General features: G+C 30.0%; 5 protein-coding genes and 1 long non-coding RNA gene across 8 annotated transcripts; 2 read left to right on the top strand and 4 right to left on the bottom strand.

Moving 5' to 3' along the window:
* Positions 1 to 4,711: 4,711 nt before the first annotated feature.
* LOC114166435 (phospholipase D alpha 4-like) lies at positions 4,712 to 7,889 on the top strand. Of its 2 annotated transcripts, none has more exons than XM_028051170.1 (4): positions 4,712 to 4,872; positions 5,030 to 5,596; positions 5,849 to 7,034; positions 7,313 to 7,889. In XM_028051170.1, the coding sequence occupies exons 1-4, from the start codon at positions 4,762 to 4,764 to the stop codon at positions 7,747 to 7,749; spliced, it is 2,301 nt and encodes a 766-aa protein (XP_027906971.1). In that variant the 5' UTR covers positions 4,712 to 4,761; the 3' UTR covers positions 7,750 to 7,889. The 2 variants fall into 2 exon arrangements, with proteins under 2 accessions (XP_027906971.1, XP_027906970.1); XM_028051169.1 differs by having other exon boundaries at positions 5,012 to 5,596.
* Positions 7,890 to 16,831: 8,942 nt separating this feature from the next.
* Positions 16,832 to 20,051, top strand: LOC114165859 (calcineurin B-like protein 10). 2 transcript variants are annotated; one of them, XR_003599809.1, is made up of 9 exons: positions 16,832 to 17,054; positions 17,142 to 17,319; positions 17,410 to 17,492; positions 17,604 to 17,663; positions 18,566 to 18,674; positions 18,775 to 18,849; positions 19,109 to 19,189; positions 19,275 to 19,387; positions 19,708 to 20,051. XR_003599809.1 is itself a non-coding variant. In XM_028050473.1 (9 exons), exons 1-9 carry the CDS (start codon positions 17,025 to 17,027, stop codon positions 19,775 to 19,777), a joined length of 777 nt encoding a protein of 258 aa, XP_027906274.1. In that variant the 5' UTR covers positions 16,833 to 17,024; the 3' UTR covers positions 19,778 to 20,051. The 2 variants fall into 2 exon arrangements, 1 of the variants encoding a protein (XP_027906274.1); XM_028050473.1 differs by having other exon boundaries at positions 16,833 to 17,054; positions 18,775 to 18,827.
* Positions 20,052 to 21,521: 1,470 nt separating this feature from the next.
* Positions 21,522 to 23,370, bottom strand: LOC114166089. The gene is made up of 3 exons (XR_003599849.1): positions 23,120 to 23,370; positions 22,942 to 23,004; positions 21,522 to 21,749 (listed from the first exon to the last, which is right to left on the bottom strand). It is a non-coding gene; the product is annotated as an uncharacterized LOC114166089 (long non-coding RNA).
* Positions 23,371 to 24,635: 1,265 nt separating this feature from the next.
* Positions 24,636 to 29,209, bottom strand: LOC114166334 (3-epi-6-deoxocathasterone 23-monooxygenase CYP90D1). The gene is made up of 8 exons (XM_028051047.1): positions 28,822 to 29,209; positions 28,298 to 28,622; positions 27,644 to 27,793; positions 27,297 to 27,542; positions 26,876 to 26,965; positions 26,609 to 26,794; positions 26,413 to 26,534; positions 24,636 to 25,088 (listed from the first exon to the last, which is right to left on the bottom strand). Exons 1-8 carry the CDS (start codon positions 29,022 to 29,024, stop codon positions 24,998 to 25,000), a joined length of 1,413 nt encoding a protein of 470 aa, XP_027906848.1. The 5' UTR covers positions 29,025 to 29,209; the 3' UTR covers positions 24,636 to 24,997.
* Positions 29,210 to 31,030: 1,821 nt separating this feature from the next.
* LOC114165862 lies at positions 31,031 to 33,632 on the bottom strand. Its single transcript, XM_028050475.1, has 3 exons — positions 33,482 to 33,632; positions 33,206 to 33,385; positions 31,031 to 31,621 (listed from the first exon to the last, which is right to left on the bottom strand). Exons 1-3 carry the CDS (start codon positions 33,528 to 33,530, stop codon positions 31,317 to 31,319), a joined length of 534 nt encoding a protein of 177 aa, XP_027906276.1. The 5' UTR covers positions 33,531 to 33,632; the 3' UTR covers positions 31,031 to 31,316.
* A 1,169-nt stretch (positions 33,633 to 34,801) lies between these two features.
* Positions 34,802 to 42,271, bottom strand: LOC114167267 (DEAD-box ATP-dependent RNA helicase 20). Its single transcript, XM_028052302.1, has 10 exons — positions 42,088 to 42,271; positions 39,834 to 40,105; positions 39,230 to 39,409; positions 38,953 to 39,114; positions 38,068 to 38,222; positions 36,827 to 36,919; positions 36,562 to 36,647; positions 36,253 to 36,479; positions 35,610 to 35,843; positions 34,802 to 35,069 (listed from the first exon to the last, which is right to left on the bottom strand). The coding sequence occupies exons 1-10, from the start codon at positions 42,141 to 42,143 to the stop codon at positions 35,011 to 35,013; spliced, it is 1,524 nt and encodes a 507-aa protein (XP_027908103.1). The 5' UTR covers positions 42,144 to 42,271; the 3' UTR covers positions 34,802 to 35,010.
* Positions 42,272 to 56,129: the final 13,858 nt, after the last annotated feature.

Here is a 56,129-nt window from a genome sequence, read left to right as displayed (position 1 = left end):
TTGCATAACCATATTATATTTCATACTATTTGAACTCTGCACATTGATCCTGGTTTGTTCACTTGTGACAGATTTGATCAACTTGTATTATGCAGGTAATCACTCTGGAATTTTCTTTGCTACATCTCTATGTTCATCCCGAAATTGGTTAATATGTAGCACTTGGGAATTAAGGGTTCAGATTATCCACTCTTGGTATTTATAAGTGGGAAGAAAGGTTTTGCTACCCCTCCATGTGGATTAGAAGCAACAACTGATTCTCTCATTGGTTCATATGCCAAGGCTCAAAGTCATCTATGGTAAGTCCCACACCACACCCATATAATGTCCTATACTTGGTAAGTCATTTTTATTTCTTCCATCACTATGATCTTCAGCAATGGAATGAGAAAAGAGATTAATGAAGCATTGTAAAAGTTACTTTCAATGTTGCCTTAATTACACCAAAGATCCCTGCATCTGTTTTTCTAGTTCAATATAGTTGTAGTAGTTTAGTAGTTTAGGGATTTAAGTAGCATAAGCTTTGTCATGCATTAACTATGCTTTCATGATCTTATTATTAAGTACCAAATGTTTGTCTGAACATCATCTACATATATTCTGCCATATGAAGCATTGATATATCCAAAATCTGAACAGATATCCAAACTCATGTTCTCAAACGAGACTTTCTCTTTATTTCTTGTAGAACTTCTGTATTTCTGTACTACACCAAGTAGCTAGAGTATCATATTTGAATGAGATTACACAGATGGTTAGTTGGATGAAACCTATATATAATTTTAATTTTGAAAATAAAACAAGTAGTATTTTGAAGTGTTTATGTTAAGCTTGAATCAAAGACATCTAACTTCAATTGCTGTTGTAATAATTTTTAACTGCTGAAGAAAGATTGAGATAATTTTTCCAATACTTTGTTATGTCTCCTTCATTCTTCTCTTCTCTTATGATTCAAGTCAATTGAGGGAGAGATTATTAATGTGGAGGAAACTCACATGTTTCTACACTCAACCTCATACTTGATGTGTTTCTTTTTCCTTATATTTTGTTAATTTTCTTGTTTTGACTCAATTTGAAATTCATACTTATGCTTGGATTTCTTACCATAATAAACCTAATTTACAAGAAAAGAAGAAAGAACTTGAATAAAGCCTCAAAAGAGTATCCGTTATCTCTAATTCGTTTTCAATGTGAAGGAACAAACATAAGGTTAAAACACATGTGTTATCTGTGGTGCATGACTTGTAATTAGCTTTTCCTAACACCAATCAGTTACAAGATCATGAAAACTCTATGGTGAGACAAATTACTTCTAAAGGCAACAGCTAAATAAAGGAAAAATACTTTTAGGCATTTTCCCAAATAGGTGATGGACATTTTGAGACTTGAAGTTAAAAATATTCTAAAAAAAAAAAACTAATTTGAATCCTCCTTTAAATCGGAAACAACAACCAGATACTCTGGAAAATTTTCCACAGAACATGATCGGATATAAAAAAAATGGTGTCTCAATATTGAAATTCAAACCACATAAAACCAACTCCAAAATCTGAAGAATAAAATCTGAGACATTTTAGAAAGTGCAAAACCAATGTTAAAAAGATTTTGAAGGGAATTACAAAACAGTAGACAAAAGCATAAAAGCATAAGAGGAAGGTTAGGATCCTGTTCTTCGTTTATTATAACTGGTTGAAGATAATTTCAGTTTTATTTATATTTTTATTTACAGCAGTACTATAAAAGAATTTTTCTGATCTTTAATAAAAAATATCTTAAATATAGTTTTTTAAGTGGTTATTATAAGATTATCCGTGTAACTTTTTTCATAATCCGTGTATCTAATATTTACTCATTTTTATTTGTATATTGCGATAAATATAGCTCATAAATTTTAGTAAAACATTATTTATTGTTCACTCTTAAATCTTTGGTACCCGCTTTTAAAGTTAATAATTTGTTAATGCAAAGAACCTAATTGAGACATCTTTTCAAAAGTTGGGATTCAATTGACACATTTATAAAAATGGATACCAAACTGGCAGAAAGTGGATACGATCTGACTAATTAAACCTAAATCTATAATATTCAAAAACAAGTTTCCACCTACAATAAAATTCACTAAGAACATCATATATTACATTATCATATTTCCCAATATCACACATAGGACATAACAAATGCAAATTAAATTTTAATCAATGATAATATTTGAGAAACAATATAGTAATGATGGGTGCAGGAAGCAAAAGCGTGACATCTTTAGCCAGCAATAGAGATGGGAGATTTTTTTTACTCCACCCCATAATTTCTAGCTGCACCCTCATACTTTTAAAATGACAATTTTAACATTCATGAAAATGATTTTCGAATTACCTGATCGGGAAATCCTTTATAATTTTTAGAACATGATTTCTAGAATATAATTTTTAGAAAATGGTTTCTATAATAAATTTTCTGCAACGTATTAAATCTATTTATAAACAAGTTTTTAGCAAAAATAATTTTCAGAATATAAATATTATTTTTAGAAACGATTTTTTTAGAACAAGCTTTCTAGAACACAATCTAGAACATATTTAATGTGTTCTAGAACAAGAATTTTTATTTTTCAAAATGAAATTTTCTCTCCTTCCTCAACGGGGAAGAATAAAGGTGGTGCAATGTGAAAATATTATAGTCTTTTTCTTTTAAGGAGTGGAATTAGTAATACTGGATATGTAGGAAGAAAAAATGAAGATTGAAACCTTGGAAAAATGGGCCCAAGTTAATAATAATAAAATTGGGTCGGGTTAAACATTGCAATAGCTAATATATATTATAAGATTTATTATTTCAAGATAAATAGATTTTCAATTTCTTGAAAAATATCAATAAATAATCAAATATCATTTTTCTGTACACGATAAAAAAAATAAAAATAATGATATATTTTTGTTGTATCATGGTTCATTTAATAGAATCATTTCTAAGCGAAATCAATTTTTTTTCAAAAAAATCGCTATTGTAATTAAGATGATAAATAATTCGATGTAATTAAAATATGGAAAAATGTATACACAATTATCAAAATTTGAGTTTTGGCAGCTAGTATGTTTTTTCTCTGCCATTTTACATTTAAGAACCGATTCAATAACTAATTTTAAATTCAATTAGCCTTTTGGTCCTTAACTTTTAATGAATTTTGGAACTAGTCCATATTGAAACTTTGGACTGATTTAGTCTTTTATCTCTCGAAATATGTGGATCTAGTCATTTTAATAAAATTTTATTAAATTTATTTAACATTTCAAGCGCGTTTCATAAAAAACTCAAATACAATCCTGAGATGTGAAACATCAAGTAAACTTAACAAAATTTGATAAAAAGACTAAATCTACGTATTTTGAAGGATAAATGACTAAATTGGTCCAAAATTTCGAAATTGACTAATTTCAAAATTCTCTAAGAGTTAATGACTAAAAACATATGAAAATATATTTTTTTTCAATTCCTGCATTAAAAAGATAATTTTTATTCTTATCATAGTCTAGGGACCCGTGCCTAACAGAAATTGAAAAGCAAACTTAATAAATACCGATCAAAATAAAACATTTTAAACCAAAAAGTTACTAAACTATAATTTATCAAACACTTAAGTTCTAATTGAATGAATCCAACTTTTGAGCTTGGTTTCTAAGTTCTGATTAGTTTTTTCCATTTTTAAGTATCTTATGCGTTAGGTAATGCTAAACAGACCCATGTTATGTTTCCTTCTAACAACCCACAGACAATACGTAATACTCATGCAACTCAATTTCTTTGGTCTGTTATAGATATGACATAACGAAAAACTTCATTTTTTTCTTCCAAGTTCCTTGCACTCTACAATCATTCTGTTAACAAAGTGTCAGTTCCACAAGGCCCTTCACCAACTTATCCATTTCTTGTGTAAATGTTTATTTAAATTTGCATAATTATGCTATGAAGCCTTGATACAAACACAGACACAGACATGGAGATACGACTATATTAAAAAACATAGACACGAGACACGGCATGTATATACATATTATTTTCAAACTTTCAAGTAACACATTGTCAACTAATATAGAAATTAATCTAATTTATTTATTTAATATAAAAAAAAAAGTGAAAAATAGTGATCATATAATATTTTTTCCTTATTTTTTAATCATAATAGAAACTTCTATGATAAATTTACAAGTTTATGGATTTTTTAGAAAATCATTGAATTTGTGATTATTAATATTGTGGTTGAATCATGTCAAAATCATGTTAAAAACAAAAAAAAATGTCTTTCAAATTGGACACTTGACTGATACGTATCGGACATGGGACACGCCCAGTGTGTCCGGGCTTCATAGTAATTATGCAGTAATTATCCTCTTTAAAGAGTTACATTATTGTTGATTGATCACTGTATGATGTTGTCAATGTACTAAGAACAGTGGATAACTGTATTTTGTTTTGTACTTAACTACTTTCTGATTACGGTAAATTGAGATTTGGCTTCAAGAAACTTAGCTTCAAGCTAAAACTTGTGATGGCAAATACTTGAAGCTTGGATTGTGTCTGCATAAATGCAAAGTTACCGAAGTTTTCCAACTTTCAATTACATTCCAAGGTTCCCTTTGCTTCTTCATCTGCACTATAAGCTCAGCCACCTATAAAAGTGTAACATAACAATTAGTCATTGAAAATTGGCATGAAATCCATCATATGTTAAACCAAACTGCATAGTTCTCTGTCTCTCACCTTCTTATGAATATTTTAAGTATTACAACTGTGGAGGAAACTCCTAAGCTCCTCCATGGAACAATTGAAGCTACCATCTTCAATGCCTCACCTTACTCACCTTTATTTCCCTTCAATGTAAGTTCCACTAACACATGCTTTTACACATATGTTATAAGTGTTCAGTGTTGTGAATACAGGAACTACACTGAAAATTCTGCATTGTTCTTATAAATCATGGCGTGTTTTGATTTTGTTAGTTTTTTTCTGTTTTCAGAGTTTTTCTTGTTTTCAGTGTTTATGTACAAATGGAAAGCCTGCTTATGTGACTATAAAGATAGACAACCAGAAGTTTGCAAAAACCAGTGAAGAAAGCAACCGTGTGTGGAACCAAACCTTTCAGATTCAGTGTGCTCATCCAGCTGATTCATGCATCACCATTACACTGAAAACATCACATTCTTCCATACTGGGGAAGTTCCATATTCAGGCTCAGCAGCTGCTGAAGAAAGGAGGTTTGATCAATGGATTGTTCCCTCTCCTCATGGATAATGGAAAACCAAACCCAAAACTGAAATTGAAGTTTATGCTGTGGTTCAAACCAGCAAATTTGGAACCAAGTTGGGCAAAGATGTTGAGCAATGACTGGGAATTTCAAGGGCTGAAGGAGGCTAGTTTCCCACTAAGGTCAAATTGTCAGGTTAAACTTTATCATGATGCTCACCATTCTTCATCTTTTCAACCTCCCTTTGATCTGTGTGGAGCTCCAAAGAAGCTATGGGAGGATGTCTATAAAGCCATTGAGGGTGCAAAGTATTTAGTTTATATTGCAGGCTGGTCCTTCAATCCCATGACGGTTCTGGTAAGAAATTGTGCAGAATTTTCACATGACTTTTTATACTTATATGAGAAGTTGGTCAAGTTTCTAAGGATAAAACTTATCCAACAGTGATGTAAGTTCAAATTTCACTGTTGATGTAAAAATTTGTTAGTGTTTTTATAGGAACTCCTTGAGCCACAAAATTTGAACATGACATCATGTAAATGAGAGGATACACTCACCTTTCACATTGATATACATTTTTGTTTTAGAAGCTAATATGTTCTTTGGCAGGTTAGAGATCCTCACACAGAAATCCCACATGCAAGAGGAATTAAGTTAGGTGACCTATTAAAGAAGAAGGCAGAGGAAGGAGTGGCTGTGAGGGTTATGCTTTGGGATGATGAAACATCTTTACCATTTGTGAAGAACAAAGGTGAATTGAACAACCAAGATGAGGAAGCTTTTGCATTTTTCAACCACACAAAAGTGATATGCAGAAAGTGTTCCAGATTGCACCATATGTTCCCAACACTCTTTGCTCACCATCAGAAGACTATAACAGTGGACACAAAAGCACCAAAATCTGTTGATGACAGAGAGCTTATGAGCTTTGTGGGTGGGTTGGATTTGTGTGATGGAAGATATGACACAGAGCAGCATTCATTGTTTCAAACACTCATCAGGGAATCTCATTGCTATGATTTCTACCAAACAAGCATAGCAGAAGCTAGCCTCAACAAAGGAGGGCCAAGGGCACCTTGGCATGATGCTCATGCTTGTGTTATTGGTGAGGCTGCTTGGGATGTGTTAACCAATTTTGAGCAAAGATGGACAAAGCAGTGTGATCCTTCTTTTCTGATCCCTTCTAGCACTTTGGCAAATCTTATGCCAAAGACAAGCTCAAGCACTCATAGGGAGAGGAATTGGAAAGTTCAAATATACAGGTCAATTGATCATATCTCAGTTGGTGAGTTATCTACTGTAGAGAGGAGCATCCATGAAGCTTATGTTGAAGCAATTAGGCGTGCTGAGAGATTTATATACATTGAGAGCCAATATTTCATTGGAGGATGCCATTGGTGGAAGAAAGATAGGCACTGTGGTTGTACTAATCTGATTCCCATTGAAATTGCACTGAAGGTGGTGAGTAAGATTAAGGCAAAGGAGAGATTTTCTGTGTACATAGTCATACCAATGTGGCCAGAAGGAGAACCTGAAAGTGAACCTGTTCAAGATATACTGCATTGGACTAGAGAAACAATGGCAATGATGTATAGATTGATTGGAGAAGCAATACAAGAAAGTGAGGAACCAGCACACCCTAGAGACTACTTGAATTTCTTCTGTCTTGCAAACAGGGAACAGAAGGGACCAGGAGAGTATCTTCCACTAGATTCACCCCAACCTGAAACTCAATACTGGAATGCTCAAAAGAATAGGAGATTCATGGTTTATGTTCACTCCAAGTTCATGATAGGTAATATAGTACTAATCTTCAACTATAATTTTCTGTCATATTTTGCTCTTCTCTTGATTATCATCACAAAGGGTCTTACTCTTACATATTTTATCAGAGTAATCTCACTATGACAATCCACATGATCAAAATTTGCATTAAAGATCAACATAAGTTAACTGAAAAGAAACTTTAGTATTTTTGATTAGGAAAAGCATCTAAGTAATTGAAGTGTTTGTTGAAATGTGGTGAAGTGAAAGTTTTTACTAACATTGTTTCACTGCATGTGGTGGCATCAGTGGACGACATATACATACTGATAGGATCAGCTAACATAAACCAAAGATCCATGGATGGGAAAAGGGACACTGAGATTGCAATGGGATGCTACCAGTTTCAAGATGAAGATGATGATCACCAAATGAACATTGATGAAGTTCAAGCATATAGATTGTCTCTATGGTATGAGCACACAGTGAGTGTTGATGAATTGTTCTTGGAGCCAGAAAGATTGGAATGTGTGGAGAGAATGAGATCAATAGGAGATGAAATGTGGGAAATCTACAGCAGTGAAGAAATAAGGGACATGGAAGGTGTGCACCTTGTGAGTTACCCTGTGAGAGTAACACCAGAAGGGTATGTGAAAGACCTCATTGATGGAGTTCATTTTCCTGATACAAATTCTCTGGTGAAAGGGAAAAGGTCTAAAATATTGCCTCCTATCTTCACCATTTAGGTGTAAGGTTGAGTTATGAGAATACAAATGAACTAGTGTTCTAATAAATGCGAAGGAAAAAAAAACATAGATGTCTTAATTTTTTGTTTAATTTAGTACACAAATTACTTTAATGACTTAAAAAGAAATATACATGTCTCTTATTTACTTGCTTCAGAATTTAAAAGATGTTCATGTTCGGCAGATATGCATCTTTAGATATTTAAAATAAGAAAATGTCAGTTCGTCAACTTTAATAACCAAAAAATTATTAATCACTATAATGGTCGATTTAGATAGCAATTCATAAAATAAGAAATTATTGATTATTAAAATAATCATTATTATCAATAAAAAATTATAATTAGTTGTTAAATTTGTCACTAATTAAGTAGAAATTAATGTAGAAACCAAATGTTGTTTTGGTAGTAAAAATCTTGGTAACTAATGTTTAGCGACGAATTATCTTTAGTAGTTAAAATCTTAATAAATAAATTTTAAAAACTAATTTATAGATCAATTATAATTTTTTTATTCATAATAATGACTATTTTAGTAACTAATAATTTTTTATTTTGTAAATTAATATCTAGACCGGTCATTATAGTGATAACAATTTTTAATCACTAAAATTAATCATTAATGAGATATTTCCTTATATAATGATAGAGTTATCCTATTTTAATTTTGTCTAATTTATATAAAAAAATGTTTTTCTATAAATATCTACGAAAAGTTATTTGAATATTTCTCTGATATATTATTCTGTTGTTGATTTGATTTATTTGAAGTCAAATATATCAGAGAAATTTCACCAAACATGAAATTATTTATTGTTTTTACTTAATTTATTTTTTCTTTTTAATGTTTTAATTTCAAGTTGGAATCTGGAGTTTGATTCTTGGCGACGATTAGGGCAAAGGGAAATATACTAGAAGACTAATGAGTAAATCATATTCATGGAGTAAAAAAAAAGGTTTTTGAATGTCCACCATTATGCGTGAATTTCTAGTTAAGAAAAGATGATAGTGGAAAAATATAAAAAATAAGAGAAAATAATAAATAGAATTAGGTGAGAAAGAAAAATAAACAACGCAAAAAGTTTATATATATATATATATATATATATATATATATATATATATTTATTTATTTATTTATAATTACTTAACATCGTCTTTATTTTATTTATATTGGTCCTCTCTTTAGATTATTTTTTAATAATCAGAAAAGTCTTGTTAAATATGTTTTCCTTTTTTTTACTTGAATAAATTTTGCTACCTTAAATGTTTTGGGGTGATCTTTATTTTCAAATTAGTCTTTCTATACATTTTTATTGGTTTTAAATTAATATAATTTTTAAATTTTATTCAAAAATAAAATAATTAATAATAAAAATAAGGTTAAATTATACTTTTGGTTGTTATTTTGGAAAACTAATAATCTTTTTTTTATCTCAATTTGGTTCTTATTTTGGAAAATTTGAATGTGATGTAATCAAGTCTTTTTTGTTAGTGCTGTAGTAACGTGTTAAATGGGTTGTCCCGTGTAAATTTTTGGATTTTTTAAATTTTTTGAATTTTTATTTATTTTGAAAAAAAAAATTACAAATTTATCATGTGTCGTGTCAAGCTGACATCGTGTCACGTGGCAATGACAATGCCACATGTCACTATTATGTCAGGTGTCATTTTTTCATTCTCGATTTGATTTTTAAATTTTTTGAATTTTTATTTATTTTTTAAAAAAAATTTAAAAATATTACAAATTTATCACGTGTCGTGTCAAGCTGACATCGTGTCACGTGACAATGACAATGCCACATGTCACTATTATGTCAGGTGTCATTTTTTCATTCTCGATTTGGTCCCTGTATTTTAATTTTTGTCTCAATATAGTCCTAATTTTTATAAAAATTGTACAATTTCGTCCCCCTCCAAATTGAAACAAAAATTAACTTTTATATAAATGCTATACAAATATTTTTATTAAATTTGATTTTTTATTCAAATTTATATTTTTATTATATATTTTCAACAAAAATAAATTTATTTAAATTTGTTTCACATTTAATTTTACTTAAAATTGTTTTCAAATTCTAAATTATTTGTTTTTATTGTTACATAAACTAGTTAATTTTTTTTTTAAATTTATATAATTTTTATTTTTACACCAACTAAAATATTTGTATAGAAATTATTCAATTTTACACATTTTAAAAATATGCAATTATTTAAAATATAAATTCAAATAAAAAACAATCTTAAACTATGATGTAATAAAATATCAATATAATTTATGACTTTTTTTTGTTATTAGCATTATTTTCTATTAACAACTTTAAAATAATTTTAAATAAAGTTTAATGTAAAATATATATTAAAATAAACTTAATCTTGTTAAAAATATTTACTTGAAATATCAATTTTGATAGAAATATTTGTGCACATTTATATAGAAATTAAATTTGGTTTCAATTTAGAGAGTGACAAAATTGCACAATTTTTACAAAAATTGGGACTAAGTTGAGACAAAAATTAAAATACAGGGATCAAATTGAGTTTAGGAAAATGACACCTGGCATAATAGTGACACGTATCACTACCACGTGTCATGATGTCAGCTTGACACGTGTCAAATTTTTTTATTTAAAAAGAATCAAAAATAATAAAAAAATCAAAAAAATTAAGAACTGACATGTGATATCCTATTTAAAGTCGCTACTACACCACTAACGGAAAGAACTTAATTGCATCAAATTTCCCAAAATAGGAATCAAATTGAGATAAAAATAAATTGAGGGACCAAATGGATATTTTGCTACAAAAATGGAAACCAAATGTATAATTTAACCTAAAATTAATAAAAGTAATTATCAATGATTGTTATACAATTATATGTATTGTATGTATTAAATTCAAAATATATTGTATAAGAAATAATTCTTTAAAAAAAATGATAAACTAAGCATATCATCATTTGTAAAGAAATTGAAGTTCATCATTTGTAGACATTTACTAATGCAAAAAGGAGATTTAAATCAGTTATGGAGTGTGTATTAAATTGATTCTAGAATCAATCTAATATGAGACGATATAATATGTCTTTCACATATTAGATCGGTTATTCCAATCCATCTAATACCTAAATATTAGATCAATTTTTGATACCTGGTCTTATATTCTTTACAACATAGTATATTAGATTCATTGTGACACCAACCAATCTAATACGTTAAGTTATTTAAAAAAAACAATCAATATTATATCGATTTTGGCTATAACTGATATAATACAACACATATTAGATCGGTTGGTTAAGAGCATAATCGATATAATATTAGTTGTTTTTCTTTTGAAGTGCATTTTGTAGTTGCAACTAACCCAAACTTGTTGCATTCAAAACCAAACAGTATAGTTCCAACCCATTTATATAGTACAAAATTGAACAACAATTCAAATTCAATAATGAATTTGACCAAAATATTTCCTAGGCATAAAGACAACTAATGCAACAAAGTAAAAGATGTACATATGAACTAATTTTTATACGATAAGAAATACTTGACTCATTCAGTTCTTACTTCATCAATCTTCTCAGATCTCAATGATTTAACATCGTCAAAATTCATAGTTCAGAACAATGAATGTGTATTATTAGTTAAGTATTTTATAATATGTTTCAAAGAATTTTTTTTTTGATTTTTTATCTCATCCCAAGAATCTTCTATTTAAAATATCCACCATTTTTGCTTATTTTTAATATTTATTTATTTTATTTTGTACTTTAATTTATAAAATTATCTTTTGTCGCATTTAAATATGAAAATGTTAGATATAGATTCAACAATAAATAAATAAATATATATATATATATATATATATATATAATTGTAATGACAAAGTTAAATTTTCTAAAGTTAGAACATTAAACATTTCTTCGTTACCAAGACTAAAATTATGAATTGGAGTGAAGCAAAAAAAAAACATATAAGCTTGTTTTTTAGGTTAAACTACTTCCTTGTTCACGTTTTTTATAGATTACACATGTTTTTAATTGCAGAATAAAAACAACCGCATTCAGTGACAAAACTCTCTTTTTAAATATTCAATATTCCATTATATTTTTAGTTGAAAAGTAAATATAGAGAACGTGGAAAATGTGAAGCCAAAATGGACATTAATTTTAATATTTATGATAGAAAACAAAAAGGACAACTCTTGATAACTTTAATTCTCAAGTTGTTTGGATTATTTGTTTGTCGTTGATTCTCAATAGATATTCTTTTCTAAGTTTTGAAAGTTAAGCCATTTTTTTAGTGAATTCAGTTAGTGAATTTTAGCAACTGCATCGTGCTATACAAGTTAATAACAAAAACTCTATAAAATTTATATATTAAGTTTTAATTAGTGGGATGATACCACCTTTGTTCATATCTGTCAGTTTGGTACCCATTTTTAAAAAGATGTGGATCGAATCCCAACTTTTGAAGAAGTGTCTCAATTATATTTCTTTTAAACAACAATTATTAACGTCGTTAACTTTATTCATGATTTTTACCACTAAATTTTAATATAACTATCAATACTTAATTTTGTAAGTTATTTTAAATATCAATATCATTAACTACGTTAATAATTTTGTTTTGAAAAGAACCTTATTGAAGTATCTTTTCAAAAATTGATACTCAATTGACATCCTTTCAAAAACAGATACCAAACTGATATATCCGAACGAAACCACGTACCAAATAAATAATCCATATATTAATATCGAAATAATCTTCAACGCATACGTATTAGCGTCAACTTTATTCTTTAACCTTAATGACTACATAATCTCACAAAACCTCAAAACGTAGCATAATTATTGCACTTTTTTATAATTAAATCATATTTTTTTTATTCTTTGAGATACCAAAGTAAATGGTCATATATATTCCTGAAAAATTTTACTACCCTTACTTTTATTATTATTATTGTAAATTTTATTGTGTGTTTGCCACGTTCAAAGACGAGTTTGATTTGTTTATTTTAAAAAAAATATTAATTTACCAAAAACTTCTTTAAAATTAGAAAAACCAGACAAGCCAATAATTTTCTAAAGTCAGTGAAACTAAACAGTGAATAAGTTTAATTCAAAAAAAAAAAAAATTATAATCTTGTATTGGCTAATATTTATCTAGATATACTAAATTATATTTGAGTGAAAAGCTATAGTATTAGCAAAGATGCTTACGCAATTAAACTAATATCTAAACAAGCATTTTTGTTTAATTAAATTACAATTATGGACATCAAAATATTGGAATAGTTATTTTCATATCTAATATGTTTAACTAATTAATCATTCACTTACAACGTGAATCTATATTTTACATTATCAATTTGTTCGAATTAATTTTTAAGATTGCAAACATATTTTATAAATAAACAAATACAGAGATTTCCAACAAAATTTAAATATCATTTTAAATTATCAAATGAACTTAAAATAAATTAAATTGAAAGCAATGTGAAATAAAATGAAGTTCAAACAAATTATCTCTCATATTAACAATCATCATATTTTAAGAATATTTTCTTATGAAATTTCTCTAATCACATCATTAAGTATATGAAGACTTTATCTTTACACAATGTCAATTATTTCTTGTTTGAATGGCCCGTATAAAGACAATATGCTAACACATCAAATATAATATCAACATACATGTCTATATCAATATATAAAAAACATTTCTCTCTTTTGTGTCCACCTTTCAAAATTCTAATTTTACTCTTTAAAATATAATTATTTATTAAATTTTTGAAAATTGACCGTTATTTTTACAAGTTTTTTATAAAATCGTCTATCTCGATTTTTTCTTTTTTTCCTATTTATCAACTGTTATTCTCTCATCTTTTATGATATATTTCATTTTATTTTTTATAAATTTAATTTAATTTTATATATTAACTTAATCACATTACAATATCATCACCTACTAATATAATATCATATATATGTAAAAAATGCGTACACAGGCACGAAACGATAGCACCTGTGTTTACGCTAGTTTGAAATAAATTTTTTGACACCATACATCTTTTTGTAGTAGAGTCTTTATTAAGAGCGTGTTAAACCTTTGCATTTTTTAAAATAATTTTTCCTTCAATTTACATGTTATTATATAAAAAAATTATAAAAAATTGATAAAATATGATTAATTATCTGACATCTTCTATAATGTTGTTAGTTTATCAAATTTATTGGTAAAAGATATTTTGAAAAGAAAAAAAAAATCTTAGTCGTTAGGAACCGAAAATGATTTTTCAAATTTAATAGAATAAACCACTTTGAAAAAAAAAATAGAGACCACAACCAAATTTACTTCAATTTAAAACGAGAAATATCAATTATTTTTAAAAAACATTTTCAGCTTTCACTATTTGTTTTGGAGCGTGAAGCCAAAGTTGAAACAGACTAAGATAGCATTAACGTCAAGGATTCTAATTAATTAATTAATTAGTTAGGAGATTAATTAATTGGTCCTCCACCACCAATAATTGACCTTTAAATAAATTATAAGACTCTTATTTGACATCTACATCAACCAAGTCTTCTAATTTTAGAAAAAAAAGCATTGCCCTACTACTGATTGCTACTTTATAATATTAATGAATTGTAAATTCTTTTAATGTATATTATTATAGATCATAAAGTAAGGATATGATATAAAAAAACAAGTTAATTAAATTTGAAGGCTATGATAAATAAGGAACTTATTATAAAATTTATTGTTAATAAGATGATATGGTAATTTAATTTTTATGTTACATCAAATTAGCAATTATATTATTTAGTTAACAAAAAATTTAATACTAAGTGCTCAATTATTATTTTTTATTTTAAATACTCAATAAACTAACAAATCTAATAGAAAAAACAGTTTTAAAGTTTACCGACAATTTAAAACTTAATTAAACTTAAAAAGAGTTTTAAATAATAATTTTTATAAAATTTGAAATATATAAATATAGTAGTTACGGAGTAATTAATTGGCCAAATTAAGCCAATAACACGAATATTGAGAATGCCATTTATTTAATATTAGTAATTAGTAATATGATATTCAACATTACTTAACGAAAAAACATTAGAAACCTGTAGAGAAAAGATAAATATTTTACTAAAACTCATTCATAATTATTTATCACAGCTAACAATTTAATTACATTAAATGAATTAAAGTGTAATGTAAATTGATTTCCTCAGAATATATATATATATATATATATATATATATATATATATATTAATACAAAATTTTCTAAAGTGTAAAAAAAGTAATTCTTGTATGATTTTTAAAATAATTGTTGCATACTAATAATAATTAGAATGAGTCATAGTTTCGACACGTATATTATCTATTTTTAGAAAAATATTTTAAACGTAAAATAGAAAAGGGTATGTATCTCACCAAAAATACCAAGAACATCTTAGATTTTAATATACAGTATTAATTATTTAAAAATAATAATTAAATGTTTGTTTAATCTTTAAATTTTCACACAAAATTTAAATTTATTGTTGTTCAAAACTTTAATATAATTTGTGTCATACTTGAAAAATAATACATATATTCGTCTTAGTCTAATTATATTAAAAAAATTATACGTCAATATTTATTAAAATTAGTGTTTAAATTACTTATTTTTACATTATTTATTTTTACATTATTCGGTTTAAATAAACATAATTTAACATGTAAAAAATTGAAAAAATTACTTCTATTTTATGATGCACCGATATTTCAACCTAGGTCACGTATTTGTGTACGACACATATCCGTGTACAACACGTATCGTGTCCAATACTTTAGGATACTTTATCGATACTTATCAAAGAAGTATATAATTTATAAAGTTGTAGTACACTACAAAAAATCTTTGAATAATGACTAATTTTAGTAACAAAAAGTAATCAGTCATTATACAGTAACCAAATTGACAACTAAAATAGTTTCAAAAAATTATAATTGGTCTCTAAATTGATAATTAAAATAGTTTCAATTATGAATTAGTTTCTAAATTGGTCACTAACATTAGATATCGGGTTTTGGCTATTAAAATAATTAGGCTCTGATAAGAAAATTTAGATTCACACAATAACAATTATATAATTATTATATTTTTTAAAGAATTATTGTATATTTTTTAATATTCATATATAACGTATCATATTATTTTGGAAATGAACGTATAAACGTATCAAATACGTGTTGTATCCGATACACGTATCATATATGTGCATCATAGCTTCTATTTATTTTTAAATTTTAAAATTAAATATATAAAAATTTAAAACAAAAACAAATTTTAATTTCTACTTTAAATTTATAAAAAATATATATTTAAAATTTAAAATATTATATATATATTTTAAAAATTTCAATATTTTTATTTAAATAAGGGTTAAATATGTTTTATGTCCCTCAAGTTTCAGTGAAATTTGGAATTAGTCTATTTTTGAAACTTAACAATTTAGTCATTCTTCCTCCAAAATGTGTGAATTTAGTCCTTTGAAATAAAATTTGTTAAGTTTATCTGATGTTTCAAGCGTATTTCATGATAGTATTTAAATTGTTTATACCATTTGACACATCTTCGTTTCAATGTTAATTCAAATATTATCATAAAATGCGTTTAAAATGTCAAATAAACTTAACAAAAATTGTTAAAAAAAACTAAATCCACATATTTTTAAAGATAAAAGATTAAATTAATATAAAATCTCAAGTGACTAATTCCAAAATTTACTTAAATTAAAAAAAAACATATTTAACCGTAAATAAGAAAAGTAAGAAACATAAACGTACAACAAAATTGGAACTATTATTGAATAGACAACTATTTGTACCAAACATGATGATGACTAGGCCAACCCCACATCCCATCAAGAAGTGCTTAATCCACGTGGATAAAACCTAGTCGCCAAGTTAATTAATAATTAATAACTAATAAATAGTGAAATATCCTTCTTATTCTTATTTTATTAACATTCATTCTCAGCCTCAAGTTGTGGTCAAATCCCCTTTGACCAACCTTTGTTAGTTGTCTTAATTTTACATTGACATTTTATGATAACTAGTCTTAACATTTTCATGTGCTATTTATTATCCATATAAAAATAGTAGTAATAATAAATAAACATTTTTAATATATAAATAAATATTTTGAAGGGATAAATACTGTGATAATTCATAGATATTCAAATTCTGTTTCTGATTCTGCGAAAAAGTTTTGGAAGATGAAATGGATTATCAACAGACCGGTGTATCGCTGGTAACACTTTTTTCTTGAACTAGGGATTTCGATTTGTGTTTCGTAATTGCGTAAACGAATTATGAGTTTGCCATTGATTTGTGTCAGAGATCGAGCTTGACGTTTGGAGAGACGCTGTGTGCGGTGTTCATTCCGCTCATAGGACTTGTTGAAGCTTTGGTTTTCAGCTTAACCGGTTGCTTCGATTTCCATTCTCCGGCGAAGAAGAAGAAACCCTCTTCTACTACCTTCGATGACATTCTTGCCCTCGCCAAGGATTCTCAGTGTTTGTTTTTTTGTTAATTTAATTTTCAGCTGTTTTTGTTTATTTTTGCTGAGGAAATGTAGTTTAAAGTTCCTGATTTGTGTGTGGCAGTTACTGTTAATGAAATTGAGGCTTTGCACGAGTTGTTCAAGAAGTTGAGTAGCTCAATCATTGACGATGGCCTCATCCACAAGGTAGCTGGCTAGATTGGGATTTGGGGATCAATGTCTCCTTGATCCTAAGTTTGTACATTTTTGTTTATCCTAATTTTAACTCTTGTTTGTTTGTTTGTTTGTTGTGTGAAGGAAGAACTCACATTGGCACTGTTTAAGACCACTACTGGGGAGAATCTTTTCCTTGACAGGGTATAAGCATTTTCGCAACTGTTTTTTTTTTTTTTTTTTTTCTGATTTCTTGATTTGTTTCATGACCCAGTGTGGACTAATTGGTTTGGAGGTGAGGAACCAATGGATTTTGATGGAAGGGAGGCTGATCTAATTTTTGTCAAAATTCAACTTCGATTTGCAAAGAAAACATTTTCAGGAGACCAAACTAGTTCATGCCCTTTCTTCGCTCCAATTTGTTTCACTAAGATTCTCGATGTAGCTTTTTTAGTAAAAATATCGGCGAGTACAATGCTGCTGCCTCAACGCAAATTTCTGCTGAAAAATAAATTACAATATCCAGAGCTCCATATATCACTCTTTATTTTTCCTGAGTCTCCTTCACAATCCTCTGTGGAACATTGTCGACGGTTTTAGACCCAAAGATACTTTTTTCTAGTCTATTATGTTATGTGATGCGTGATCAACAAACTATAATGTGTTTTTGTATCATTCCTTTTCTAGTCTCTTGCTGGCAAGACGAGTCCTTTCATCCTTTTGTAAATGATTGTGAACTCTGACTAAAGTCTGAAATTGCTATGATAAATTGATATTATTTTCTAGATTTTCTTGTCATTCGGTTAAAACTCTATGAAAGATCAAAGATGTATGTGTGTATGATAGAGATATTGGAAGGTGTATCGTACGGATTGACAACCATATATGTGGTGTTTAAATATCTAAATTTACATTGTTGACTCTCTATGATTTACCCTATAGTGTATGGTGATGATGTTTTATGCACATTCTCCCCATTTCCCTAAAAAAAATGTCATGGTTGCATGCATATGTACTTGTTTTGCTGAATGGTCTGTTGTTTGCTGCTGTTTGTCTTTTTTGAATTGTGTATTTGAGTTCATTCTAATGATTACAAAATTCTCTAGGTGTTTGATGTTTTCGATGAAAAAAGAAATGGTGTTATAGAATTTGAGGAGTTTGTGCATGCTCTCAATATCTTTCATCCTTGTACTCCTCTGGAAAAGAAAATTGACTGTAAGTCTTCAGCAGGAGTTTTGCATTTGTGTTTCTACATCCTCTATTTTATTGCTGTAATATTGATAAAAATTAACTTTTTTTATTGGTTTGCTTGTAGTTTCTTTTAGAATGTATGACTTGAGACAGACCGGATATATTGAGCGAGAAGAAGTGAGTATCTTGGCATGTCCAGGTTATCACTATGTTATTGGCTTTAATATATTTTTGTTATCATAGCACCGGAATTCCCTTGGTGCAATATTAATTTTATTTGACAAGTTCAACAAAGAAAAGGGTGGTGATGATTCAAGTCTATGGCATTCTAACGTCTACTAATTAATATATAAAACTCAAAATAACCATCACGATGTCTACTATTTTCTATAATTCTTTCCCCGTATTGATCTGAGTTTACAGTTGGAACTGTTTTGTTAACCTGCGACTCTTTCCAGGTTAGGCAAATGGTTGTTGCCATTTTGTCAGAATGTGGCATTGATCTGGATGATGAAACCCTTGAAACCATTATTAATAAGGTAATTGTTTGCAGGAAAGTATTTTTCCCTATGTTATTTTTAATTTCGATCTTTTATGTGGCTTTTTCTTTTAAAAAAATGCCAGACATTTCAAGACGCCGATGCTGATAAAGATGATAAAATAAGCAAAGAAGAATGGAAGGCATTTGTCACTCGAAACCCAACACTCTTGAAGCACATGACTCTTCCTCATCTGGCGTAATTAATTTCCTTAATTTATCTCTTTCGCTAGTATCTTTTACCACTATTCATCATTCCTTGTGTAGGTTCTTCTTAAAAGCAGGAAATAAAGTGAAAATAAGTTGGGACATTTGTAATTGATAAAAACATATAAATTGAAAATGAAAACAAAAACAACCAAGTGCAGCGGAGAATTTTGAGGAATCAATGTTTTATAATGTCAATGTTTAACCCATACATTTATTTCAGATTAATAGAAAAATATATTTTGAGGAGGTTTTCATTGCATTGGATGAGACTGAGTTCATTTATTTTATTGTTGTTTGTTCACTTGCCAGGGACATCAGCACACTGTTTACCAGTTTCATTTTCAACACCGGAGTTGATGATTCTCACTGGCAACCATAAACAGTGAGGAGTGGAAGCTTGTTTTGTGGCACCATGTTGCTGTTCTGAGAAGTAGATTCCAGTCTCTCAATATGCTGTTGAAGGAGAGAATAGTGGAAGAGGATGAACACAAAAGAGGGTTGAAAATCTGATACATGATTGCTTCTTGTACACCTCATTTTTGAGCTGTGTACAAAATTTATTTGTACGGGAAAATATGTGAAGAAATGTATTTTATTTATTGAAATTTGAGCTAAGCTTGGTTTTAATCTTCCATATATTTTTTTTAAACTCATTTTGGATTCTAAAATGTGAGAAAGGAAGTTTACTCAAGTTTTCTGTGTAGGGATTAAATAAAATTATTTTAGTCTTTTAAATTTAGTATTTAGGAATTTAAATTGTAGTTTTTTAAAATTTTTGAAAAATTAAAATGATTTTATAAAAACATAATTGAATTTATTAACAATATAGTGCCTTTATGATAAAGTTTTAGTTCACTAAAAAATTTCAATTGGAATTAGGTTGGATTGAAAATCTAAACTTGACCTCTTTCTGTTACCTGTTAGGAGACTCATTTATTCCATTATTTATTTTTATAATGGGATGGTTTCACAACTCTTTAGTAATTATTTTTATATTTTTTGAAAATCCAAATTATTAATTGTTTTAAAATTTCTTTTATGTTGAGATTTGTGCTTTCTTTCCTAAAGTATCAACTTAATAATTTTATTTTATCTTAACTTATTTACATTTTAAACATCATTGTTTTTATTCTCCGAGATATGAAGGTGATTAATCTGTAACCCAAGACACTGCCGAAAAAGATAACAGATTAAAAAATGTTTTCAAATTTACTTATCTCATGAATTCTACATTACTTATACATTTATTTATTTAAATTAATTTATATCTTTCCTATAATAATTTAAACACACGCACACTAAATGCTTTGTGGTCATTACATATACTTCATGAGCTATACTCATAGAGATGAATGTATATATTAGAAAACTAACTTTTGCTTTTCATTATATGGAAATTATAATAAGCTTTTCACACATTAGTTTAAAAAAAACGGCTAAATACTTAAATTTCTTTTTCATTTTTTCAAGATACATTATTCTTCAAAAGTTTGGAAGAAGCAACAATCGACTAGATTTTTTAGTTTTTAGTCTTATATTTATATTTGGAATCATTAAAACGTGTGCCAGTATGATCTTTTGCCTTTTCTTTTCTTTTCCGATGAGATGTTTAAAAAAAATTCATTTTTTTTTCTAATTTTAATATAAAGCATTTAGATTTTACTTCTGCAAAGTCTCAAATCACCTTAGAGTACAACTTTATCTCTTGTATTTGTTAAATCCATTATTTGGAATTCCAAATTAAAATAACACATAAAATAAATATGTTTAGGTGAGAGTGTTTCAAAAGCTGCAGTGCAACATGTGTTAATGTAAAAAAAGAAAAATGTCTCCATGCACTTGATTGAATAGTTACACTCTTTAACTTTTAATGCTGAGATAATTAAATATATATATAAAATGGGATAAAATATCATTATCCAAAAATAAATATAAGGTTAAAAGTTTAATTGTTTTTTTCACTCAAATTTGAACTTCTTATTTTCACATAGTTACGGGTTAAAATAGAATTAGTTCAAGGACTTTTTGTGACATCCCATTTAAATAGATTAAATCTACTAAACAAAAACATCGCATAATTATGATAATAAGAAACAATCAGAACACGTACGGATCTACTATTACAGTTGTCCATAGGAGTACTTAAAAGGAAACGTAGACATACAACCATGCCAAAGACGAAGCAAAGTCTGAACGTTAATTGCCTTACAAAAGGATCGCTCCTAGAACAAGAAACCACAAAAGAGGAGGGCATTAAAGCCTTAAAGACTACTATTAGGAGCTACAGGTAACTAGTCCAAGCTACACAGCACCGCTACCACCAGCAGATCCACTTCCAGTGCTCTTTCCATCTGCTCCCACCGTAAGGTGATCATTGCAAAAGGAAAAGAATCCAGGCAAGAACATACACAACAAAGAAAGGGTAAGCTAGTGTAATTTAAAGTTAACATAGTATATCAGACAAGTACTTAAACAGTTCAAGCATTTCAGCACAGTGAGCACAGAGAATCATGTTATCGCAGACAAGCAGGACACTATGACTCAATTATCCGGATAAATATACTAAGATCGGATTCACTGGACGCTTGCACTTGTGGTGGCCTCTACTGCTCTGCAGAGCCATTGCCAATGGGTTTTACCCTACCACGCACAAGGTTAACCTTCAAGCATCTAAGGTCATTATCCTGCCGAAGACTAAGGCCTCCCACCACTCTCACCACTTGGGTCAGTTTGCTCTACCTGAGACTCACTGACCCATTTGAGTTTCGGGATGCGGTCCTTACTTGAATCCATACCTTAATATATACACTACACACCACCACGAGGTCTCCCCACGAGACTCATGGAATTACGCCTATCACACACCAAATTCATGTTTCATACCATATCCACCACCTTTATCTCAAAACATCAAATTCTCATGCAAGTTCCCAACCAACCAACCACAATCCAAGTGTTGCTCATGCCAACATACAACTTTTAGTTCATAGAAATCAGACAACCGTATATACTCACATGCTTTAGGTCTTGAAAAGGGAAATCAAATAAATCACACAAATCACCACTCAAACCAGAGAGAAAACAAAATTGAGGCAACCTGCTGTGGCAGCCTCGCTCAGGCTAGGAGCCATTGCCCAGACGAGAGAAGTTATCTCGCTCAGGCGATGAGCTCTCGCTTAGGCGAGCCTACAACAGTGGGTTCTGGGAGATTTCACGATCTCTCGCTCAGGCGACGCTGTCTTGCCTGAGCGAGCTGGCCTGTCGCTCAAAACGCAGCCCCTCGCCTGGGCGAGTGCTCGAGACAGAACCCTGAGCGAGTTTCTGGTATTCTCGCTTAGGCGAAACGAGCTCGCCTAGGCGAGAATATCAGTTCTTTCCCACTGTTCCACGCATGCTAGGCAGAAAAACAACACAACCAACATCCAAGAGCACATGCAGCTCGGTTTCATTTGATAAAAACATACTACTCAAGCACATAAACATAAATCAACCCAAAAAGAAACACACAAAATAACTCGGACCGGTGAATCTAGCTTTCCTTACCTTTTTAGACACTAGCACAAGGATAGGTAACCCAAGCAAGAGTAAACGTGATTCTGGAGCAACCTACAGAATTGAGAAGGAACACTCACGAAGTTGAGAATGTGTGTAAGGGAGAATTTAAGACAAAACCGAAGTTTTAACTGGAAGAGGGGAAGGATGAAGTTAAAGCTCAACTTACCTGAGGATATTAAGCTGAGAAGCTAGCTGGAAAAGAATTGAACTTATGCCCTAGCAGAACTCTTGCTTCAGCCAAGAGTGTTTGAAGAAGAGGAGCAGCTCTGGAACAGAAAAGTGAGGAATGAGTGAGTTGGAAGGGGTATTGGGTCCCCCTGGAAGGGCTGGTCTTGAACCTACGAAGAGGCCAGGCCCAACACGCATAAAACTGGAAAAATGGGACTTACACTTTTCACTTTTAATTATTATGTTGAAATATGCATAATAGACAAGGACTAATTCTAGGCTTTTCACCCTCTAAAAATACACAATAAAAATACTAAAATTAACTAATCACGGTTAACTCTTCATTAATTTCATCCTTCATTTTAGAAGAGGAAAATAAGATCAACATTATTGCCTCAAAATGTAATGTGTGTTTGTTTCATGTATACTTTCATACCTTTAAGGTAACTTTTCTTCATTTTATAATATTCTACATATATATGTTGTGTTGTGTGTGTTTTAATAAAAATAAAAAGTAATTGAAAACACTTCAATATGTAAATCATTTTAAGTTTTCTTAAAATCAGTATAAAGGACAAAAAGTAAAAAGAAAAGAAAATTTGAGGTTATAAATAATAAGTTAATAAGGGTTAATTGTGATTTTAAATCATAGATGTAAAATTGAAATTTATCCACGTGTTTCGAACTTTAATAAATTTTGACTATCTGGATATATTTTTTTAGTTTAAAGATATTAAAATAAAACACGTCAAATAATATAAGTAATTTAAATTCTAGTTTGAAACACAATTTAACACGTTAACGAAATTTGATGCAGTTGTAGTGAAATATATTTATTCATTTTTAAAGTTTAAAGACTAAACATATATTAAAATTTAGAGTAAAAACAAATTTTAATTTTATATATAAATTTAAGGATTAAAACATTTAACCGGGTAGATACTCTCGTAAAATAACAAGTACTTATGATACTAACACTTTATTTTCGGTATCAATATCACCCAATTGTGAACGATTAGACTCATTAAGAGGCATTGAGATCAAATTAATCTTACCAATGAAATATTAAGTGAGAGTCATAATAAAGATAAGATGAACAACATGATTCAATTACAGAAAAGTGCTATCTTCAATGAAAAACAATGTTCAATGAATATACTTTGGTTTTATGATTTAGTATTATATATTATGAAAAGGTTTGCACAAAAACGAATTGGAGTTGATGAAGGATCAAGAATCTTAGATCCAAAATGATTTTAGTGCCTTTTGTGTTGTTGTTTAGATGCTTCACATCATTATTCAAACTAAAGGGTGATGGATCTTGTGTACATTAGTCACTTTTTTTCCCTCTTCAATCATCTCTGTCTAAAGTATGAATAAATCTATATTTTAAAGTGGACCTTGAGCAAGTTGTTCTAAGAATAAGATTAATTTATGGGACCCTTAAACTCAAACTATTACCTTTTGTGGCCAATTATTCACCTTATTCAAATAAGTGGTGCAAGAGAAAGAAAAAAAAAAAAAACAGACAAAAGAAACTCTGATTCAAAAACAAGATAAAAGTGCTCTCCCTTACAATCAACCTTTATTTTCCTACCACACTAGGTAAAATGGGAAAGAAAAATTGGTGAAAAAGTAAATACTACCTAATTTAAGGGTCCCTCAATTTGAAACTTTCCATTGTCTTCATGTGGAAGACTAATGCAAGGAGACAAAGAAAAAGCTTATGCAGTTCACCACACGTGTGTCCACCTTAGCCAATCTTTCTGGTCCCCCTTTGCCCTTGTTCTCTTCTTTCACATTTTGTATTTTTCATAGAATGCTTGTTCTTTAGCCTTTGGTAGAAGTGGCTCCACACTTTTTGGCCAACCAAGCCTTAAGATTCCACTCTCCTTACCATCACAGGCATCCTCCTTTTCATTCTTACTGTGGGAAAGTTCACTATTGCATCTGCTTCAGCATGCCATCTGCATGTCAAAACATTGTAAGTGAGTATAAACCTCACATTCCAAACCGATTTTGTAAGGTTAAGTTAAGCTTAAAATTCACTTCTTAACATAATATCTGAGTCATGAGTTAGAGCCTATCCTAGCTAAATCTATGGTTGGTGGACATGTTGTGTCATCTGTTATCAGGAGATTTGTTGTTTGTTGGGCCTATCGTGCTATCAGACAGCTATCAAACCACTCATTAAATGTCTAGCTTCACACTTGAGATGTATATGCTTGGCGTGAAATTTTATAAGATTGAATTAAGCTTAAAATCTACTTTTTAACAAAAGTAAACAAGGAAGATTTAATAGTTCAAAGATGTTAGAAAAGAAAAGCATAAAATGCATTGTTGGATTGCACATAATGCAAACCTAGCAAAGCCTAAATCATTAGGCTGCTTGACCGAGTAATATCAACAATGGCTTTTTTGTCAACCTAACATGATTTGACCAGCATAGCTCCTTATTTTAGCTTCTTCATTTTCTAGGCCATATACATCTTCATACAAGCATGGTGCAATCAGAAGTCAAAACCTATAGTCCTAAGGAACAATATAAAATACACATGCCACATAGTTTGGTTTTCAGTAACAGCTATTTTTGCTTCAAGCTAAATAAGCAAACAGTACCAAGAGACAATAGTTGAATGTATTTCACTAATGAAATAACATACTCTCTGTCTATGTCGGTGTAATCTTGTACTTCTTATGAGATTTTGAATCACTTTTTTCAGTCAAATTGTGTCTATTTTAAATGTTACTAAAGCAAGTATGAACTTGCAGAATGATTATGCTTAAAATCCTCAAGCCTGGCACTGTACTAGCAGTTTAGATACATTCAAGAAGCATCATGGCTTTCCTCACAGTCAAGATTGGTTTGATTAACAAATTAATTATTATTGTTATAAGCAAAAGATTAGGATGAAGTGGCTTTTTTCTGAATTCTGATGTAGCATGTAAGGCTTTCTGGCCCCGGAAACTTTACAACTTGGATTCCTCCTTTGTCCATATGCAAGAAAGAGACATTCATGACATTGACCCACCAGGATATTTATATGTGGGATATGTAATTTTCAGCAATCAAATTTAGTTTCAAAAGAGAAAATCATTAGTGAAAATGTAAAGTAAAGAAAAAGGTCCATGCAAAGCCATTTGGTCCGCTGAGTGACAGAAATTTGCATGTCTGGTGTTATGATTTTGCCTTTGCTCCTATGAGGTCAAAAATTTGGGCATGATGACTTTTTTTTACAATTATTCACTGTGTTCACTCATTAGAAAAGAAGTGAAGTGTTGAATGATTACCTGAATTGAGTGACAAAGTGGTGTAGAAAGATGGAAGCTTCAAGCCTGGCCAAGTCAAGGCCTGGACAAAGCCTTTGTCCCCCTCCAAAAGGAGTGAAATTGCAACTGCTCATATCTTTGTCCTGAAGTTCATCAATTCATCACTTGATCTAAACAAATAACACATAAAATGAACTAACAAGGGGATTTCTCTTACTTGCCACCTCCATGGATTGAACTGATATGGACATTCATAGTTTCTGTCATCTAGATGAACTGATCTAAAATTTGCAAACACACACCACCCTTTTGGTATTAAGTTCCCTTTTATTTCAAAATCTCTCAAGGCCTTTCTCATTACTCCAATTATGATATTTCCCATTCTCAGAGTTTCAGTGATGACCTGCACAAGTAGATTTTGTTAACACAGTGAGTTAAGTGAGAAGTATGGAACATTTTTACTTGTCTTTGATGAGGATCTTACTGTTTGAGTAAATGGCAATGATAGGTAATCACTCCAACACAAGGACTCTCCAACCTGATCTTGAAGTTTCTTAAGCTTCATATTTTCCTCCTGAGAGCATAAAAGTAAATCAGAAAAGATTAGTTCAGAGACTTTCTTAAGGCCACATGTGGCAATCTCATATGATATATGCCACAATTGTCCCTAGTAAAAATTCAAAACCTTTGGTATAACATGGTGGAAAGAAGCATAATAGCAACAAGAAAATGGTTTTCTACTTTTAGCCTAGGCCACTAAGAGTTGGAGTCCTGTGCTTAACTCTACTAAATACTAATTGACCAAAAAACAGCATGAGATAACTTTGAATTCAGAAGTGCTTATGATTTTGTGGTAGGTGAATTTCATTGTAACTGGTGAAGAGGAGATTTAGAAATTACCATACCGTCAATTGCTGCAAAGCTGCTGGGCATTCTGATAGATATTTTGTAGCTAGAGTCATAAGAACTGGCACTGAATCTTCCCCAGGAATCATCATATCAATAATATTATCTGCTATTAAATCATCTGTCAATTTTTCACTTGCATCATTCAGAAGCACATCCACCACATCCTTTGGAACTCTGCAAATGCCACTATTTCTTTTAGCTAGGATAATTCTCCGCACTAATTTCACCATTTTCTTCTTTGCCTAAAACCAAAAAAGTGAAGTTAGTGTTACTAGGTCCATGATCTTGACACATGACATGTATGGTAAAAAATGAAATCAATATCTAACTAAGGCAAATTTACCTGCAAAGATTGATAAAGTTTAGTTCCTGGTAGATTTATTGGTAGAGACATGAGGCCAGAGATAAATTCCTGAAAATGTTTCTTCAGAAGTTCCATTTCTTCTCCTGGATCCAAACTAATCAATGCCTTGACTAGTACATGAAAAGCAATCTGTTGACAGAAAAGAAGTAATTGTCACCTGTTGGTATCTTTGAAAAGAGTAAATTACAATAATCTCAATTTCAATGTAGCATGATTACTACAAAATGATTAAGAACCCCATAAAGATAACTACGTTTTTCACTTTATAATTATATGATCTTGAAACATAAGCTGCTAGATCACCAATTATTACTTCAGTAACTCATACATAAACAAGGAGAAAGTTTGGTCACTTTATCATACAACTTTAGAGTGGTGAATGCTTTGATATAAACAAGTTAACATGTAACTAGATGCCAAGTATAGATTTAAGAGAAGCAGCATCTTTTGTTTTATCTTGTGTCTGATGGAACTATTCTCAAGAAGTCACCGTGAGCAAAACTTAGAAGCTAGATTCTGACTTCTACACCACGTGGGGGAGAGAAAGAAGACAAGGTTTGGCATACACACACATGTGCAAACACTCATTCACCCCTTCAGTCAGAGAAAAGAGAAGGAAACTACAGAGCTAACCTTTTTTGTTTCATCTTGTATGTATACGGGGCTATCTTCTTTCCAACTAGACATTGATTCTGTGACATACTTTTGCATATCTCTGGTGATCTGAGCCTTTAGCTGTTGAGACTTGAAGAAAGCTCCAATGAGTCCATGTATTCTCCTCTGAAGGCTTCCATTGATGAGCAAAATAGAAGACTCTCCCATCAACTGAGTAAGAGACTTGGGATAAGAAGGAACAAAAACTTTTGCATCACTTTGCAGTATAAACTTGTTCACATCAGCATCCGTGGAAACTATTGTGGGGCTTCCAAATATGTGTGACTTGAACACCTTGCCATACCTACAAGTTGCAACACGCCAAATCTTAGTGAAAACAACATGAGTTTATGGATTCAACTTTGTTCACAAAACTAAGGCATGATGAGACTTTTACAACCCAGATGGTTTTTCTTTAGAATATGTTAACTTGTAATGAAGCTGAATTAAAGTGCATGCTTAAGAAAGTGGTGCGTAAAAAATGATTGCATATATGAACTTACATGCTGCGTCGCTTGTCCATGAAGCTCTCAGGGCGATCAGAATAAGCACAAGAAACAAACTCAAGAGTTTCACCGATAAAAGGCCATCCAAGAGTTCCTAATGGAAGTTTATTTCTATATTTTGATTTGAGCCTGTTCCTGTAGAGGAGGATCACAGTGCATAAGAGAAACACTGTCACAGACACAATCAAAATATTGTCCATTATTTTCTCTCTCTCTCACACACACACACTCTATAATACTTCTAGCTTTGGCTTAAATATGCGTAATCATATGGTGGCCACGGCCATAACCACGTTTTTCTTTATGAAAGTTCAGTGTGCATGTGTGTGTACGCGTGCAAGAAGAGGGAGAAGGAGAGAGGTTTTTGTGAAGTCTTAGCTAACTTTTTGCGTTAGGGGAATATAAATATTCATGTGTGTATACATTAACAAAGGCATAACATAGAATTATTATATTCTCAAGGCACAAAGAATTTTAGTGTCCTTTGGACTGAACTGGGTCAATGAGACTTAGTATCTATCTATCTATCTATCTATCAGCTTGGGAATGTCTCTCAGATCAGTGGCTTATTATCTACATCACAAATTCCAAGAAATACACACCATCTACGATAATATATACATCAAATTTACTCTCAGAAAGAATAGTCAAATATATTAAAGTGGGAGAATGTAGAAAGAGTTTTATTATATATATAATGAGATGGTGAAATATTAACTGATAATGCATGTCTGGTTTTTGCTTAGTTTATGATTTGGTTTCACATTATAGAATAAAAGAAGTCCCCACAGAAGGGCATGATTGTTGGTGTAGCACATTGGATTATGGCGTCCCCCCCTTCCTTTTCCTTTGGCAGTAGCAGTTGGAGGACCTCGTGCCTTCATGTGAAACTCAATAAGTCCAACCACATTCCTCCATCATCATCACCTTGCATCAAAACCACTCTCTCTCTCTCTCTTAAACATTTTGTTCAATCCATGCTCTTCTCCAACCTCTCACGTTATCATCATTTGCATCCTTTCTCTTATTATATGCTAGAGGCCACATACCCTTTTCTTTCTCTACCATATAAAAATACTTGTCCTATCCCCACATTTCTGTGACTTTTAAATGTATTGGCTAGTGAAGGTACATGCCTTTAATGGACCAACCAAGAATGAGAGTGACAAAATTGCATGAAAGATGGTATTTAAAGACAAGCCACTCTTCTCCTACTTGATTATTTCATATATGCATGCCTACCCAAAACTTTGATTAAGCTTTTGTAAGTTTCTCTTTGACTGTAGTCAACAATTATGCTTTTTTTGTATTGTTATTATTATTATTATTATCAGAATGGCCTGGTTTTAAAGGGAAACAACCTATCAGATTCAGGCAACCAATTGGCAACAGAGATTATTCGGCGCTGTTCTGAATTTTATTTAACTATTACACAAAATCAGTGAGAATCCCACAAAGAAATTCATACATATTATTGTATATTCTCTTGGAGTTTGAGGAGCTTGGACCATTAACTTCAAGAAAAGCAAGTCTTTTCTGAAAAGAAAAGAAAAACTAGTAGTTGAGAAAATAAGTTATAGTATTTTAGTGCTTGCATGCATGTTGTGGGAACCCTGCCAGTCTGCACAGTGCCATCCGTGTCCACATCCTTTTGGGGAATTGTGCATGTTTACATTAGGCACATGTGAATCTCTCTTCACTATTCTCAAACCTCAACATGGTGAATATGCAATCCAGCACCACAAAACAAACATGGAGAATAAGCATTCTTGGCTTGGAAATTGGAAAATAACCAATCATATATATTAAAGGGAGATGATGAGTTGATGATAGAGAAATAGAGAAAGATGATCCAACAGTTCAAAGTTTTGCTCGTGAAATTATAAACCAGCACACCATGGATATTTCTCGGAAAACATGCCAACCTTTCTATTTATGAGATTTAAATAGAAATTGTTTCTTCCAACAACTAATTTGTAGTAGTCTGATCCATGCTGTCTTACATGCACAGATATAAATACATGAATCCAAATTCAAGAAATGGACAAATTCAGTAAGAAAAAAAAATTGCTTTTGCAAAATTTAATTAGTATTCTCATCTTAGTGCTTTAAATTACCTTACCAAAACCACCCACCGTCCTCTGCACTAGCCATGTGCTGGCTCTAACTCAAATCTGGCTCTATTCACACACAAAACCAATAAAAATATTGAAAACCCAATTGTCATCTATAGGTAAAAAGAACAGGGCCATTGTACATCAAAGGCAATCAACTTTACTATTGTCAGAGCAAAAGGAACCAAGGAACCACATAAAAAAAATTTACAAATGACAATTTTGGATGTCAGGACCCGGAACTCTCAAGCCTCAACAAATGTATAATCTAAAATCCATCAACAAAGTAAACCAAAGAAAAGCATTGGATGAATCAATGCAGGTACATTCGAAGTCAATAACTTTTTTTCTCTGCTGATAAAGATAACAGGAACATAATTAGACACTTGGGATGGATTTTGATCGAATAAGCCTTTTAATCAGAGCTTTCTCTTCATCAATCTTTTGTTTCTCTTCAGCATCTTTTGGCTTTATCTTCCTCTTCTCTTCCAATATCCATTTCAAGAGTTCACGTTGTTGATTTTCTGGAATTGGTTCTCGTTTGACCACAGGATTTGTAGTAGGTGGTGTAGGCACGTTCATCTCCAAAACAGGAGCAGCAGTATCTTTAGTTGAGACAGGAGTTACATCTTGTTCCTCCTCTTCACCAATTTCTTTCTTCTTATTCCCCAAAAACAAGTAAGCTACAGAGTTAGACAATCATCAGTCTAGCAACAACGAGAACAAGACATGTTTTAACAATAGAAATTCATTCATGCATACTAGATTTAGGATCACAAAAGAAAAACACGAGCAAGAATAATAGACTGAAAAATGACATGGCAGAAGAGCAGAGTAGTTACTCTCAATATATTGAACGACACATGTTAAATGTATTAGATAAGCGTGTAAATAAATTTTCGGTATAGAATCCTTAATTGAGAACCCAATTGTTACCATCAAACTAGTTACAAGGTATGCTTTTAAACATCTTCATTGTACTAGTAAGCTGTCCGAAAAATGAAGTGTAGCTTATATAGATAAAACAATTGAAGAACAGTGTATTTTGTATAACTTGGATTTTAAACCTTTTATACTCTATCTTATTAACTAAATCATGCATAGGATAAAGTGCTTGCACATCTTGTTTCTCACAGAGCTAAGATTATAAACATATGCCAATGAATCATCTTCAATCAGATCCGAGGCAAATACTATAGGTTTGTTTGAACACAATATTTTAGTGAAATTTAAAAAACATAAAGCTATTGATCTTTTGCAAAACTGTACATAAGATTATGCATCCATAAATTATGAAATTAAAATGATTACAGAATGCTGATGTACAATATACAGTCTCAAAAATGATTAAGTTATCACCTTGATTATTTTTGTTTGTCAAACCTTGGTTCAATGAATCAATATAAAGAAAATTGTAATAATTGTCAAGACCACAAAACCATCAGTTGCAAATGCAACATAAAAGTTACAATGATAGAAAACTAGCACACTAATCTAAGAAATAATGCTACTAACAACCTCAACTATCATATATTAAGAATATAACAACCAAGCATGCATCGTAGCAATAAAGGCACAAGGTAGCCTCTTTTTCGGCCTTCCATAAAATAACCATCCTCAGACATAGAGTCAAAGCTTTCCATTATAATCATGTTATTTCTTGATTTCTATTTATTTTGTTGGTCATGACCAGACCCAATGCTTTTCAGCTTATGATCTCACTGGCTCCCCACTCATCCTCAGAAGCAGATATCTTATGAAGATCATTAAACCCATCCTCCCTAATAAATCACCACCCTTATGATGTTATGATCTTCTCACTCACCAAACTCATGAACAAACATGTCAAAGTGAAATACAGCTTAATGTAGTACCATCCTACCCACCTCATCCAGAATCAACAATTATTTTCAGGGAGCATTTCAGCATATAAAAGGAGCAAAATAAACACTGGTAAGCCAAAGCCAATATTACCTAACTCAAGGTGTGACTTTACCCTCCCTCATTTGTGCACAAATGAAAACAAATATTACAACCCATGAAATTTCAAACCCAAAGAAAAAGTATGTTTTCCTTCCACCCCATGATCAATAATAACAAGCGATGATTAAAACAGACAAAAAAAATTAAACTTACATCATTCATTCAGGGGAAAAGCCATATCCAATCCAAAGAAGGAAACCCCATCTCATAATTTCCCACATGATCAACAAGGGTCAAAACATTCAAACGAAAAAGAAAAGATTTTTTGGTCAAGGAAAAATTACCTCCGACACCGAGATTCACAGCCAAGAGTATAGGCCAAACAAATTTATAGCGCCGAACAAACGGTACCTTCGGCGGCGGCGGCGGCGGCGGTGGAGCAGCAGCGTGGCCGTGGGTCCCCATCGCCGCCGGCGAGGAATACTCGTTCGATTTCTGTTGTCCTCGAAACTGCTTCAGCTGCGCTGTTACCGTAAACAGAGAAACCTTGAATCAAAATTAAATATTTGATTTTTTCAACAATTTTTTGTCTGAACTAAGAAAAAAATTAAGAAATTAACCTTTTCGAGGCTTGTTAGTATATAGCTTTGGAGGACCTTCTTCACTCATTCTTTTCTTCTCTTTCACTCTTCACTCTTCACCTTATTCCACAGTTTACTCTTGCTTGAATCTTCTTCACTGTTATGTCACACTGTTTCCCATGCATATAAGGAAACCATCATTTTTTATACTTTTTGCTTTAGGGAGTATTTTACCTTATTATCCAAGAAAATTGATATGAAGGACTTTTTTTTAAATTTATGAAAATTGATATATTCTTAAAATTAGAAAAAATGGATAAGTGATGCAAAATTTTATCGTAAGATGTTGAAATACTACTTTTCCTACGACATAGATATTACGTTTCTAGATATTTTATTCAATTTTTGTTCGCACATTTTACTGTAAAAAAAAAATAAAAGTTAATTTATTTTGAAGATATTTTTTACTTATAAAAGTTTTTATAAATAATAAATATTTCAGTTAAGAAAACGTATTCCTAGAGTTGTTCTAAGAATTAGCATGTATTTGATTTCTTATTTTAATTTTTTTAATTTGAAATCCTAAATTAAAACATAATTACTTTATCATATTTATCCAAGGTTGTATATATAGACATCCACAATAAAAGCATTCAAATAAATATTATATTTTGCTAAGGTCCCAAGTATCAGTATTTTCGTTTAAATTAAAAACCACAAAAATATTTACCTATATGCCAAAGGTGAAAAAGGAATAATATGTTAAAGATATTTAAAGAACAGAAAAGAAATACTGTCAAGCTACTGTTAATGCGAAAATCATTGTGGATAATAAATCATAATGAAATAAATATGTTGGAAATTTCATATTAAATAAATTCAATTCCTTGCCAAATAGTATGATAATTAAACCATGACCTTTTTTCTTATCAAATATAGTCTTTTATATTGAAATCCTAACAATTGGATTATAAAACAAATTTTCTTTAGATTAGATGAAAGTACAAACCAAAAAATTTAGTGACACTAAAGAAGAAAAAAAACACTAGTACCATCATTTCAATGATGAAAATCGTTCCAGACATTGGTTTTGGTTTTGAAAGAGATATTTTAAGAACATCACAGTGAATAAACTACTTAGTTCAGCGTTTAAGTTACCTTTTAATATTTTATAAACTAAACAGATACTAATTCTGTATTAAAAAATCAATTTTACATCATTTTAATACAGAATCAAGCACGCATTTAATGTGATACTTAAAACTTTGATACTTCCCTACCAAATATAGTACTTTGGATCCTGTTCTTGTTTTGTGCTCAAGTCATACCATATATATATTATCCTCGTTTACTGCAAAATGAATCGTTGCGGAATGAACTATGATTTATGAACAATTATCTGATGGTACATGTTCTATGGACATTTTAACAAAAATTATAGAACAGCAATACTGAATTCCTATTACTACGCTTACAAGTTTACACTAATTATCAAGACAATATAACGTCGGTAGCAACACAAATGGCACAATTCATCAATCAAGTACGTCTGTCTGCACCTTCATCAATCAGCTCCATGGACGAGAACTGCCATAACCCCTCCCACGGTCTTGGAAACCTCGGGGACCTGATTCATTGATTGTTGAACGAGAACACAATAAATCCCTTTGGATAAAAATGACAACATAAACATTGACCACAGTTTTACATGAAAGGTAAATCAATATTCAGAGATACGAAGTTAGAGGAAAGGAATCCTGAAGGGAAAAGAAGATATCATCAAAAATAAAGATCAAGAACCATGCAACACACCATGCCAATATATCTGAAGATCTATCAAAGAACCTCCCATTAAAAGACCGTTAACAAAAATGATAGAAAACCATCTAAAAAGAGCTCAATAGAAGACTGCAATCGAGAGGAATCAAATACACCAAAACAGTAACAAAGCAAACCCCAGGCAAAACTATTAAACACAACGACATGTGATATTTGAATGTTATTAATTGTTTTCTTCTAGGTGAGTATATCAGAATCATATGCATAAAGTCCACACCAAACAAACATACACTTCACAGCTACAAGCAACAATTACTATCTTGAGTAGAGGACCAACAAATTATATGCACTCTGTAAGCCCGGTTACACTAGGGTAGAGTTAACTGACCTGAAGGAAGAGGTGGTGCACCACGCCCCATTGCTGCTAATTCAGGACTCACTTTCTGTCCAGCTTCCTCAAGTATGGCGATTAGTTCCTTTGCAAATCTAGCATTAGCAGCCGTGAAGAATGTGTAGGCAGTTCCTTTTGCACCAGCTCTCCCAGTCCGCCCAATGCGATGGACATAGTCCTCAAGTGACCCCGGAAAGTCATAATTTATTACATACTTCACATCCTTCACATCTGTTCACAGTAATCAAAAGAATTAAGATAAACATTAAGTAAAGCTATTGGTTAACTTTAAAAAGTGACAGTAAACAGGAAATCATGATGCAACACAAAAGCAGCTCTTCGCTATTTGCCACAACAAAATGCCAAGACGGACTACTCATGGAATTGACCTCAAGCAGCAGACGGGTAATTCTAACTTAAAAAGACATGCAATTCCAGCATTATATAACACGTTATCAAAGACTGGAAAAATGTAGACAACAAAACATTAACTAAAAAGGAATTCAATATACAAGATTGAAGGAAGCTAGGATAACAGTAATTTAATATTAGTATGTCCAAAATTAATAAAATAACACTGATATTTCCATAACTAAAACAATGTCTGCCAAGTAATTAACCAAAGCAAAAGTTTGTGTACCTAAACCACGGGCTGCAACATCTGTTGCAGTCATAATAGGACTTTTTCCCGATTTAAATTCTGAGAGCACCCAATCTCTTTCTGCTTGACTTTTGTCTCCATGAATTGAAAGTGCAGGCCAGCCATCCATACGGAGTTGCCTAGTGATCTGATCACATCCTTTTTTGGTATCCATGAATATCAGTATTCGGCTGCCATCCATGATGTCCTCTAGCAACTTCACCAATCTGACAAATAGACAGACTCCATTAGGTGGCCCTACGTGATAAGTTCTTAATGAGAAGGAAAATAAGACAGAACACGTCCTACTTATCATATTTCTGCTTTTCCGAAACAATGTCAACATATTGACGTATTGCATGGTTAGCTTTCAAATCTTCAGACCCTATAATTACCTGCACAATGATTACAGAAGTTATTTAAACACACACATACATACACACTTCTCACAAATTACAATACATTTTTCTTAAAACAATTCATTGCAGACCAAAAACCATTTCATCATAGAGGAATGGAATATACAAGAAAAATACAGTTACATAGCCCAACATGAAATATCTTAATATCTTACTTTGTATGGGTTATAAAGGAACTTCCGTGCCAGTTGTTCGACCTCCTTTGGCCAAGTAGCACTCCAATACAAAGTTTGACGGTCTGGTCGGATCTAAGTAAAACAAAAACCAAATTAGATGACCAGAAAAATAAAGAAACCTTACAAATATGAGTCTTCAGTGATCATATTTTCCAAATCAAGTTGGATTAATTGGTAGGTACAACTAGTACAATAGTTAGGGGACAAACGAGGAAAATATCATTGTTTTCAGGCCAAATTAGATTCTTTTAGGCTTTAAAAATAAACTAAAATTGAAAATGAAATTTAAGAAATCGAGCTCAAATCCCTGTTAGCCGATGCACTACCAACCAGTGTAGTCAGTATCGCATCATACCATGGTCCTGCAATGCAAATCAGGAGCTCTATCTTTTCTAGGTGTGAATCGCAGAGCATATTGCCAGAATCAGTCTCTAGCCATATTGCCCGATTTCTGGTACAACAAGGGTCACATCACACCTACTGGAAGTTGGGTCATCATGTGTGATTGAAGTTTTTTAGACAATACTTCCGAATTTAGGCAGCAGTAGCAGCCACTGTTTGCAGATTCTAGCAGTAACGACACTGGGTTTTTTGGGAGACTATATAGCTGATTTGTGCAGAGCAGCAAGTAGTCACTATTATACTAATTTATACTGCTGCTTTTGTGAACTGGGCGGCAGAAAAGCAACTATTGTTTGCTAAATTTATGTAACAGGCAGCCACTTACTTTTGCCTAGTGGTTGTTATTATGCAGTAACAGTGTTTGTTTTGGAGCTTATATGACACTTTCTTTATGTTAAAATTCCCTAGATTATTTATGTTTTTAAAGTTATTCATCATGAATTTGTGCCTTTACATATCTTATTCAACACAAACTATTTTTATTATTGATCAGGAATTGTAAAAGCATCTCTAATGGGAATTGCTTGCAAGAGTTGTATTTCAATAAAAGCGTTATTTTAATGTCAGTCCTACAAACATGAGTTACTTAAAATCAAGATTCAATCAGTGATTCAGAAAATAACTTTTCCAATTCGCGGTTTGTAATCCGATTTAACTACCATGCTAGTAATATAGCTACTAGCTAGAACATTACTCATAACATTACTCATAATAAGTGAATGAAGCATCAACTTGACTATGGCAAATAATACCATACTAAGCTATTTCATGAAATTTTACTATCTCAAAATATTGACCACATCATAAAATAAAGCAACCTGAGAAACAATCTTCCGCAGCTGAGGATCAAACCCCATATCCAACATCCTATCAGCTTCATCCAATACAAGATATGTGACCCTCTGCAAGTTGGTATGATTTGATTCAAGCATATCAATTAACCTTCCGGGAGTGGCAATTACAATTTCGACACCTGTTAAGAAAAATTAACAGAAGCAAAGACAAATTCATGATTATTGTTAGCATGTAAATAAGCTTTTCAAATAAATAACGTTGCTTTTTATTTTTTCTTCAATTTCTTAGTTGCTTTAATTTTCTTGATTGTTGATTTTAGTCTTCTTAATTTAAGTTATTAGTTTTATAAGATATAATAAGAAAAATGATCCTTTTTAGTGTATTTTGCAAAATAGAGGACTGAACGCCATCAGTCAGGGGGCCACAGCTTAGCATGCAAGTGGCTGAAAGCAAGCGTTGAGCACCCAAAACAGAGCACTCAACACCCACAGCTTGAGCGACTCTTGATTTTCCCTTAAAAGACACTCCACGGTCTACCCTTAAATTTCTCTATTTAAAGAGAAATCTATTTCGGACGCTACCTGCTTGATAAAAAATTCTGTTATAAATTTGATTGTTTTATATTTATTTTCTCAAGATTTTGATTTTACAATTAATTTCTCTTTAATCTGCTCTTGTAAAAAGAAACTAAAATAGTACAATTAGTGAAAATATTAGATTGACAAAACATTCAGTCAAATCCCTGTTGGAACAGTACTCATATTTATTCTTGCTACTTCTATTATTTGGTGTACTTGCCAAAGGCATAGCGGCTATGTAAAGAAGGAATAAAAAATTGTACAAATGGGCAACAAACAGTCCGCAAGTTAATTTACAAAAGTTGTAGCTTTGTATACTTCAACACATACCTTTCTGGAGATCACGCACCTGGGGTCCCTTCGGAACCCCACCATAGATGCATGTACTCTTAATCCTAGATGATGCACCAAATTTAGTAGCCTCTTGTTGTATTTGAACAGCAAGTTCACGAGTTGGAGCCAATACTAACACAATAGGTCCATCTCCAGGATCTGAAATATATTGTCAACAAATGGACAGCAAAAAGAAAGAGAACAAAGTCAAAAAACCGCACCCTTACATTCAATATGAAATGTGATCACCATGGCTGTTTCCTTATTTACATACCTAGAATCGGCTGAGCATTAACATGCACAATGGCAGGTAATAAGTAAGCAAGTGTCTTCCCTGAACCTGTTTCAGCTATTCCTATGAGATCACGCCCCTTCAAAGCCATGGGCCAACCTTGAGATTGAATGGGTGTAGGCTCAGTAAATCCAGCTTTTGTAATTTCTTGCATCACGTATTCTGGATGAAATCAAGGCATAAAATTAGTATGCTGTTTAAAGATGTCATCCCATAATCTGAAAATAACTTTTGCAAGATAATCATGACATAATAATTATAAACAAAATGTTCTTTCTCCTTTATTTTGAGTTATATATTCTGCAAATAGGAAGCTTTGACCACGTCAATTTACTTAAATCACACGCCATCTTCTGAATAAAATAAGCAACCAATTCCTCACCCATTAGGAAAATATTTTTAGCATACTATTTTTCTTGACAATCTTTCCCATTGAACTAATAATCCTTCCAAAGTACCAATTTTTGTCAATGTGTTATGCAAAATAAAGCAATAATGAGAAGATGAGTCATGTACTTTAACCTGAAGAAGATGGAAAGTAAAACTGAAGAAATTCAAAAAAAAAAAAAAAACAAAACAGAAATACCTGGAAAACCAGCATCTTGAAAGGTCTTGACAGGCTTGGGGATATCTCGACCTTCAACAGTTATTTCCCTCTGCTGTCGGTACTCATTAACCTCAGCATCTGTCATTGCCCTTACTGCGGGTGACTCAATGTAGAAGTTTTTCTCAAAATGAGGTAAACCATCCAAACTGAGGTTCCTCTTTGGTGATCCACCATCCTCATGATCCCTCCTGTTTGACGAAGAGTGCTGTACAGAACCACCAAACCCTGTAGGTGCACCTAGGCCAGAATCACTAACAAAACAAACCGTCATTCAGCAAAAACATTTGTAATAAAATAAAAAGAGGATTATCAAATGAAACTACATACATTTGGGTAAAGATCGAGGAAAAGTAAGGATAAAATCTTTAATAAAAGAATAGCGCATTAATATATGGTTGAATAATAGAATGTCATATTAACATATGTTGTGTAATAATGCTTTGAAAATAAAATGCTCTGTCCTTTAATTATACTAATACTTCATAGTCTACTAGACTTCTAGTCATAATTAAGTAATTACAAAAAATTATATTTTATTGTTATAATCACAGATGTCTTTTTTCAAATTGTGATCATAGTTTTGAATTAATGATAAATGATCAATGTCTCTTTATTTATCAATATTCTACATTTATACAAATTATTTAACAACTTCTTTTTAATGTATCCTAAATTTGAAAAACATTGTTGTGTCCCTATACCGTCCTAATGCCATACTAAGTATCTGTGCTTCATAGGATAGGGAAGCAGGATGACTGCTATTTTAAATATTACATGCAAAATAAAAAGTTAACACTACATACGTATGTATTCAAGAATAATAGAGAACCCAATTAAAAGAGATTCATGAAAGAAATAACTCGTCTTGGCTTAGTCACACAATCACTATCAATCTAGCAAAATAAGAGCATTCTAATGAAGTCAAAAAATGACAGACGATGAAATTAATAGGAAAAAACACAGTCAACAAATTAGATAAATAATAGCAGAATGTGACTTGGGAAGTTTAATGTAAGAAGAAATAATGGAACATATAAAAAAATAGCTCTGGAGAGTACAACAGAAACAAAGGTCACCACGAGGTAATGTTTGGTGAAATGGTCAAAGAAGAAGGATTTCGAATTCAGTTATTATCTTTCTAAAGCAAAAATAGATAAACACGTTACAAAATGAGTTGAAAACACAGTTTTACACCCAAAAAAAAAAATAGTTTCATAGATAAAAATGGACTTTTGAAGCTTATGTAATGATAACATTCCTACATAGCACAAGAAAAAAGATACTTTGGCTATTATCCAACTGCAGAGACAGCTATTTTGCTATTTGAGTTCCACATAGCAACCAGGGGTTGCTTCACCCTGCTACACAGCTAAGTATTCTATTGACTAGTGAAATATGAAACAGGTCCTTAAAATTCATCTGAGATATTTCAAAATATTTTTAACATACAATATAATGATATGATATTATGACATGTCTAACACTCCTCCTCTAGAAAAGGCTACAGAGCATTAAGTTTGTGCTACGAGCGGTGGCAGGCAATGACTACAAAAAAAATAACAAAGCCTCACCTCATTAGAAGAAGTTGGCTCCATGGAAAATCACATGACACCATTCAATTTGGTTTACACAATGGAAAAAATAAAATAAATAAACAAATAAAACCATTGTCCCCAGAAGTAACTGAAATGGTTATGCTGCAGGACATCAATTGTGAGCTCACAGGCTCAATCCATCCTCCTTTTAAGACATACCGTGAGTCTCTCTTTGGATCCAAATAAGATATAATATAATAAAACCTTTTAAAACAACCATGAAAGTGAAATTAACAAGGCAAATGATTGATAGATTGTGCCTATTACCACGTACTCATACAGTTGTTAAAATACCAATGAACCGAAGACGAACTAAACTAGCAGTAGCAAATGTTTCCACCATGAAAAAACCCTAACATTTGGCACTCTAGTAAAACTAAAAAGAAGATTGAGTCAGAAACAAAATAAAAAATAAAATGAACGGGAACATGATATTAGGAGATTACTGAACTCGTCAACGTCAACCAGAGCTAAGAGTGTGAAAATCTAACAATCTGACTAAATTAGTGAACAAAATCTACAAAACTAGGGAGTGTAGAAAAACATTAAGAATAAGAAAACAAATTGAATTTGAACGGAAAAGGAACATATCTGTTTCCAGAAAATTAGGGTTCAGATTAAATGACAGCGGTGGTTACCTCCTCCGGTCACGGTAAGAAGTGGGGTCGCCGGAGCGGCTGTCGTAGCGGCTCATGATGTCCTTCGACAATACACTCTTCACTTTCCTCCTTTCCTTAGCTCCTGAAAGAGCGTTTTTCAGTTTCTCTCTAACAAGTAATTGGGCTTTTCTCTGCTGGCCCAAGTCACGCTTTTCTTGGGCAATTCTTATTAATATACCTTCGCCCTATGTTCTTCTTTCTGACAACATTTTTTGAAATGTTTGAATTCCATAACATCAAAAAAAAACTTGTCGGATATATTAAATATTAAATATTTGACATTTTAAAATATTTCAGAAAGATTTTTCAAAATGTTTAAAAAATCAATATTCTAAAAGGTATTTTCCGAAAATACTAAGAATGTAACATGTTACTAAAGCTGTCAAAATGGGTTGGAACCCACGAACCAATCCAGCTCACCACGGGTTTGGATCGGGTTGGGTTGAAATTTTTTTACAAATTTCAATACGGGTTGATTTTTAACCCAACACACCTAGAACTCGGCTTACTCCAGTTAAACCCGTAATGAGAACCCTAGTGAGCCGGGTTGGCTCACCAACCCGCAAATAAATAGTCACACAGTGTTTTTTTATTAAGTTGGGTTTTATATTTGGGTCATGTTAGGTGATTTTTTTTTAGTCAACATATAGATAATTTATCTTTTTATGATTTTAGTTTGTATTTGGATTGTATTAAAATTTATTTAGATTTTCATTAGAATTATAATTTAATTTTGACTGAATAAAAGTAAAAAAATTGTATTTTTTTTAATTAAGTGAAAACATGAGTCAATCCGTTTAACCCATCAACCCGTGGTGGGCCAGGTCGAGTTCAAAATTTTTTGGCTCGCTGATAAGTGAGTCAGATTGGGTTAGTTCACTAAATGATTAACCCATGATGGATCGAGTCGAATTGGACCGAATTACCATTTTGACAGCTCTACATGTTACATAAAGTACTTTTATGATGTGTTGAAATTTCAACTATCTGAAAACTAGAAAAACAAGTATTTTGAAAAATATAAATATACTAATAAACTTGAAAACTTCAAATAACAATTGCCTTTTCTTGGACTATTTGGGCTCAAGTCAACCCATTACAGAATGGTCTGGGTTAGTTACTTTAAAATTGGGCTTTTTCTTCCTGCACGCCCAAAATTTTTAAAATGACTATTTTATTTTTGTAAAAATTCTGGATAATATCAAATCCGAAAATCCTCCGGACTAATTTTTATAGTATTTCACGCGACTTTCGAAATTGGATTTTTAGAACAGAATTTACATAATAGGATTTCCGAACATGGTTTCTAAAACAAACTTTCAGAAAAAAATAAATATGAAATATATTTTGAGATGAGTTTTTCTTTTTTGGGAAAGAATTTTTGTAATAAGTTTTTCAAAACATACATGATACTTTTCAAACGATTTTTTGAAAAACGAGCTTGTCAGAACAAAATTTTTAAAACACATAAATGCATTTTTGGAAAAAGTTTTTTTTTTTAAAAAAATATATTTTTGATCTCTCAAGTTTCAATGAATTTTAGAATTAGTTTATTTTTGAAATTTTATATCAATTTAGTCCTTGATCTTTAGAAATGCGTGGATTTAATCCTTCTTACCAAATTTTGTTGAGTTATTTGACATTTTAAATGCATTTTATGATAATATTTAAGTTAATATTAAAACGAAAATATGTCAAACGGCGTAAACAATTCAAATACGATCATGAAATCTGCTTGAAATGTCAAATAAACTAAACTTAACAAAATTTAATTAAAATAACTAAATTCATATATTTTTAAAAATAAATGACTAAATTAATCAAAAAATTTGAAGAAGAACTAATTACAAATTTCACTCATCGGACAAAATACATATTTAATTCTTCTTTTTCTTAAAGGGACTCTCTCTGTTTGTCGTATTCTTCTTCTATGGCATAGCAACAGTGGCATAATGCAACGAGAAAGATTATCTTAGTCTTTTCCGTCAGTAGAAGATGCAGTTAGTAAAAACGGGGGTGCAGAAAAAAAGGATACGGACTTTTTAAGGGTTTTTTCCTTGGCACGTGCCTGATTCACTGTGATCTATTTTTATCAAAGGATTCCCCACCCGAGACAAAAAAAAAAAAAGAGAGAAAAAGATAGATTAGGGTGTTAAACAAAACGATTTTAAAATAAAAAAATGAAAATAGATAAAATATTTTAAAATAAAATTAGCAAATAATTTTTTTTTAATATATGGGCATAGGAACACTTTGATGGCATGCATAAGAATGGATAAGGCAATTGGATAATAAGGAATTAATAAGTCAAAAAGAGACTCTGAAGTTGTTGTTGCATTGCAATTTGCATGGTTATGGCTATTGATTTGGATGAGGCATGGTGTATGTGCGAGGACACTCGTGCAACTTGCTCAACCCTTTTGGAATATGGATATGATCCAATTATCAAATATGTGTCATTTCTTTCGGCACAAAAAAAAATAAAAAAAAAATAAAAAGTAGAGTGCCATTCTCATCACATGTGAAGATAAGGTGTCTACTTCTTCCTGTTCAAACACTTTTGGATAGATTGAAGTGATGTGCAGTACACAAAATCTTTCATTCTATAACAAACTACTTTTTCTATCAATTATCGTTTCTAGAAGTAGAATTTTGCTGAAATAGACCATATTTGGTTTCTTTCCTTCATCAATGATATATGTTCGTAGTGTTCTAGGCAAGGTTGCTGCTAGTTAAAGATGATCTCGATCGGAGATAAGACAGAATTATATTATTTAAGTGAATGCAAATATTATTTTATAGATTAATCTTATAACATTTTGTTAAATATAAAGTTTATATTTACATAGTAAAGTCACTTGTGTTACCGGAAATTTATCAAATATATATTATGTGAGATAATATGAGATATTTATATGGTCAATTATTTTCATAAATGTATAAATGTGATTAATTTATCAATCAATTTACAAGTGTCCAAATTCAATTTATAATGGTTGCATTAATTTTGATACTGTACTCTTATATAATTTATGACAATTTGTTATAGCACCTAATTTGTAATGAACAAAAAACTCTATAGATTTCATATTTACTTTGTACTTTGTATTATCAAATATGTTCTTTTTTATGGTATGTATCATCAAAGAGTTTATAAAGTGAGATTTGAAATGAAAAAACACATTAAGGATTCTTGTGACAATAAGAATAACTGAATTGATTTTTTATTCTGTATTAACTTTAACAAAATCCAATAAGATTTATTTTTTGTTGAATCGTACCCCAGATCATCATTAGTATTTAGTTTCATACTTAAGATATATATGTCTCGACGTGACATGTTAAAGATCTCATTTCAAGTCTAAATAAGTCAAATTTACATTAATTTAAATTAAAAATATTGGACATCGATTACAAGTAAAATTAATTTAGAGTGTATAAATAAGAGCAACTTTTATCTTGTAATTTGATATGCAAAAACAGGTTAAATTTAAACTCACAACTCAATAAATAACATTTAGAAACCAAAGATTTAGTGAGAAAAATAAATTTATTTTAGGCATATATAGTTGATAGGCCTATCATACATCATTGAATGATATAAACAAGCTCTGATACTTAATGACATATCTTTGCTGACTGTAATGGATAAAACCAAAGCTTGTCTTTGTTTTGTGCAGTAACAGTGATAGAAGTAGGAACTTGTCCAAGTATTGATAAGACTCAACTTCTTCATCCTCATCCTCCAATCTAATACACCCTTTTAGTGTTGTGTTTGTTTAAAATCCATCATTAGCTTAATTAACTCACTCACTGCATTTTGTGCAGACTGAATTGACAAAAACCAAAAAAAACCAAAACTATATATATATATATATTTGGTATCTACTCCAAAGTGCAATGGTTCTTTTCCTTTTCATAAAAAATGGTAAAGAAAGTGTTGAGTGGCATTTGGAATTGCGAAGGTGGTCCAATGATTCAAGGTAACATAGCATTTTCAGACCCTCTTTCCCACCAAAACAGAGCATAAAATCTGTTGCAATAAACAACAATGCCCTTTAGACCAATTCTGTTTAGGCCAAGGTTATCTTTTATGTTGGGTTAGTTTGGTTCATTGGACACACATGATGTTCAGTGGCATTGTCTTGTGAGCCAAAGTGGAAGGACATTTAAAGAAACAATGCAAAACTTTAAGAATTTAGAACACATGGTATTGGCCCCATCTCAAATAGGCAAAAAGAGACCCTTGGAATAAACAAAATAGGGCACTTTGAGTTATCTATAAGCAAATAATTTGCCTTTTGGAGGTTCAAATCTTAGAGGGAAAGCTTGTTATTTCAAGGCAATGGTAGTTGAACCAAAACTTTGTGCACCACAACAACAACCGGTTCTAACCACTTTCAAAATTGTTTGGTCTCAAACAACCTTAACCAAAAGTGGACATGTGGACTGTGGCCAAAGCCTAAGTTCATTTGATGTTGGATAATAAGAAAATAATCAACTCACGTAAAAAATTGATATTATTTTCGATCCAAAATTTTAAAACAAGTTTATATATATATTTTTGTTAAATATGTTAACTTGAAATTAGTCCTTTTTCAAAACTTTTGACTAATTTAGTCTTTCATCTTTAAAAATGTGTAAATTTAGTCATTTTAACCAAATTTTGTTAACTTTATCTGACGTTTCAAGCGCATTTCATGATAGTATTTGAATTGTTTATACCGTTTGACACATTTTCGCTTCAATGTTAACTCAAATGTTATCATAAAATACATTTAAAATGTCAAATAAACCTAAAAAATTTTGGTAAGAAAGACTAAATCCACGTATTTATAAAAATAAATGACTAAATTAGTATAAAATTTCGAAAAGGGACTAATTCCAAAATTTACTAAAAGTTAAAGAACTAAAAACATATTAAACCTATTTTTTTTAAATGATGTCCAATTTTTTTATTTTTATCCAATATGAAATTTTGACTCATTTAAATCATCTAGAAATAACTTTTAATGACGTAAAATAATATGGAAAAATCATTATTTTCTGCTACATATGTTTTTTCTGAAAAAAATGACAAACAAGTTAGGTGCAGTTCAATTAATTAGTTAACAACCCCAGATTAGTGCAATGATTTTAAAATTAAAGCATAATAATAATAATAAGGATAAGGTAAAGGTCACATATGCATAGAGTAATGACTGATGCATCCTTCCAATAAAATAATGGCGTCACCATTAAATGTATGATCACAAGAATTTGAATAGAAAATGTTTTAAGTTTTTTTTTTTTTTTCTTTTTTAGGATTGATGTGAATGTCTTTTTCTTTCGGTCAGAATTCATGTAAAAGTCTATGAGCTTACATAAATGAAGGAAAACGAGGGTAACTGGTGAGACATCACATTATGAGGCATGGACCCTTGATGCTCATCATAAACCAAACCAAAATCGATTATTATTCTACTCATATAACAACTAATAGTAATTTAATATTTAATATTAAAAAAATTAGGATTTTTCTTTATTATTACACATATGTAATTTAACATTTTACTATACATTAACTCTCACTTAAATTTTTAACATTAAGTTTAAGTAGTTGGAACGTACCAGTTTTATTTAGATGTATCAGTTTGATACTCACTTTTGAAAAGGTGTCAATTGAATTCTGATTTTTGAAAATATGTCTCAATTAGGTCCATTTTAGAACAAAATTATTAATGTCGTTAACGGTATTGACATTTAAAATGACTTACAAGATTAAGTATTGATATTTATAGTAAAATTTATTGATAAAAGTCATGAATAAAGTTAACGACGTTAATAATTTTTATATGAAAGAAACTTAATTGAGTCACTTTTTAAAAAGTTGGGACTCGATTGACACTTTAAACTGACACATTTAGACGAAAGTAAGTATCATTCGACTAATTAAACTTTAACATTATTAACATTATTTAGTTAAGTATACATTCAAAATCTAAATAGTGTATCATCATAACTACCCTCCGCTGAATGAAAGGGAGAAGATTGTGCTTTTCTTTGAAATTAATGTGAGCCAAATGAATGAAGACAAATTCAAAGCACCAGCACATTTTAAAAAGAGATTAAAAAATGCATGCATGCACATATTTAAAGAAAGCTTATAGGGTAAGAGAAACCCATGATGGAAACTTTTCAACAGAAGAAAATCCTTGTTGACCCCTCTTCCCTTTAAACAACGTTTCCGGTTAATAAAAAATGTCATCAATTTTGTATGTCTTTGATGCATCTTTATAACATCACCATGTTTACTATATGTAAATGCCGTGTACTACTCAATCTCTCTCAACTTATTATAATAAAAGTGGTTATCTCATCCAAAATACTCGGATATTAGGTTTATGTGATAAACATTTATCAAACTTTTATACTTTTTACGATCCTCGTGTTGCACCTCTTTATACAGATCGGTGTGTTTTTAAAAAATAAAAATGATTTCTTTCTTTTAGTTCTATATTAAGAAATGAACCACCATTTCCTTTAGATATCGATTAGGAAATTTATGTTCTGGTATACATAATAATCTCACATCATTGAAGAGTCAAAGTATATTCATCTCGTGCATATGACAAGAAATTAGTAGGTGGTTCATTAGCGGTCCGATATTGGATGAAGCAGAATGTCCGAGAAAATTCTCTAGGATAGCTTCTAACCTGACTCTGATATCATGTTAGAAGTGGATTTTAAGCCTAACTCAACCTCACAAAATCAGCTTATAAAGTGAAGATTGCACCCACTTATATATTATAAATTGATTTTATCTCTAGTCGATCTGAAATTTCCAAAAAAAGTGAAAGACATGGTTTGTAACTTTGTAGTAAGAAGGCAATAATTGAGTTCATGAGAGATAAGAAATGGTGTTGGTATGTGTCCCACTAATGCACTTTTACACCCACACATTTTTTTGCAACACTATTGTGTTGGATTAATTAGACATTAGGCCCTACTAGATCCAATGGCCAGTGATGGTGATTGAAAGCTGAAAATGCTAAGAATTATGATACAATGCCACAAAAGTTTTATGTGGCAAACTCATCCTCTTACCATGTTTATGTGGCATTCTCATCTTCGTTTTTTTTTTTCTTCATTGTTTTGTTGCTCTCTTCTAGTTTTTGATATGTTGGTCTTCTTCTGATTTTTGATAAGTACAGTCACGTACTTTCGTTCTCATATTTTCTTATGTCCCCCTTGTCTTTTAAAGAGACGTGAAGAAATTAATTCAATATTTCACATGATTGAGAAATTTTATTCTTTGCCTGGTTTGAAAGCTAAGGATGTAGGAAAGAATTGGGTACAAAGACTTCTTCTTCTTTTTTTCTGTTTCAGGATAATTTAATAAAATTACAAGGATTAAAGAAATTGTAAAATAATCCCTTGTTATTCATTTTCAAATTTACAATCACTTTCATACCTCAATGATTACTTGAGCGTGATGCGTTTAAGTAAAAGATTCCCAAAACAAATTAAATGTTAAAGGAGTTGTTTAATTATAATGTTTGGTTATTATATTTGTGTACATGTTTACACTTTGTTTAACTAAGAGACAAAACTCAGAGAATATTATAGAGGAAAGGGGGAATGGATAAAGCCTTACAAGACAAAATTTTGACTTAATTTTACGGTTAAATATGTTTTTGTTCATTCACTTTAAGTGAAGAAGTGAAAATTGAAATTCGTCCCTTTTCAGTGAAAATTGAAATTCGTTCATTTTCAAAATTTTGATCTAGTTTAGTTCTTTAACTTTAGAATTGTGTGGATTTAGTCATCTCAAACAAATTTTGTTAAGTTTATTTAATGTTTTAAACGCATTTCATGATGACATTTGAGTTGTTTACACAGTTTAACATATTTTCGCTTAAACGTTAGCTAAGAAACTATCATGAGATGCATTTGAAACGTCAAATAAACTTAACCAAAGTTAGTTAAAATGACTAAATTTACGCAATTTTAAAGTTGAGGGACCAAATTGGGTCAAAATTTTAAAGAGAGACTAATTCCAATTTTCATTAAAAATTAAGGACAAAAAACATATTTAATCCTTAATTTTATTATTATCATTCTTATATAATTTATTTATATGAAAAAAACGAATAATTATAAAATTACATGGCAAATTTACATTCATATATTTAATTAATTTTTTAAAAAACTTACTATTGCCTTAAAAATTTTCCAAACCAAAGAGAAGTAAAATACAAGACAGTTGCCAAACCAAGTTGAGGTTTAATGCTGGCTAAGTAAAATTATGTGAAATTTAATTAATCTACAAATTATCTTTTCGTTTATGTTTGATTGTTTGATAATTGTAAACCGATAAAGTAGTATAACAAGTAATAAATAGTTTTATCCTTATTGAGAGATATTTTATAATAAAATCAAATATCACTTTTGATTTGATCATTTGAGAAATTAACAAAAAAATACATTTTATAAGGTTCATTTTTATTTTATTATATCTTGAACAAAATACAAATTATAACAATGTAATGTTTTACTTCATTTTGTTATGTTCCACTTTTTTAACCCAAAAAGAAAAAAGTATGGGCTATTTCAACGTATAATGATTTTGGTGCAACTTTCCGATTCTAATATTCCTTTTTTTTTATTCAATATATAGATAATTCATTAAATTATTAGTACAAAATATTTATTGATTTACCTAAATTTTATTAAAACAACTAACTGACTATTTTTAATAAAATATTGTTTTTCAGTATTTTTATAAAGAAGTCAAGTTCAGATTGTATTCGATCAAATTAAATAATGTCAATTCAGATTTAATCTTTTAATTACTTTTTTGTTGACCCTTTGGATCCATTTTTATGTTTCTATCTGTCCAGCTATGCTTTTAATTTTTAAATAACTCAGCTGTTTATAAATTAAATTTAAAAAAGTACCACGATGTTTAGATTTAGACTAACATGTACTTCATTAATTCATCCTTTCAAAAGTCAACAATGCAGATATAGAAAAAAAAAAGAAAAAAGAAAAAAACACAACACACATAATCTTTAAAAAAAATGTCCACATTGCCAACTGCTTCGTAGGAATTGTTGCTAACAAAATTAGTTCACCATGAATTAATGTGTGCAACGTGGTGTACAATGTATCAAATAATTAGGTTACCAACAATGAACTAAGCACAAGTACATCCTAATTTATTTAGATTTAATTAACTTTTAAATCTCTCATAAATTTAAATATTTTAATTAAGTTTATATTAAATGTTTTTTGTCTATTGAAAATTCAAAAATTTTATATTGTTATGTGATCTATTTACTTATCTTCATGTGTTAAAAGATGTGATGTTTTATTATTTTTTTTCTTTTATCAACAAATATTAGTTTCTGTTATCCGAATAAGCTAAATTCAAAACAATCTCTCACTCTCCAACATTTTAAATCTCATCAAACAAATTTTATTTCTCGAAAAAAATTTAGCATGAGATCAAATCTACGATATTTTCCTTCATTCCCTTCTATCTAATCTTATGTGATGTTTTATTGTTAATATAAATTAGTATTAAACAATAAAAATCATTCATTGTTTTATATTGATTATAAAAATAAGACGGTAGAATAAAATAATCACTACTAAAAAAAATCATATTTCCTGCTAATTTTATTTTGAAGTTTTTTTTAAGAAATACTTATAAATTTTGTTATGAAAAAAATTTGTAGGAAATTGCTGTCAATTTTTTTTTTGCAAAATATTTTGTATAAAACAATTTTCGCAACAAATTTTGTAAGAAATACTTCTGAATTTTTTAATTTTGTAGAAAATAATTACTCACGAAAAAATTACCTGTCAATTAAAATTATTAAAAAAATAGTAGGAAAAAATATTTTATTACAAATAATTTTAATAAATTTGCAAGAAAATTCTCATGTAATATAAAAATTTTTAGTAGTGAACAACAACTCGTTCACTTAACCAAAAAATTAAATAACACGACCTCAATAGAAAAATAAAAATTTGAGTATTTAATAGACTACATAAATTTAATAGAGACTCAATTAAAAGTATTCAAATTTATAAAAGACATGACATTTAATTAAGTCGTTATTTAATTATAAACTTAGAAAAATGGCATGTATTTTTTTTCTTATTTTTTTATCTTGGAGTTGAATTATATGGATCGAATGTGGTTGAGATGAAGAATAAATATTATTATGGTGAAGAAAATGTTGTTGATGGTTACAAGGAAGAAAAAAAAAGGGTAAGTTAGGGTCCACATTTGTGTAGTAGAAAGCTTTTCACAACTAATCACCAACTATGTAGATGGTGATTGCTAGGGTTAGGGTTAGAGAGTACATCTACTATTAGAACTTATAATTGCTTAGGGTTAGTGATTAACATAATTTACCTGAGACTTAGTTTTTGCTTTGAATCAGATTTAGGTTTAAGTTGTTAGAATTGAAACATGAAGGGAAAATCATTTAACGGTTCAAGATAATGCTACCATGAAAGGGATGCACCAACAAAAGAATAATGAATCATAAGTGGAAGACAGAGCATCTAATCTTATACTCTCTTTTTTCTTTTTTTTTGTTTCATTTTGCTTTGACTTTTTTTTTTCTTCTCATGAATGTGCATGATCCCATGTGAAATTGGGTGAGAATAAAATAGGCTTATCTTATCACAAGAAAATCTTGTAACTTCGTTTATCAATGCTTTTATTTCATAATTTGGATTTCATATTTCATAAATTAATCCAAGCAACAAAAAAAATCAATATGAAGAGTTTGGTGCTAATATCAACTGCATTTCCTACAAATTTTGACGAATGATGGAGAGAAAATGATTTTATTTATAATTTGATAAATGTTAAAAATCTCGTATAGATCGCAGATATAGTAAATTTATAACAGATCAAATTTCATCTTATAAATTAATTTTATAAAATTAAATTAGACTTAAAGTTCCACTTTTTCTAAAATGATATTAAAGTTATCTAAAATCTATAATAAAATTTTTATTATTTGTTAGATTTATTATATATTAGTTATCAGACGATTATTATATAATCTTATAATATATATATATATATATATATATATATATATATATATATATATATATATATATATATATAAAAGACAACTTTTTTTAAAGATTTATGAGTATTATTTGGTTTACACACCTATAAAATTAAATGTAGATTTTGATTTGTTTGTTATAAATGCCTTTGCTTCTCGTGTATAAAATAATAAACTGAAGATTTGTACATAGTTGAATGGTTTTAAATTAAAGGAAAATTTTGGTTACGAGATCGTTTTGTGATTGGTATTGGAGTCAGAGAGATGATGCAGCATATATTTTACAATAGATAAGTAATCAATTAATTAATTTATGCCCTAAACAATAATTGTAGTTTCCAATGTAGTTTGATGACATTTTCTTATTTAAATTTGAATGGAGCGTCTAACTATTAGGGTGGTCCCTATTTGACAAATACACTGTAAATTTAGCTGTTATATTAAATAAAAAATAAATAAATGATTTTTCGTATTATGAAAATATTATATATTTGGTCTTATCATCTTAATCCAACATCTTCTCTTAAATTGGTTTATTTAATAGATCTATGTTATTTTTTTTTTAACATTAATCTGAAAAACTTTTTACAGAAAAATGGATGCAACTTTAAGTTTAAAAACAGATAATATAACACCATAATTTGTCTTAATAATGTTGTTTCAACAAATTTGAAATTAACACAATTTTTTACTAGTTGAGTAAAAGATTTGTTGTTATGTCCACTAATCCAGCTTGAATTAGGAGTTAATATAAAAAATAATTTAAACAGAATTTTCTCTCTTAATATAATAATTAACTATAACACTATTATTTCAACCGAAATTGAAATTGTTTTAAATATGTAATACCATATTAAATTCCCCTTTTTAATTATGTTTATTTATGATTTAAAATTTTTATTAGTGTTATACATTCATTCATCCCTCTAATTTAACGATTAACATGAAAAAAGAAAGTCAAGTATTTACAACACTGAACTAACTAATAAATAGTACAAACAAAATTTTGAATTTAGACTCTCTGTTGTATTTTTGTACTGTTTTTCTATTATGTATTCAAAATATATTTATGATTATTAATTTTAAAATTTTAAAATATTAAAAAAATTTAAAATATCAATATAATGTATTTTTAATATTTGGGTTAAATATGTTTTTGGTCTCTTAATTTTAAGTGAATTTTGAAATTAATCTATTTCAAAATTTTGGACTAATTTAGTCATTCATCTCTTGAAATATGTGGATTTAGTTCTTTTAATCAAATTTAGTTAAGTTTATTTAACATTTCAAGTGCGTTTCATATAAATCCACATATTTCGAAAGAATAAAGGACTAAATTAGTCTAAAATTTTAAAATGGACTAATTACAAAACTAAAAATATATTTAATCTTTAATATTTTAACATAGAACAACACCAAAAAAATTTAATAAAAAATTTGAAGTCCAACAATTTTATTATAATTTTGTATGTGAAAAGTGGGTGATTATAAAGGAAAGCGGCCTCATTCACGAGCACTTATTCGTCACAATTTCTTTACGCCATCTCTTATATTCCATCATTTTCAATTAATCAACCACATCACAATCATTTATACTCTTCAATCTCCTTCTTCGTCAATTTCAATTTCAATTTCAATTTCCTTTCAGTGCTTAGGGTTAGGGCATGAAATCATACCCAATTACGAGCCATGCAGATATCTCAATTTCCATATATTTATAAATTACTTTTATTAAATAAAATTAGTGGATAACACCTCTTTAAATTTGCATATTTTGTATTTTAATATAAATTTCAGAAGTCATGCACCTAATAATAGTTTCGTGCCCCTACAGGTATAAAATACTGTTCCGTATACGAAACTAATTACGGTGTTGTTCAGACACCAATCTACTAAAAACGTGGCTTCTAAATTACTCAAAAATCCTTCAAAATTTTCACCACCAGACCAAACTTTTGTTTTGGTTTTCCAATGTTAGACATTCATTCTCCTTAGATTTCTCATATTAAAAGCAACCAAGGTTGTTTCCAGATTAGTTAAATGTTAATGGCTATATTTGGAAGAGTTTTCATTCATTTTAAAAATATGTACATGTAAATAAGATTATACACAAGTTAAAAGTAAAAAGAATTTTTATAAATTAATTTATATAGTTAGTTTTAGCTTTCAAAATTATGTTATTATTCTACTCATAAAACTGATATTTAAAACAATTTAAATTGATCAAAAATATATAAATGTAACCTCTCAAATTTATCAATGGACTTTGATCGGTCTTCGACTTCGGTCATAGTTTATATAACCTAAGATATGTTTGTTTTTTAATATTATTGTGTTCCTGATATATTATCTGCTTTGAAATATATAGTTTTGTTACGATTTTTTTTTAAGAAACATCTCGAATAGTGAAGGAAGGAAAGACTACGCTTGACCTCGATTCTTAAATAATGTGAGACTTATTGGGTGTAACGAAACAAGTCTTCAGTCAAGAACAAGAAGAGTTGTCCGTTCTTACAAACGACACTAATTTTCTGACCCAACCCCAATCCGTCCGACAATATCGTATGAATAATCACCATCTTTCCAAGACGATTAATTTGTAATTATTTTATAAGTATTTTTTATATATACTTAGATTATAAAAGACTTTAACTAAAATTAAACTTCTTACTGTAATATTTTTAGAAAATAATGATTGTTTGGAAAGCTGTATAAAATGAAATAACATAAATAAAAGAAACAAATAAATTTGTACTAAGTAACTACACTTATATTTTAACAGATAATAAAAAATATGTTTAATTAAGTTTTATGTTGTTTTTAATTGAGTTTCTATTTTTCTTTCTACTAACACTACTCACATTTTGTAATTAAGTTGTGTTATTTATATTTTTTCATTGATAATTATTGTTTTTATTCATTAAAATATAAAATTATATG

Source organism: Vigna unguiculata, chromosome 10, assembly GCF_004118075.2.
Source record: "Vigna unguiculata cultivar IT97K-499-35 chromosome 10, ASM411807v1, whole genome shotgun sequence".
In the NCBI taxonomy this organism is placed as follows: Eukaryota; Viridiplantae; Streptophyta; class Magnoliopsida; order Fabales; family Fabaceae; genus Vigna; species Vigna unguiculata.
Note: the sequence above shows the minus strand (reverse complement) of the source record. Positions and strands in the feature narration are given on the sequence as shown.

Excerpts from the sequence above, each read along its gene's own strand:
- LOC114166435 (XM_028051169.1), top strand. The coding sequence starts at position 4,762 with ATGAATATTTTAAGTATTACAACTGTGGAGGAAACTCCTAAGCTCCTC. Across the intron at positions 5,597-5,848 it reads TCAATCCCATGACGGTTCTG|GTTAGAGATCCTCACACAGA; the intron begins GTAAGAAATTGT and ends GTTCTTTGGCAG. Across the intron at positions 7,035-7,312 it reads TCACTCCAAGTTCATGATAG|TGGACGACATATACATACTG; the intron begins GTAATATAGTAC and ends TGGTGGCATCAG.
- LOC114165859 (XM_028050473.1), top strand. The coding sequence starts at position 17,025 with ATGGATTATCAACAGACCGGTGTATCGCTG. Across the intron at positions 18,675-18,774 it reads TCTGGAAAAGAAAATTGACT|TTTCTTTTAGAATGTATGAC; the intron begins GTAAGTCTTCAG and ends GTTTGCTTGTAG. Across the intron at positions 19,388-19,707 it reads ATGACTCTTCCTCATCTGGC|GGACATCAGCACACTGTTTA; the intron begins GTAATTAATTTC and ends TTCACTTGCCAG.
- LOC114166334 (XM_028051047.1), bottom strand. The coding sequence starts at position 29,024 with ATGGACAATATTTTGATTGTGTCTGTGACAGTGTTTCTCTTATGCACT. Across the intron at positions 26,966-27,296 it reads CAGCTTTGCAGCAATTGACG|GAGGAAAATATGAAGCTTAA; the intron begins GTATGGTAATTT and ends TTATGCTCTCAG. Across the intron at positions 26,535-26,608 it reads TCAATCCATGGAGGTGGCAA|GACAAAGATATGAGCAGTTG; the intron begins GTAAGAGAAATC and ends GATGAACTTCAG.
- LOC114165862 (XM_028050475.1), bottom strand. The coding sequence starts at position 33,530 with ATGAGTGAAGAAGGTCCTCCAAAGCTATATACTAACAAGCCTCGAAAA. Across the intron at positions 33,386-33,481 it reads TACTAACAAGCCTCGAAAAG|CGCAGCTGAAGCAGTTTCGA; the intron begins GTTAATTTCTTA and ends TTACGGTAACAG. Across the intron at positions 31,622-33,205 it reads TGTGAATCTCGGTGTCGGAG|CTTACTTGTTTTTGGGGAAT; the intron begins GTAATTTTTCCT and ends CTAACTCTGTAG.
- LOC114167267 (XM_028052302.1), bottom strand. The coding sequence starts at position 42,143 with ATGAGCCGCTACGACAGCCGCTCCGGCGACCCCACTTCTTACCGTGAC. Across the intron at positions 39,115-39,229 it reads TAATGCTCAGCCGATTCTAG|ATCCTGGAGATGGACCTATT; the intron begins GTATGTAAATAA and ends AATATATTTCAG. Across the intron at positions 38,223-38,952 it reads GGTGCGTGATCTCCAGAAAG|GTGTCGAAATTGTAATTGCC; the intron begins GTATGTGTTGAA and ends TTTTCTTAACAG.